The 72,089-nt window shown below is 45.1% G+C and overlaps 2 protein-coding genes and 1 non-coding gene across 4 annotated transcripts; all 3 read left to right on the forward strand.

Moving 5' to 3' along the window:
• The first annotated feature begins 9,769 nt into the window (after window positions 1–9,769).
• On the forward strand, window positions 9,770–18,026 carry MAGED2 (MAGE family member D2). 2 transcript variants are annotated; one of them, XM_058535898.1, is made up of 13 exons: window positions 9,770–9,836; window positions 11,344–11,417; window positions 11,813–12,286; window positions 12,924–13,232; window positions 13,353–13,416; window positions 13,676–13,755; window positions 14,282–14,376; window positions 15,081–15,160; window positions 15,254–15,296; window positions 15,614–15,676; window positions 16,806–16,920; window positions 17,290–17,696; window positions 17,892–18,026. In XM_058535898.1, exons 2-12 carry the CDS (start codon window positions 11,373–11,375, stop codon window positions 17,686–17,688), a joined length of 1,767 nt encoding a protein of 588 aa, XP_058391881.1. In that variant the 5' UTR covers window positions 9,770–9,836; window positions 11,344–11,372; the 3' UTR covers window positions 17,689–17,696; window positions 17,892–18,026. The 2 variants fall into 2 exon arrangements, with proteins under 2 accessions (XP_058391881.1, XP_058391880.1); XM_058535897.1 differs by lacking the exon at window positions 9,770–9,836 and adding an exon at window positions 10,383–10,459.
• On the forward strand, window positions 16,502–16,631 carry LOC131401493 (small nucleolar RNA SNORA11). Its single transcript, XR_009217695.1, has one exon. It is a non-coding gene; the product is annotated as a small nucleolar RNA SNORA11 (small nucleolar RNA).
• Window positions 18,027–25,506: 7,480 nt separating the features above from the next.
• On the forward strand, window positions 25,507–54,644 carry ITIH6 (inter-alpha-trypsin inhibitor heavy chain family member 6). The gene is given in 17 exon segments (XM_058535071.1): window positions 25,507–25,588; window positions 28,889–29,058; window positions 33,787–33,874; window positions 33,877–33,902; window positions 45,573–45,744; window positions 46,498–47,194; window positions 47,196–47,449; window positions 47,452–48,167; window positions 48,169–48,243; window positions 48,246–48,325; window positions 48,327–48,553; window positions 50,651–50,743; window positions 51,813–51,848; window positions 52,033–52,146; window positions 53,133–53,510; window positions 54,432–54,466; window positions 54,468–54,644. Coding segments are annotated over 17 exon segments (3,420 nt in total).
• The last annotated feature ends 17,445 nt before the right edge of the window (window positions 54,645–72,089 follow it).

The raw sequence follows: 72,089 nt of genomic DNA on the forward strand, positions 1-72,089 counted from the left end.
GATGCTCTGTTGAAAGAAGAAACAAAAGAATGAATGAATGTATGCATGAATGAATGAAGCAGTGAGTTTGGAAGCAGACTTACACAGTGAAATTGGAGACAAAGGCAAGGCGAGGCAGATCCAGGTCAAAGATGGCTTCATGGACCTCAGCATGTGGATTGAACAGGACAGAGGTGACTGAGGTGTGGGCATAGCAGGAAACCACAGTAGAACGCATAGAATAGCTTGTCATTAACAGCTGAGAGAGAAGATAGGGAGGTGGGTTAGGTAGACTCTATCCTTGGCTTAGATGGACTAGTACTTGGAAACCCAGGACTCCTGGACAGGCCTCAGGGTACAGGTGGAGAAACTGAGGCCCAGAGAGGGAAAATGGCCTCTGTCATCCATTTCGTGGATCTGCCTAACATTTTAGTGAGTTTCACCAAGTCTCAGAACCAAAGACTCACAGAAGATCACAAATCAAGGAAACTCTGGACAAGTGCTTCTCAAACTTTAATGTGCACATGAATCTCCTGGAGATCTTATTAAAATGCAGATTCTGATTCTGCAAGTCTGGGGTGGGGCCTGAGATCATGCCTTTCTAACAAGCTCCCAGGTGATGCTGATGCTGCTGGTCCACAGATTTTACTTTGAGCAGCAAGGCTTTAGAATATAACAGAGTGGCTATCATTCATTGAGCCCTACTTTGTGCAAGGCACTGTGATAAATATATATAATTTTTCCTCTTTAGGATCTCAAGTGTAAAGAATTGCACCTGATAAGTGTAATCATGCACTGAAAGCATAGTAAGCATTTGAGATCCATGATCTTATTTAATCCTCATCTTGGCTCTATGAGCTGGATACTATTATTGTCCACATTTTATGGATGTGTTAACTGGGCCCAGAGACTAAGGCCACACAGCAAGTAAGATATCGATCTTTTCCTCAACTTTCCTGAAGCCATGATCCCTCCATCTACCCACACATAGTGTACATCTAGTTTATTCTCAGTGTAGGGCATTGGGAAATGAGGGCGTTTGGGATCAGATGGACCTAGGTTCAAATTCTGGTTCTGCCACTTAATTGTGTCTTAACCTCTGAGCCTCTGTTTCCTCCTCTATGTGATGGGGATAATAATAGAGCCTAGCTCACAGGGATGCTGTGAGGACTAAATGAAATAATAACTCTAAAATCACTGGTGCAGCACCTGACACGTGCTCAGTAAATAGTAACTCTTCTCTTTGGCCCTAGCTTCTCAGTCATGGGACTGAGGAAATAGACTGAATAACCTTCCCCTATTCCCCCCAAGGAGCTATTTTTTTCACAAATCCCAGAGCTTTGTTCCCTCGTCCCAGAACTGACCTTTGTGCTTGATGAGGGGGGCCCAGGAGGTCCCTGGTATGTCAGTTCAAGGAGAATGGTCAGCAAAAAGCTGACACGGATGAGGCACCTCCACCCAGATGTGATGCCACCTCTGGCCTGGGTCTGTTGTTCACATCCAGAAGTTCTGAGCCCGATCTTTGAACTCTTGCTCTTTTAAACCTCCAGGTAGTCATTCTCTTGAGAGGGAAAGACTATCCTGAAGGGTGGAGAAGACTCTGAATGTGAGGCCCATTGAGGCCCACACAAGCCAGAATTTTCCAAGAGCTGGGGCTGGCATCTTGCCTGGAGAGGGGCCAGTTCCATGCCTCCCTTTTTCCCCTCATCCAGCTGTAAGATGAATGGAAACTAAACATACTAGAGTGCTGGGTCTGTCTGTTTGTTATGTTGGCTCAGGGTGGGGTTTTTCTTTCCTATAAACATCCACATGAGCCCAGTAACTGAGGCCAAAGAAAGGTCACTTAGTATTGATCATCTTAAAAAGGTAGCATATGTGAGAGAGGGGTTGGTGGGACAGGGTCCCAATCCTGGTCCTCTCTGGCACTGACTTTAGCCTTGAGACAGGAGGGACTTACTTAGGGTTCCATAACAAATTAGGAGTCCCACAGACATGAGACTTATAATCTCCAAAATAGTCAGAGGCCAAGACAGGCTAAGGCAGGACTGAAAATATAACATAGTGGTTCAAAATAGAACTACTGGATTCAGACCATCTGGGTTTGAATCTCAGTTCTGCCACTTACTGAGAGTGTAATGTTGAGCAAGTTAATTAATTGCCCTGTAGCCTCAGTTTCCTCATCTATAAAATGAATAATAATAGCACCTACTTCATAAAGTTGTTATGAAGATTAAGTGAAGTTGTACTATTGGAATGCCTGGCACATGGTGAGCATTCAGTAAATATTAGCTACTAGGACTAGAGTGGGATGAGGCCTGACTGAGATCAAAAGTATGGGAAGCTCCCTGTCCCTCCGGAGACCTAAGTGGGGGAGGGGTGGAGAGATGCCAAGTTGATGGGTGTCAGTCTGTCTGTGGGTACCCGGAGATGCTCTGGACTGTGTCTGCAGGTACTGTGGAGGGTGAAAGTAAGGAGTGGAGCTGAGAAAAAGGAAATTACTTGAAGGTCTGCACATGGGACATCAGCGTCAGTCAGAACACCTATCTCTCTGTCCTTTTCACCCACGTAGAACACATTCAGCTCCAGCACTTACCTTCAGGCAAAATCTCTAATGGCATTTTACAAACTGTGTAGGGAACACTTAGACTTGTCATATGGCATTTGGTACCACAGAACAAAGCCTCCTGAGTCTGGTATTTAGGCAACCCATAGCCTGTCAGTTGCCACCTCCCCTAAGCCCACACAAAGTTTCTTGTCAGAATTTCCTCATGGGGGAGAGCCCTAGCTAGAAAACAGCCCTGCTTATATAATAACAGTGAAGCCCACATCAGCTACTAGTCCTTTTCCCTTAACTAGGAATGGATAACCAAGGATCCTCAAGCAAATTAAGGGAAACTGCAGCATGAAAAGAAAAAAACTAAAATAAACAAAGAGAACAATTGACCCCAAAGCAATTTGGAAATTTTGGAAACAAAATAGAATTTCAGAAAAAAAATAATATTCTCAGTAAAATTCAAGAAGATATAACATGAGTAAAACAAGAACTAGATGCCACAAAACAGGAACAATCAGAGAAAAGAAAGACTCCTTAGAAATGGAAAATAAGTTGCCAAAATTAAAAAAAAGAAAATCAACAGGAGGACTGGGAAATAAAATTGAGGAAATTTCTCAGAATGTAAGGCAAAAAAAACAAAGAAACACAAAGTATGAGAGAGAATTTAAGAGATGGAGATTAATCCAGCAGGTTCAACATCTGAATAATAAGAGTCCTAGATAGAAAGAACAGAAAACAATGAAGAAAAATTTGTCGAAAACATATTAGAAGTTAATTTTCCAAAGCTGAAGAAAGATGCCCAGAACAGTGAACCCAGGAAATAGTGAATCCAACTCAAGCGATTACTGCAGCAGCCTCCTCACTGGTCCTCCTGCTTCCCCCTTTATCGTCCCCACCTCTACCCCCCATCAGTTTATTTTACAGCCAGATGGATCCTTTTAAAACACAAGTCAGATCCTCTCCCACCTCTGCTGAAAACCCACCTGTGGATCCCACTGTAGCTTACAGAGCCCTATAAGATCAGGCCCCCGTTACCTATCTGATCTCATTTCCTATTACTTCCCTCCCCGCCTTCCTCCACCATGCTAGCAACACTGACCTTTATGTTCTTCAAAAATGGATGCATGAGAAAAAAAATGCCAGGCATGGTCCTGCTCCAGAGCCCTTGCACTGACTGTTCTTTCTGTTTGAAATGTTCTTTCCCAGGTATCCACTTGGCTAGCTCTCTCACCTCATTGCAAGTCTTTGCTCACATGCTACCTTTTCAGTGAGTCTTTTTCTGACCAACCTATTTAAAACTGCAATAACCTCCCACCCTCAATGGCATTCCCCACCTCTTTTACCCTGATTTATTTTTCTCCATAGCACTCATCATTTTAACTTGTTATATATTTTATTTTTTTATCTGTTTATTTTCTCTCTCTCCCTCACTAGAATATCAGCTCCATGGAGGCAAGGATGTCTGTCTTCATCACTGCTGTATCCTCAGCTTCTAGAACAGTGCCTGGCACATAGTAGACACTCAATAAATATTTGTTGAACAAATGAATACAATAAAGACAAATAATTCAAGGAAAAAAGAAAAGCTATTAGAAACTCTGTGTGTGTGCGTGTGTAACTGTTCAAGAAAATTATGGTCCAAATATAAAGCAAAAATAAAATATAACATGATGATAAGCAACTGATGGAATATAAGAGAGACTCTTTTTGACCTTGATGATGGAAACATTCTCCTTTGAGAGTCCCAAAGATTGTGACATTGGACTTGTACAGAAGGAAGTGTACTCCTGGCTCACTACTTGGCTGGGTTTTGAAAAATATTTATATTGTCATGATAATGTAAACGCTGTTTACTGGTTTTCAGGTTTTAGAGTCAAGCTGGGGACAAAGCAGGGAAGACCTGGTTGTGGCTGCAGGACAGAATGTAAATGTTAATAACCTGGACAACGTAAAGGAATGATGAAACTGACAATCTGGATTATTGAATGGGCAGAGGGAGGGTAGTGGCCCTAATATCCTTGTCCTAAAAAATTGGCTGTCAAAAGTATCTGTCAAAAATGGATGGAATAAGGAGTGGAGGCTTGAGTACATATTTTTCAAGTTAAAAAATTAACCAAGAAGAAAAAAGAAATATCAATGTTAAACATTGCAGAGAAGTGGAGGGAAAAGTGAGGCAATGTACATAAACAAAATCCTCATTGCCATACTGGGGAGTCAATAGGATATTGTCTAAATTTAAAAAACCAAGAAACAGAGTATATACACATTATCTAGAGTTGTGAAGGGAACCACAAGCAGAACTAAAACCAAAAACTGTTAAAAGATTGCTTCCAGGGGCTGAGATGGAGATGGAGAGGGTCGAGGCAGGTGACTATTGGCTTTTATCATATGCTGTTCTGTTCTGTTTGATTTGTTGCCATGTACACACATTACTTAAATGAAATAAAATCCTAAAATCTTTATGTTGATCTCACAACAATGAAATAATTATATTTCCTATGACACTTTATGACAATATTAAAATGGGTGTATAGACGTCCAGTTCGACTTGCCTCCACAGAAGAAAATCATCATATGTTTATGAAGAGAGTTGGAAAGGATTTTCTGGGACTTCAAACATCGGCGGTAGTAGAGCATAGTGGGGAAGGCTCTGGTATTTGGCATTGCACTGACCTGGATTCAAGTCCTCTCTCTGTCATTTGCTAGTTGCTTTGCTATAGGCAAGTTACCTCCCTCAGTCCCAATTTGGTCTTCTGTAAAATGAGGTTAATGTTCATACAGTAGAAATGTAAGCCCCTGAAGAGCAAGGACCACCTCTGTAGAGGTGCCTAATACGTAGTTGGTGCTCAATATCTGTTGACTGGCCCGAACCTGCCTCACAGGCATGTGCTGAGGAAGGACTCAATGTGCAAAGAGCAGGGGAGAAGGAGTGTTAGCCCAAAAGTGGGTAGCCAGTTTCCTCATCTATGGGAAATTTGCCTTTGGTTTAACAAAATGTAGCCATTTTGGTTGTGGAAAGATAGCCCTCAGGGTTCAGAGTGATACAAAATGTATTAATTGTCCTGCACATAAAAGGAAGAAAAAAAATGATATTCCACCAGCAACTCAAGAGAGAGGATATAGGAGCCTGGAAATGGAAAGGAGGGGAGGTGCCCCGTCCGTATTTTGGGGGACAGAAAGGGCCCAACTACAATGGGGAGTGGGGCCCAGGAGAAGGGACAGTTATTAGGCCTTTCCCAGTGGTGGGAATGGCTGAGGAAATGCGAAGAACAGGAAAGTCTGATGTCCAATTTTAAGTTGATTGCTATGGTGTGCTGTACGACTTAGACGACTACAGAAGTGATAGGTAGCTTTGGGAGGAAACTTTTGCCACCTACTCCAAGCTTTACCTCTGTATATTCCAAAATTTTCAGAATTTTGGAAAATTAAGAGGTACTGATTTTGTATAGTTTAGAGGAAGGAAAATGTGTTAGGAGAAGATTGGTGGCGGGTATATTCTGGGCTTCCCATTTAAGCTTCAGGGGTCTGAAATCTTGGATGTTCTGGGATTAGGCAACTTTATCCCCTGACACTCTGCACTAAGCAATCTTTAGCCTGCTTTTCCTCATCTTCTTAACAGAGATGCCTGATGATAACTCAGCTTTTCATCTTTGCCCTTAGTTGATATGCAGGATCTATATGATCTCAGGTATTTACCTGCTGATCTATGAATGTTGGAAACTGATCTGGGACCCAGTGACCTAAGTTCTTCAGAGTTTATGGGTAGATGCTGAAGATCAAAAGATTCCAGGAGTTCATAAGGAGAAGGTGAGAGGAAATCTCTTTGGTAAAAGGGTGAAGATTATGAATGAATTTTTCTTTTCTCTCTTGATAAGGTTTTCTCTTGTCCTCTGATCCCCAGGTCATAAGATAAGGGTAGTTATAGTATTGTGTTATGAAGGTGGTGGTATTGAGAAGGGACTGGGAAGGTTGGCTTTGAAAATCTGTGGGAATACCTCTCTGATGGACTTGGACTGAGATTTTTCCCGAGTCCCTTGAATCTCCTAAGGTTCTGACTCTGTATTCCTTTAAAGTTACTCCAGGATCCCAAAGGCCACAACTAGGACTTAAAATGCTATAGAATTTAAAATGGTGGATGTTGTAACAGAGGGTAGATGTAACAGAGGGTGTTCCATGGGGAAGAAATCGTATGAGCAAAGGCTCCTAAGCAAGAGAAGGCAGGGTACATCTGGTAATAGCAAAGTGTTTTGTTTTGTTGGAATACAGGTAGTGCTCAGAAAAACAGAAAGAAAAAGGCTGGAAAAGGAATCAGAACTAAATTTTGGGAGAGCCTTGAAATCAGGCTCAGGCATTTCTTTAAAGAGTTGTCATCACGCACTCATTGTCATGAATACTTCACCTGCCACTCACATCTCAACTCACTACAATCATGAAACTGCTGCATGGCATAGACTTCCAAATAACAATGGTTTAAATAAGACATACCTGTGTTTATCTCACCTAAAAGAAATCCAGAGGTATGCAATCCAAAGTTGGTATGGTGGCACTATGATATTATTAGAGATCCAGGTTCTTTTTAGTTTACTGCTGCACTATTCTTAGGGTGTGACTCTTGTCCTTATGACGTTTATCCCAGGAGGCTATGTGTTCAGCTAAAAATCACATGTTCTATTACTAAGGAAGAAGAAGAGAATGGATATACTGGTATAAGCAGTTAGCAATCTATGCCACAAATGTCTGTACTGAAATTATTCCCTCTGAGGTCACCAGGGACCAGACCACCACCTGATTATTAAAATCCCTAGATATTTTTTCAGGACTGTTCTTGACCTCTTGGTAACATTCAACACTATTGACCCCTTCCTCCTTTTGAAACATTCTCTTTCCTTGTTTTTGTGACACTACTTTCTTCTGCTTTTCTCCCTATCTCCTTGGTCACTACTTACCCATCTCTCTCATGGGCTCCTTTTCCTCCACCTATGCCCGGAGTCGGTGGTCTCCAGGGTTATTCCTTGGGCCCCATCTCTTCTAAGACTGCACACTCTTCCCAGGTGCTCTTGCCCTTTCCCACGGATTAAAGAACCATTTACATACTGATGACTCCTGGATCTATAACCTTAGCCCAGACCGCTTTCCTGAGCTTCAGATATCTATATCCAACTGCCTGTGAGACATTTCCACTTGGATGTCCCACAGGTACCTCAAAATTGATACTCAGTTCCCCTCCGTTAGTATTCCATATCTCAGTGAAAGGGGTCCACACATTTTATCTCTCAAATCAGATCCCCAAGAGTTTCCTTTGACACTTCCCTCCTCCTCACCCCTTCCCTTACCTGGATGACTACTCTCTCTTTCCAGGAAGACAACTAATCCATACTCCTTATGGTTTAGGCAGCTAGGGTGTTCTTTCTAAAACACAAATCTATGTCTTATCCAAGCCTAGAACCCTTCAATAACCTCTCAGTGCTCTCAGGATCAAGACCAAAGTCCTTACCTCGGCATTCAAGGCTTGCCATGATTTGGAAGGGATGGGAACTTGGGGCACTAGAACTGGAAGAAAAGGAGTGGCTGTGTCTAGTATGAAATAAAGCCCTGTGCCCGGGAGAGAGAACCTAGGAGGCAAGAAAGTAGTGAGCTATATCACAAACTTGGAGGAGGCAACAATTCAGGGAAAGAGAGGAGTCAGGAGAAAAGAAACTCACTTTGAATATCTGGGAAGTGTGTGTGTGTGTGTGTGTGTGTGCAGGCATGCGTTGAATTATCCATAGAACATAGGGATTCATGATATTTTATTTGCTTAGTAAAGGAAAAGGTGACCTCATAAAGCAGAAGGTTTATGACCATTTGAATTACTTTTGGATGTAGGAAAGGTATTGAATATTATTTCTGTAACTGACCACTGTGCTAAATTTTATTATGATTTCTAATAATTTTTTACTTGATGCTCTCAGGTTGTCCAGGTCTGCATTAATACACTCTGTAACTAATGACAATTTTTTCTACTTTCCATTATTTATACATCTTATTTTGTTCTCTTTAATAGACCCAGTTACTTATGTGAATTTATTATGATAAAAGTGCCATTTCAAATCAGTGGTGGAAAAGATTGATTAATTTGCATATGGTGTAGGGATAAGACACTATGATTTTGGAAAATAACTAAGCTGAATCCTTATACAAAACAAATTTTGGAATGATCAGACATTTAAATGTAAATGATAAAGCCATAAAAGTGCTTGGGAAAAAGACGGGAATTGTTACAATATAGCAGTGTGGAAAGGATCTCTAAGCATGAAGCAAAATCCAGTCATGATAAAGGAAAACCTGATACATTTCACTACATAATAACTAAATCATTTTGTATAGCAAAGATTACCATAAATAACACGAAAAATACTTGTAATATATGTGACATAAATGTTTGAGAGACGTTGTTGGTGGGAAAGTTATTCCATATACCTTTTGAGAGTAAGTTGACAAATTTTATATCAAAATGGAAAACATTTTTGTAGCACTTGAGTCAGCAAAAAATACCATAAATAACAATAAAAAGAAGCCCAATACAGAGACAAGGATGTTCCTTGTAGTATTATTTGGACAGTAATAGTAAAAAAAACTAAAAGAAAAGAAAAGGAAACAATGCTAAATATCCATGTATCCTGGTCTGATTGAATAAATTATGGGACATCTATACAAGAAAAGATGATGCAGCTGTTCAGAAAAATGCGCACTATGGAAAGCTGTTTAGAACACATAACTGGAAAAAAACTAGGTCTAGAACCTACTAGAACTGTAGGTACAGCGTACCACTTGTGGGGAGAAAACCCAAATAATTAGTTTATGAATAGAAAAAACTCTGGGAGGAATATATATCAAAATGTTAATATTTCTGGGGGATGAGATATGGGTGGTATGTTACATACCAATGAAACACACCTTTCATTGGTATGATACATATTCCTGCATTATTTGAATTTTCACAACGACAACACATTAGCTTTGTAATACGAAAAAATAAAGATATAAAAATAAATACATTCAACGTATGAATCGCTTTGAGGGGGTGGTTTTGGTTGGAAGGGCTTCATACCGAGTCTGGTACAGTGGCATAAACACGGGCTTTGGCGTCAGACGGCCCTGAACCGGGCCCCATTGCCCCACCCCCGAGGAAGGAGGGGGGGTGGCAGGGGGCTGCGGAAAGGGGCTGGGCTGGGCTGGGCTGGCTGCAGCTCTAGTCAGGAGGCTGAGACTTCCAGAGGGACTGAGAGAGGGCAGACGCATCCCGGACTCGCTCGAAGACAAGGTGAGGGGCGTTAAGATTGGGGCTTCCTGGCAGCCAGACAGTGGTTCCAGCCCCCTCGAACCTATAGCCAGGCAAGTGGGCAATTCTTACTGCACCACTGCTGCTAAGGGAGAGGTGACCTGGAATGGGATGTAGGCAACAAGGACGACCGAGAGACTACTGGGGAGCAGAGACTAGTGGAGGAGGAGGGGGAAACAAACGGGGAACTGGGCATGTTGGGTGGCAGACGAAGAATATGAGGAGGAAGAGGAATACTGAGGGAAGTGGAAATCCAGAGAAGAAAATAGAGGATGCAAAGAAGGGTTAAGGAATATTGGAGGAGGGGGTGCAGAGGTAACACGGAGGAGGATGTAAAGAATGGGAATGGGGAATTCGGTGGGGTAAATAGGAAATGCGATGGGGGAATAGGGAGCAGGGAGCAAGGCAGAGGGAATACGGGTGAGGGGGGCGGGATAAAGAATGAGGAGCACAGAGCGGGGGAAGGGCAGACTGGCTGGGACGGAGGCACCCTAGGGAGGCGGAAAGGGGCGGGACCACTTCCGGCCTGGACGGGGGAGGGTAGTCTCTGAGTTTCGGAGGGGCTTGGAGAGAGAGAACGCACTCGGGAATTGCGGACGGACGAGGTGAGCAAGCAGGGCCCTGCTCTGGATCAGAGCCCCGTTAGGGGTCGGCCCCACCCTCTAGGATCTGGAGAAAACCTGCTGTAAGGACCGGATCGTACCGGATCCATCCGGCTGGGAAGGGAGGGGACTGGACCCGGTTTGGCTGGGCCCAAGATGGAATCGGTAGCTCAATACTGATTTGAGGAGGGGGTGTATTAGGGAATGGGCGGAACTAAGAGGCGCTTTGCCCCAGTTTGGAGGGGGGCGTGTTATGAAAAGGGGCGGGACCGGGTGAGTACTGTGGATTTGGTGGGGTGGGTGTGAATAGGGGAGGGGCCGGGACCACCAGACACTGCGACAATTTGAGAGGGAGGCTTGTTGGGGAGGGGGCGGGACCCAATGGTACTGCAGACCTGGAGAGGGGCGTGTGTTGGGACAGCAGGCTGGGCTGCGTCCGTGATCATTGCGCATGCGTACTATGGATCGCTAGAAGGGGGCGTGTAGAGAAGGGCAAGCAGAGACGGGCCAGCTGCCGAATGCGCATGTGCACGGTGGACATCAAAGAAAGGGCTTGTTCTGAGAAAGCAGGCGGGGCTGAGATGGGCCCCTGCAGCGGACGCGCATGCGCACTCTAGACCTGCGCCTGGGGGCGGCGGTGCACTGGGAAAAGGGGCGGGGTCCTCAGAGCTGCCGCGCTGGCACATCTTCCTGGAGAAGGGGAGGGTGCGGCTGCAGAGAATTGAGACTTAGACGCTCTGGATTACTAATCTGTGAACGAAGTCGTTGGGGGTGGGGGAGGGGTTTGGGATTGGGGTCCTGGGGAAGGTGAGGATCAGCCTCCAGGCAGAACAGAAGAGAGAACGTTCAGTGGGCCCTTTCCTTGACCCAGGCCTTCTCTCCTTCAGGTTCAGTGCTTGCCAGGCCAACTTGAGATATGTCTGATACAAGCGAGAGTGGTATGGGCCCAACCCGCTTACAGGTAAGGCCTCCTTCTGTCCTCTCCCTAGCTGCCTTTCCTCTCCAACCCCTGTTGCTGCCCCAAATCCGTTGGCATCTCCCCTCCCATTCTTCCCCTTCTCCACCCACTTCCTTGCCTGGGTGCCCCCTACCCCAGTAGAGAGAGAGAGAAAGGGAGAGAGAGAGGAAGGAAAGAGGGAGGGAGGAAGGAAGGTGGGAGGAAGGGAGGGCAGGCCTGCCCCTCTTTTGCCATCAGTTCCTGCTCAGAGGAAGGGGAGGCCTTGTTGGGCTGAGGTGGTCAGAGCACACTGCAAGGGGTTAGTATAGGTCAGAAAAGTGAGGCCCTGGAATTTTGGAGCCGTTTGCCTAGTTGGGGGTAGGGAGAATGTCTGTGAGCTTCCCTGTTTCCTCTTGTAGGTTGATGCTTCAGAAGAGGACAGTGGCTTGAAGATGCAGACCCTATTGACAGTGACCCAGAACTTGGAGGTCTCAGAGACACCGAAGGCCTCAAAGGCACCAGAAGTCTCAGAGGCTGTGAAGGTTTCGAATGCTGCAGCCGTGTCAAAGGCCACAGAGGCTGAGGAGGCAGCTGCCACTCAGGCCTCACCTACCACTAAGCTGACTGATACCCAGGTTCTGGCAGCTGAAAAGACGAGTCGAGCAGCTGACACCAAGATGCAGAATGCTGACCCTCAGGCTGTGACAGTGCCTGCCACTGAGACCAAAAAGGGCAGCTGTGTGGCTGATGCCAAGGTCAATACAAAGGCTCTGGAGACTGAGGCTGTTGCCTCTCAGGCTCTGGCAGATGAACCTGAGCCTGAGGGTGCAGCTGCCCAGGCTCGGGAGAATCAGGATACTCGGCCCAAGATCAAGGCCAAGAAAGCCCGAAAGGTAAGACCTCTGCAATCATCACCCTTACCTTTCCACTTCTCTCTTCTTAGTTGGTTCATTTGTTCTGCAAACGTTTAGAAAGTTCCCTGTGCTCATCAAGGCTGTGGGAGACACTAAGAGGACTATGATATAATTATATGATTCCTGTCTTCAGAGAGCCCACAAATTGGTGGGGAGATGAGACAGGAATATGCACAGCTTCAATCTGAATGTAATGCGGTTTACATTTACATAGTAGCTACCATGTGTTAGGCCTTGGGCTAGGCACATTCACACAGGTTATCTCATTAAATCCTGAAAGTTATCCAGTTTTATAGAGAAGGAAACTGAGTCCCAGAGAAGTGAAGTGACTTGAGTGATTGGTCCAGAGTGGTATAATCAGAGCCAGTGGTGGACATAGGAAGAGGAGAAGCCTCTGGCCCTACCCTTGGGTTGCTCCTGGCCTGGTGGGGAGATGAAACTCCTACTAGGAAACCAGTGAAAGACAAACCCAAGACTCAACATGGCCAATGTGTAGTGAGTCAGGCTATTACTACAGGGGTGGGATTAGAGGGGGTTTCCTTGAAGACATAGGATGAGGAAAAAAGGATCATTTACTTCATCTGGTGATGCTGCACTTCTCTCTCTGTTGATGCAGGTGAAGCATCTGAATGGGGAAGAGGATGGGAGCAGTGATCAGAGTCAGGCTTCTGGAACCACAGGTGGCCGAAGGGTCTCAAAGGCCCTAATGGCCTCAATGGCCCGCAGGGCTTCAAGGGGCCCCATAGCCTTTTGGGCCCGCAGGGCATCAAGGACTCGGTTGGCTGCTTGGGCCCGGAGAGCTTTGCTCTCCCTGAGGTCACCTAAGGCCCGTAGGGGCAAGGCTCGCCGCAGAGCCGCCAAGCTCCAGTCATCCCAAGAGCCTGAAGCACCACCACCTCGGGATGTAGCCCTTTTGCAAGGGAGGGTAAGAACACTCTCCTCTCTAATCTGCCTCATCCACTCCCTTGCCTGCCCTTTTCTCTGCCATCCTCTCAAGTCTTCTGCAAATGTATTTTGATCTTTCCATCTTTTCTTCCTCTCCCAGGCAAATGATTTGGTGAAGTACCTGTTGGTTAAAGACCAGACGAAGATTCCCATCAAACGCTCAGGTAGAGTCCTACTAACCCTCCCTCCCCGTAGCTCTGCCCTCCATTGCCTTCTCCCCTATGTGCTGGGGACATTCCTTGCTCTTATGCTCCTACCTCTGTCCTCCCAAAGTTCTAATCTGGCAGTGCTAGCATCTCTATTCATTAGCTCAGAACTTGTTTGTGCCACCCATAGCAGGGTTGGCAAAGAATAGATAGCTTGGGTATGGGGGCCACCTGGCTTCACTTCAGACCACGTGCTTGCAACACTCTCCCCTTGCAGACATGCTGAAGGACATCATCAAAGAATACACTGATGTGTACCCAGAGATCATTGAACGAGCAGGCTATTCCTTGGAGAAGGTGAAGGGGCAGCATTGGGGGATGGGTGCAACGGGGAAGCCTTGAATTGAACAAAGGTGTACATGTCCCTTCTTGGGACCACAGAGACTCGGCTAATTCAGCCCCATCACTACGCAGATGGGCAGATAGTAACCCAGGGAGGGGCACAGACTAGCCCAGGGTCAAACAGCAAGTGAGTGGTAAAAGTATAGCTTGGACCCAAGCCATCCAGCTTAGTCCTGGCTTCTGTCCGCTGCTGGACAAGTCCGGTAATGTATTTCAGATGCTCACCTCTCCCTTCCATTCCCCATTCTCTGTCTCCCTAGATTGCCACTAATCACAAAGATGATGTTGATAACAATAGTACTCTTGTTACCTCTTTGCTGTATGCTGGCCACTTAGCTAAGTGCTTTACGTGCATTATGTCACTGATTTCACACACACATACACACCACACACACACACAAAACCCTAGGTACATGGGGAACTGTGGAATGCTCAGGAAGCTGAATTTTGTGATCTCACAAGCTGTTCTCCCCATCCACAGGTATTTGGGATCCAGTTGAAGGAAATTGATAAGAATGACCACTTGTACATTCTTCTTAGCACCTTAGAGCCGACTGATGCAGGCATACTGGGAACGTAAGCTGGGAAAGGGCTGGCATGGGAGGGAGGCTTCTGCACTTGTCCGTGGTACTAGGCCATCCTTGTCCTCTCTCCCCACATCTCCTTAGAGAGCCAAGAAAGACAGGGCCTACAAAGCTCCTGTTGCAGCTCTTGCATGTAGTTGGAGCCCTGCACACAGCAGTGGTAGCTGATTATGATTGACTGAAGGGTGTAGAAGCCAGGGTGGGGCATTCCTACTGTCAGGTTTTGTTTCTCCAGAAGCTTCCTAGGAAAGCAGACCTGTTGTTTGTCTCTTCCTGCTAGCCTTGGTAGAGTGGTTCTCAAGGGAGGGCTTCCTGGTGTGGGTGGATCGTGGTGCTCAAAGGGCAGGAGCATCAGTGGGGCTGTGCCTAGAATTCTCTCAGAGCTGAGGAATCTGGGAGAGAAAGAAGGGACTCACATTGACTGAGTGCCTGAGTTGTACCAGGTTGAGAGAATTCTTCCATTCTCTCGGCAACCCCGGGGCCGGAAGATGTGGTTTTTCCATTTTACTGAATAGGAGCCTGAGGCTCAAGAGTCTAAGTGCCTTGCCCTGGGTCACATAGAGTTTGAAGCATAGACTGGGCAGAATTCTCCCATATCTGAGGAATCTGGAGAGGCTAGCCTGGTGAGCTGGCTGGTGTATTTTTTGCAGATAGCTACTGGACATAAACCTTCTTTGTGTCCTATTGTTCCCCTAGGACCAAGGACTCACCAAAGCTGGGTCTCCTCATGGTGCTTCTTAGCATCATCTTCATGAATGGAAATCGGTCCAGTGAGGGTGAGTGGCTGGGCGTGCAGCTGAATGGGTAGCCGTGGTCTGAATTCCATGTGTTCATTTTCTGTCCCTGTCTCCTCTTGCCTCCCCTTGCAGCTGTCATCTGGGAAGTGCTGCGCAAGTTGGGGCTGCGCCCTGGGTATGATTGGCTCTCTCAGTGCTTGCTGTCCATGTTGTCCTTTGGCAAGAGAGGATGGTCCCAGGATTGCATCAGCCTGTTGGTCTGGTGGAGTGGGCGGGGTTGCTGGACTGGGTAGAGGGCCCAGGGTTCTGACTAGGTGGATGGGGAAGTGGTCCTAAACTCTCTGCTCCCTGTTATGGTCTCATGGGCTTCTATGGAGCTTCCTTCTTGTGCTGGAAACCTCTTATCCATGTTCGAAATACCTCTGCCCACATCTAGGAAGTGCCACAGCCCTGATTGTATTTATTTATTTATTTTTCTTTCTCTGCTGTCAGGATACATCACTCACTTTTTGGGGATGTGAAGAAGCTCATTACTGATGAGTTTGTGAAGCAGAAGTAAGTGTCTGTCTGGTGTTGATGTGTTCCATGCATTTTGCCTGTTTCATAACTGAGTTATAAACCTATGATATATGTGTGTGTGCTTGTGCGTGTGTATGTATGTGTATGCAGGTGGTAGCATATTCCTGAGCTAGTGGCAGGGAACAGGAGCACACATCTCCTGACCTATTACATGTAGTCTCACATTTACCTTCAGAACAATTCTGCAAGGGAGGGATTGTCATTACCAGCATTGTACATGTGAGGAAACTGAGTCTCAGAGAGGTGAAGTCATTTGCTCAGGGTTACACAGGTAGCAAATGGAAGAGTCATGTTTAGATGCTGGCCCCAGTGCCTTTTTTTTTTGCTAACAAGGTCTTCATAGAAATTCATTTCCATAAAGAAATGCCCTAGAAAGGTAGCTTTAGGTAGCCAGGTACCATGCTAGGGACTTGACTTGTACATCTAATTTCATTTTCATAAGTACCCTGCAGGTTAGGTGCTGTCATCCCATCCCCATTCTCAGTTGAGGAACCTGGGGCTCAGAGAGTAGAAGCCTGAGCATGGCCCTGGCTGGTAAGGGGCCCATTCGGGCCTGGAGCCCAGCCCTCCTGACTTTCTGGCCAAGGCCCACCCTATCCTTAGTCCTTGGAGAACACGTGAGCACTCACACAGGTGCACCAGCATGTGCACGTGCGTGCACACACACACACACACACACACACACAGTTGGGAGTATGCATGGAGAACGCTGCTCTTGGTTGACTGTGTTTTCCCTTTACAGTCGTTTTCTATGGTGGACTGTCCCAGGATTCAGCCAGGCCATGGCCAAGACCCTGCGGTGGGGTGTGCTCAGAGCAGGGGGCCTGAAGAAATGGCTCCTCTGTTTACAACACACCCAACAGGAATCTGGGTTCATTGTGACAAGGGGCACAAAACCTGTGGCCTTCCTATGAGCAAATACCCTACATATGTCCCCTCTGCACCTCCACGTGGCTGCTGGGCAGGACCAATGGGACAGGACTCAATATTGGAAGAAAAGCTGCAGAATTTGGTGGGGGAGGTTGCCGCCTAGAGTCTGTCCAGTTCATGCATGGGTGGGCCAGGGGTGTCTTAGACATAAAGGCTTTGAACCTCTCTTTTCAAGGTATCTGGACTATGCCAGAGTCCCTAATAGCAATCCCCCTGAGTATGAGTTCTTCTGGGGCCTGCGCTCCTACTATGAGACCAGCAAGATGAAAGTCCTCAAGTTTGCCTGCAAGGTAATTGGAGAGCTGTCCAAACTGGACATATCAAGATAATGGGATACTGCTGGCTGGGGTAGGCTGTGTGCAGAGCAGCCTGCAGCTTATATGTGAATATTCTGAAGCCTCTGTTAATGTGCCAAACACTTTTATCTGAATCATTTAATCCTTACAACTAACATGTCATTGTCCTACTGCAGATGAGGAAACTCAGGGTCACGGAGCTAGTAAGTTTGAGAGCAGGGATGGAATATTAGGTGCATGGATTCCTAGTAGTATTTATTGTATTACTACTATTGTATACAGCATGTAGCATGGTGCCTAGCATACGATAGGTGCTCCGTCTTCGGATTCTGATCCTTCTGATGGTTATTATTTCCATTTCAGGTACAGAAGAAGGATCCCAAGGAATGGGCAGCTCAGTACCGAGAGGCAATGGAAGCAGATATGAAGGCTGCGGCCGAGGCTGCAGCTGAAGCCAAGGCGAAGGCTGAGATTAGAGCTCGAATGGGCATTGGGCTCGGCTCTGAGAATGCTGCTGGGCCCTGCAACTGGGATGAAGCTGATATTGGACCCTGGGCCAAAGCCCGGATCCAGGCGGGAGCTGAAGCTAAAGCCAAAGGCCAAGAGAGTGGTGGTGCCAGTGCTGGTGCCAGTGCCAGTGGTGGCTTTGGTACCAGTGCCAGCCTGACTGCCACCCTCACGTTTGGGCTCTTCGCAGGTCTTGGTGGAGCTGGTGCCAGTGCTAGTGGCAGCTCTGGTGCTTGTGGTTTCTCCTACAAGTGAGATTTCAGGTATCTACTTGGATTTGGTGGGGGCAGCCAGGGCTCTTGGGATGAGATGAGGAGCTGGGTGGTTATAAGAAGGCCAAGGTTGGAGGTTGGAGGATCATACAGAGAATGTGGGGAAACACTGCTTTTGACATTTTATTCCTTCCTGTTTGGTTGATATCATTTGACTTTTTTATTTTCTTTTACTTGTGTTTTCAGATATTGCTAAACCCAGCAGTCTTTCTCTTCAAGCCAGAGTGCATCCTCAGAAACCTACTCAACACAGCACTCTAGGTAGCCACTATCAATCAATTGAAGTTGACACTCTACATTAAATCTATTTGCCGTTTCTGAGTTTATTGATTTTTTTGGTGGGCTCTCACATTTTGGTATCACATTTAACACTAGATTGGGAAAGTTTCCACCTCAGTCTATGTTTAGTTGGAGGTAACATTGTTGGATTCAGAGAAGTGAGATTAACATGCCTCTCTGGGATAGGTTGGGCCCTATCTCTAGCATACAGGGCAGGTAGAATTGCAGTGGGGTGTGAAGTCATGGGGATTGTAGGCACAGAGGACACACTTTGAAGAAGAGCCCTGAGGTGGGCAAGTCTGGAGCAGAAAGCAGAGGTAGAGGAGACTAGACATCAAGTATAGACTATCCATTTGAGAAATTTGGATGAGACAAGAAGGAGAGAGAGGTAGCTAAAGGGAGATACAGGAACAAGAGAGGCTTTTCTTGAGAAAGAAGAGAGAGGCTTGAGCAGGCAGCAGCCAATAGAGAAGGAGACTTGGAAGATTGACTCATGCAGCCCAGTCCCTGAGGAAGTGGGAGGGGAAGACCTGGGAGAAGGAACTGTCCAAAAAGGACTTGGAGAGGGGACTGTGGAAGGATGTCAGGCAGTGAGGAGGCCCCAATAGATGATGGAGTCCATGAGTTTTGGGAGACCCCTTCCCCATGGCAAGGTGCTCAGTAATCTTGTCAGAATCAAAACAAGCATTAGTTTATTCCAAGGTTTTTGTTCTAGAATAAGGACACAAGACCAAGGGCAGTGATTGTATGAGTCTGTATCTTCATTACTGTGTCCACAGTGCCTGACACATAGTAGGTACACAGAGTGGTGGAAGAGACAGACCATGGGACCCAGGCAGGCTTGAGGTAGAAGATGAGATTGTGTGACAGATTGGGAGACAGTGTAGGGTTTTGTGCACAGGAGTCTCAGTGAAGTCTAAGGGCAGAATGTTAAGTGAATATACCAAGTATGTGCTATATGTGTGGCAGTGTTCTAGGTAATAGGGAAGGGGTGTTGAGAGAACGGGAAGGATGACCTGGGGGACTAGTCAGATGGTCAGATAGTAGGATGATTGTACTTAAGAAAACAGAGCAGAGAGAGCTCTGGGTGATGGTAAGGTCCAAGGAATGGGTGATTAAAGGGGAGTGAAAATGACAGTTCCTGGAGATGAGGGATCAATGGCCTGGGAGGCCAAGGTGTTGGTTGGATTATCCACGTGGACAGTGAAATGACTCAGGATGGTGGCAGGAGTTGGGGTAAAGAGGAGCACTATGAGTCAGGTGCCGAAGTCCTCCCATGTGATTGAAGGTGTCCTCCCAGCTACACTGCCCACTAAGGCACAAGGGTCCTCAGGCAGTCAGAGATCCACCCTCATCCTGTTTGGGGGAGTATTTCCCTGGAGCTATGTGAGACCCCTAATCACTGGGAGGGGGTCTTATGGTTGAGACCCTAGTAATGGCTGCCTCTCCCCTCCTGTACACTCTATAAGCAATAAAGGAATAATGTTTATTGCTTAGGGAACAGAATCTAAAGAAGAAAAAATTTCCATCCAGAGCAAGGCAGTTCCTTGCCTGTGGCCATGAATCAATACCTGCTTTGCCTGCTGAGGTGTTCTTTGCTGGAAGCAGTTCTGTTGATTCCATAGGCCGTGGTCTTCTCAGGAGCTAGGTAGTACCTGGGAGAGGTAGACAAGGGCAGAGGCAGCCTAGGCCTAGGAAGGACTCCCTAGTGAGTGGGTACTGTGTCCAGGGCCTCTTCAGATTCCCAGGCGATGTTCATCTGAAAATGGAACAGGTGGGAGATGCTGGGGGCTTTGGCAAGGAACTTGGGGACTGTGATTCTAAAAAAATTGAATTCGAAGTGCTTGATAGAGATAAGGGTGAATCATAAACACGAAGAACTCTGCCATTCCCATTTATCTTCCCTATGGAGACCACTGGGCTTGCAGGGATCCCCACCTCTTCTTCCTTTCCTACAAGGCCTAGAATTTGACAGGACAAGGGATTAGCTTTTCCTTACTCCGCAAGTGTAAGGACTTGGAGGCAGGTAGGGCAGGAAAGAAGAGATAAGTCTGGCTCCAGGCAAGTGGGGAGTGGCCAGAGCCAGGAACAGGGAGTGGCAGAGGAAATGGCAGACTGGTTCATGTTTTTGCCACCTTTACCAGCTTGGAGGCCACTACTATAATGAATGAACTCCCACAATTTTCAGACTCTCCTTCAATAGATCGTTAATTAAATTCCAGATAATTCTAGATTATATCATTTATCTTCCCCTGGCTAGGAGTGGGAAGAGCCCCTAGAGCAATTTCTCCACCTATTTTTCATTGTCACCCCCTAAGAAGCCTTTTTAGACATTTTTGTCCTAATTATTCCCTCCCATGAAATTTAAATACCACAGATATACTGTATATCCATTTAATAACTATATGTATCTGTGCTTTGTACATAAAAAGATTTTTTTATTCAATACAGGGTTAATAATGACTAAAATGTTTAAGTTTAAAGTTTAAAAATTTAAAAAGCTATTAACATTTAACTGTATAACTCTTTGATGAGCAACTTTAAATGTAATTTATTTACATTGTAATATATTAAATTACATATGAAAATTAGCATTTTATAGAAATACGTGATGATAGTGTAATCAAATTTTTTAAAAATTATTCAAAACCTGTTGTTTTAGCAAAAGTAAGGCACTTGAAAATTTAAATTAATTTCTTAAATATTTTTTAGTGGACTTAATTTTTGCTTGATATGAAAAAATGATTTTTAGCTTAACTAGCTGCTTGATATTCATTCAGGTATTGTCAATACTTTTTCTTTTCAGTACTTGAGATAATCAATGATGGATTGAATAACTTTTGTAGAATTAAATAGAAGCTTCTTTAATTTAATTCTCAAAGCACAAATAACACACAAAGGCACTGAGGATCAAATATAAAGGCAGTCAGTGGCAGCTAATAGGCACACGCAGACCACTTCTCGCAATATGACTGGGAATGAGTGTTGGATCAAAAGTCCTCCAAACACAGCCATCTATTTACCATGGTTTTATAGCACTGATCTTGCATACGTTTTGTGTTTCTCCCATGACCTCATCGTCATTGCTGCTCATGTGATACCCAAGAAAAACCCAGTAAGAGAAATAAAAAACTAATAAGATTTTTTTGGGTAAAGTTGAGCCTTAGAGGGCCACAAACTGTTGGAATAGCTGATATTTTTGCTCCCTAACGACCAATTTTTACCCCCTTGGGAGTGATTACCCACCACCGCATCCACCCCACACCTCCACATTGAGAATGTAAGTCCTAGAGTAACATTTCACTTGGACTGAATAAAACAAGGTAGAATGAATGCTGGGTAGCCAGGAAAGAAAGAAAGAGACAGAGAAAGAGAGACAGAGAGAGAACAAAAAATATCTACTAGAGACCAACCATTTGTGAGAACAAAATGAATAACGAGCTTTTCCCGAACTTACACTTTCAAAAATGCCTTGGTCCAACATAATGCTACTAATCCAAGTATAATCACTATTCATCCCTTCTCCAAAAGGAGATTCCCCAAATCTTATCCCCTACTGTCTCTAACTCTAAATCAAGGAATTTTGGGGTGATACCCTTTACTCTTCTAGTTACCTTGCAATCCCTTATAGATATGCTATAATCTATGAACTAAATTGTACATTGAACCACTACTCACACACTATATTCTACAATGGGGTGAAGACGAAGAAAGAGGATGGAAATAAATTACACACACACACACACACACACACACACACACACACAGAGCAACGAAGGAAATAAGGAGAATGGTTATTGAGTCCTGGTTGCTGAAACTAGTCCAGAGGCCATAGCTGGCATTTCTGACTTCCCTTCCTCTGTTTTGAATCCATGTGTGCCCCTTGCCTTTAACAAGCACCTTAGCTGCTCACGGTTATTTGCTTGGTGGTGTGAAGCCCTTGGTGGTCCTGCGTGTGTACGGCTACTGTATTCTTTGGCTAACCTTTATCACTGGACATGATGTGGATAAAATCATCCAGAGGATTTCCTGGGACTCATACATAGAAGGTAGATTCAGCCCTGCTCCAGGGCCCCAGCAATCCTGAGCATGCCTGTAGGAGCAAGTTGTGCATTATGCTCCTAAGGGTGCCTGCACAATGATTGTGTGGAATCTGAGTTCTCAGAGGTCTTATCTCTATTGGTTTTCTGTAATCTGCCTTGAACTTTTGCCACTGGACATGGCAGTGCTAGAGTCATGCGTTGAATCTCCTGGGCTCTTCCCTACCCCATTGTGCAGCAGACTCTCTGTTTCCCCTTGATAATTAGGATCACTCATCCCAGCCTTTTTGCCTGTTGGTTCAATGTCATAGGAGCTCCAAATGGCCAGGCAGAAGTCTTAACTTCCTCTGAATCAAATTTTTGGAAGAGTTTCACTAAGTGAAGTGATGAGAGGTGTCACTCCCATTTCCACCCTTTGGATCCTAGACCTATGTATTCTGTTTATGGGAAAAAGAGCATCACATATTGGTTGTTGATTCAGAGAATACACTGAATTCTGTAGGACGGCCCTCAGACCTTGCAAAGTGTTGTTTCCTAACTGTCACGGGAACTACATCTTCCATAGGCCATCCCACCCTTCTTGTAAGGGCAGTTGTTTATGAGTGATAGTGTATGTGATAAGAACAGGGAAGCCCATAGTCATTAGACCATTGTCTTACCTCTTTCACTGTGAAATGTGTTCCCTGACCAGACAAAATATTGTATGGGATATTTCAATGGTGTATAAAGTAATTAGAAAATCCAAGGATGATAGTGCTGGTAAAAGCACTACAAGCAGGGAAGGCAAATCCATTCCAGAACATGTGATTATTTCAGTAAGGATAAATTGATGCCCACTCCATGACGGAAGGGGTCCAATGTAATCCCTATGTCACCCAAGGACATGTTGGTCCCCCCAGGGAATGGTGACATATTTGGGTTTCTGCTGTTGAGAAACTGGGCACTCAACAGTGTTGATAGCCAAGTCAGCCTACGTGAAGGCAAATGCATGTTGAACCCCTGCATAACATCCATCCCTTCTACGATGGCAGTTTTGATCATTGGCTCATCAAAGAAGCACTGGGATGTCTGGAGAAAAAAGTAGACAGATTTCCAGAGGCTGGATCATCATGCTCCTTTTGGTAGGTATTCACATGGGACACAAATATTCTCACACTCAGTGCATTCTGAGAGATCTGTTCACTTATTCCTCATATATACGTAGGCAAAGTAATTAGACTGTGCCTTGCACATAATAAGCACTCTCTAAATATTTTGTTGCATTATTGTTATTGCTATCAGTTCTCCAATCTTGTTCCTTCCCAATCTCTGACCATCTGGCCAGACTGTTAATCGGTACTGATCAATGCCCCTGGCCAGGTCACTTTCTGGATAAAGAGATCAACCAGATGCATAGCTCTGAGTTTTGCCTCCTAGGAGGATTTCCCCTCCTTACTTCTCATCAGGGTCACGCCTGAGTGGGGCTGCAACACTACAGCTGTCAACTTCCAGCTAGTTCCTGCTTGTCATGCAACGTCATCTGCAAACCATGCTCCCGGCGTTTTTCCTTCTTCAGTAAGCTGGTAATTGGGAACTGCCCGCAAGGACCTGGATGTGAGCTGAGGGAGAGCAAGCAATGCAGCAGGGGTAGGTGCTACGGGAGTGTGAGTTCGTGTAACTCACTTGTGCTTTCAGGACCTGCTCCAGACTGCCCCAGTTTATACCACTGCCCTTTGGTGATGGAGTGTTGTTATTGCCTGCCCAACTTCATGGCTTGGTGGATCAGATGGCACAAAGCCCAGGATGGACAGCTCAGGTTGCATGGTCACTTGGGGTTGCATGGTTAGGCATGCCAACTCTACCAGGGCCAGTGATTAACTTTGTTAAATTAATCATCGGGTGCCAGGAGCTGTTTCTTAAAAGGAGAGTACTTATTTGACAAAAAGCATGGCTTTTGGTCCAAAACTCTAGAGGCTTGTGCTTTGATTGTCCAGTTGGGGCTTGTCAGAGGCTCCACACAGTATCCCAATTTGTCACAGATGTTCACTCAACTCATTCAGACATTTACTTGTTCATTCAGCAAACAGGTATTAGTGACTAAAGTGTTCATGGCCCCGTGCTGGGTACTGGGGTGTCCTGTTCTCAAGACACAGCCAGTCCAGTGAGGGAAATAATGACAGCACCAAGAGGAACCACGAAGGGATGGGGGAGCCCAGATGAGCAAGTGATTCGCTCTTCTTCTGCATATAGATATGTTATTAATCACAGATTGTGTGTGAGGAACATCTACACAAATGTATAGCTATAGGCACACAATTTTATGTACAAATACAGGCATTTTTAACACACATTATAATTATGGATTATGAGTCAGTGTGAGCACCAGTTATAATGAGCACCAGTGCTCTGGTGGAAGGAGCCCTTGACTGGGAGGTAGATGACAGGGGTTAAACTGCCCCTGCTCCTTTACACGGTCCTCTTGTGTCCCAGGACGCATCCCTGACCCTCTCTGGCCTCATATCTCCTGCCTGTAAGATGTGAACAGCATTAGCTCACCCAGCCTGGTCTCAGTGAGTGTCATGTCAGCTCGTAGAAGCAGAGCACCCAGAGCCCCACCTGGTACAAACTAGGTGAGAGCTACTGTGATTGATTGTGGGTTACAGTCAATGGGAAAGTGCTTTGTAAACCATGCATGGGGCACTGTGCCCATGAGTGTGAAGATTGAGAACAGGCGTGTGTGTTTACAAGCTCACAGTTGTGTGCAAGGGAGGCATGCTGTGTGGAGATGGCCACGTGTTCAAAGTGGGTGCTGAGCTGTGAGGGCAGGGCTGTGGCCAGCCCCAACTGGGAGATCCTTGGCTGCAGGTGGGGCCCTGGGGAGGGGGTCACACCTCCAGTGACCTCTGACTCTGCTCTGAGGAGCAAGAGAGGTCAGAGTCTACCTGGAGAGGAGGTTGCCAGTCTGAAGGTAACAGAAAGGGAGCCACAAGAACCGGGCCTTCCAGTGTGGTGCCTTGCTGGGACTCTGCCACCTCTGCAGTGGGGGATGCTGAGGGGCATCAGGAAGGCCTGGTTTTCAGCCCTGGCTCTGTCCTTTACCAGTTGTGTGACCTGGGGCCACTCTCTGCTCCGGACTGGGCTCAGCCTCTTCATCCATAAACTGGTGACGGTAGTGCCCATCCCTCAGAGCTGTTGTGAGGATTAAATGAGGCCACACATGTGGAAGCAAATGGCGCCATGATTGTGCACAGGTGTCCAATAAATGAGGGCTCTCCCTCCCTCCTGCACCCCATTCCCCACTTCTCCCACCCCACCCATCCTCCTAGCAAGAACAATACCTGTGCTCACAAGCCTAGGCCCAGGACCAAATGCAGGGGAAAATGTGTCCTTTTATTTAGCCAGCACCAATAATGTGCAGGTCACTATGTTCAGCTGGAGAGAAGAGACTCATGCTGTAGAGTCAGAGATGGACCAGAACTGGGAGAGATGGGGCCCAGGGCATGATGACCTGCTTGAGAGTGCAGGAGAGGACAGGGGAGGGCTTCCTGGACCAGACCATGGAGCAGGAGCTGGGCCCTGGAAGGGGTGAGGCAGGGAGGGCAGGAAAGAACTCGTAACTGGTGGGGGACAAGTGCTGACACTGTGATGATCTGCAGTGGTGGGAGGGGGTGTAGCATCAGCCCTGAGTAAAGGAGGAGAAGGTGGATTCAAGGGTGAGGCACTTCAAGGCAGCTGTCTGTGCAAGTGATGCTCACCAGCTGACAGAAGACAATAGCCTAGGTGGGGGAAGCTGCACAAGCTAAGGCACAGAGTTGTAAGAAAGATGAGGGGACGAGTCAGGCAGGGGCAAAGGGTACTCAGTGTAACGGGGCTGAAGGAGCAGCCAGATCTGGGCAGGCCTGGAGTGCCAGGACCAAGCTATCGGACTTGGAGATGCAGTCGGCACACGGGAGCCATCCAAGGATGGGTGAAGCCTGAGTGGCTGACAAGGTGGAAGGGTGAGAGTGACCAGAACCTGCTCTTACCCTGTTACTGAGTCCCCCCATCCTCAGGACCCAAGCAGTGGCCACCCACCCACCCACGGTCCACCTGGGCCAGCTCCACCCTCTGGGTGCATGGGGCCCTCCCTACCTGCTTGCCTCGAGCTGAGAGGCCAGAGTCACCTCTGATGCAGCCTCTCAGGTTGAGTTCACTCTCACCGTGCCAACATAGGTAGATGGAGCGAGGTGTGACATAGACGTTCATGAGATAGTAGACTGTGCGACTCTGGATGTGGTCCTGCACTAGGTTCACCATGTAGCGCATACCCACATCAAAGATCTTGATGTAGGACAGGTGGCTGGGCCAGCCCAAGCAGGAGCCAGGGCAGCTCAGGGGCTGACGGTAGGGAGCTCTCTTCGTTATTCCCCATTTGCTCTTCTAGACCCATGTCCATCCCACTGTGTGCCCCAAGACACTGACTTTTGTTGATTGCATCCTCTGGGCTTCCTTGTTCTGCAAACAAGAGGCATTGGCGTGAGATGGAGGGTGGTCAGAGGGTGTTTGGGGTATTTATTCCCATGCCTCCCTATCCACTGGGTTGTGCTCTGGCCATGTCTAAAGACCCCTAACCATGGCCATAAGCTCCTATGGGCAGCCCCTCTTCCATGGCTATAAATCTCACCACTTTCTTATGACTGCTACCTCCCCTTGACGCTTCCATTCCTGGGGTGGTAATGGCTTTTGGCTGATGCAGTCCTCAACTAGCTAACCATCACTTGTGGGTTCCCTTAACCCTGCCGACACCTCTGAAAATTACATCTTCACTAATTTATCTTCAGTTTACACATTGAGTGTGCCATCTGTTTTTTGACAGCATTCTGATTGACACAGACAGTGAATGTGAGTGAAAAAGAGAATGAGTAAATATGTGAGTAAAGGAAAGAGTGGGTGAATGTAATGGGAGTAAATGCATGAATGAATCAGTAAATAAGTGTGAATGAAGGAATTACTGAATGAGTTGACCTGTAAACTTCCTCTATTTATTCCAGTAAAGGTTACGGAAGCTGCAAGGGCCAAATCTTGCTTTCCTCTGGAATCACCACTGAGAACGGAAGGGCAATGGGAGGACAGTGTGAAGTGCAGGCAGCCCTGGAGGATACCATCTCAGGCCCTGCAGGCCAGAGAGATGTCCTGACTGCCAGCCGTGCTTCAAATTTCTTCTAGAGGTGTTTAAAGGCCAGGCTGGCTACATCAGAATCACTATGTGAGCTGTTAGAAATATAGATTCCTGGACCCGACCCTTCTGGAGTCTGGTTCAGTACCTTGGGGAGGGGCCCAAGAATCTGTTTCTGACAAATTTGCAGGTGAACTTGATGTTCAGCCAGGTTGGAGAACCACTGAGCTGGCCTAGCCACCTCCTCTGAGAGACGAGTGGACAGGCACAGAGAAATCACTCACGTCATGTGGCCACCCACGCCAAACAGTTTAGCTTTTCAGATTCTGCCTAATTTGACCCTGCAGACCCCTACATGTGGTGCACGTAGAGGAGAGAAACAGGCACACAGACCTGGGTTCAAATCCCAGCTTTGACCTTCCCCTAAGGTGGGAACACAGGCAAATCACTCAATTGCTCTGCTTCACTTTTCCCATCGGTACGATGGGGAGATGCCATCTATGGCTCAGGACCACTGTGAGAATTTGAGAAAATTCCTCCCTGCAAATCACTGGTACAGAGTAATGAAGATTTGATGATAACTGTAATCATTAGCATTATCGAGCACTTACTAAGATCCAAGTATGGTTCCAAATGATTTACATGAATGGTCTCATTTAATCCCCACAAGTGCTGTCTATGAAATAGGAGCTATTATCATCTCTGTGCTGCAGACGAGGAGACTGAGGCTTAGAGAGTGTGAGTAACTTGTCCAGGGGCCCTCAGGCAGCATCTGAGTCCTTGGAGCCTGCATTCTTTAGCGCTAAGCTATAAATGGCAGCTCCCTCCCCCTTCTCATTAAAGGTTAAAACAGAGGGTACAGCCAATCCTGTAGGGATAAAACAGAACAAAGACCTCTGAAAGGAAGGAAGCCAAGGGAATGTATGTAAGCAGGCGCCTCAGAGAGTATGGGGCCTCAGTTTGCCCCTAAGCTTCCTGACAGCTGTAGCAGGAAGGGGAGGGGGAGCAGAGTTCCCAAGTTTCCATTTTCTTGAAAAAAGGAGGCACAGAGACACGTCTAAATGGACATTTGTCTTGGACTGAAATTCCAGAGGAGTTGATCTTGTGGCCAGCCCAGCAAACATCCGGGACTAGAAATTCATCTGTGATTTTGTGAGGCGCTAAAAGGCTTATTCCCACACGTGATTCTGAGAATCAGAAGGCAGATGGGGAAGAGAAGACATGAAATTCTATCCCAGAGAGGAACCTTGCTAGACTGCAATTTCCCACAGCAGTAAGGGGGCATGGGAGGAGACCTAGGCCCTGTCTGCATGTCTGGATCTCTCCACAACACATACCACATGGCCTCTCTGGGGGGAGACCCAGGCTCCTGGTCTACCTGGGGACGTGACACTACTCCGGAGACTGGGCCCCAGGATGGATGGCAAGTGAGCCAGGGTGAGGTTGTGAGTGAGGGTCAGACTGCCAGAGCCTGGGAGCTGAGGGGACGGCTGGGTCTGTCAGGCTGGGCTTGCTGGAAGAGGCAGAGCAGGAGGAGCTGGCTGTAGGATTTCAAGAGGAGCACGGCATTTGGGCAAGTGGAAGGGCATCGTGGGCAGGAGGAGCAGCAGATGGTGCGGGGGTTACTTCTCACCCTCCCCAGATATTGCCCCTTTTGAGGTCCCTTTACCTGGCTTTCTGCCTGGTGAACCCTCCATGCCACCCCACCTCAACCCTCCCCACCCATACAGGTGAGGCTGACTTGCCCCCATCCACCAGGATTGAGAGAGGAGAGAGCTGTGTCCAAATCACTTTCTGCCCGACACTGCAAGACCAGTCTGCCTTCTCCAGCTCAGGCATCATGGCCGACTTCATGGTCCAGTATGATGTAGTCATGGAGGACATCATTGGAGATGTGCCGGTGAGGGGGCTAGGGGAATGGAAAGAGCATGGACTCTGGAGTCAGACAGGCCTGGGCAATAACATGGCCTCCACAAGTTGCTCATTTGGTTCTCCCTAGGGATCAGTGATAACTAGTGAACATGGACAGGATGATGTGACTTCACACCTTTGGAGGCACATGTGCTCCCTCAAAGGGTTGGAGACCTGGAACTCTATAAATTGAATCAGGCTCCAAATGAATCCATTCCTAATTGAATCCAGTCATAGCCCACTCTTAACCAGTTCTTTTGGAAAGTGAACCATTGACCAGTAATTGGCCCCTCACACTCATGGGCCCTCACACTTTCAGCAGCTCTGTACTCTCACGTTCTCTTGGAATTTCTTGCTGTCTCTAAGTTTTAAAAATTCTTTTTGCCTCATTGAACCATCTGCCTAAACAGGGAGCCCTTAAGTTCTGAGCTCACACACTCATGAAGAACTTGGAGGGGTCCCATGCGGTACCGGGGGCGGGGGGGGGGGGCAGGTAGAGCACTGGTCCAAGACCCTTGGCTTGACGACAGTGATTGCACAGCAGCCTGAGATGTCTGGTCCCAGTCTGCCTTTCCCGCCACACCTCTCACCACCTCGAGCCACACAAAACACCCTCCGGCTGCCCTACACCACAACATACCACAACACACACTTTTCTCCCAAAACACCTAAACCTGCCACTCATCCGTGTCTGAGCATTCGTTCATACTCTCTGCTGTCCTGGGAATGTCTTCTCCCTCCTTTCTCCACTGGTCAGTGTCCTCCTCGTCCTTAAAGACCTTGTTCAAATGCCACCTCCCTGGTGATCTCACCCAACTCAGAATTCTTCTCTCTGCTCTGAGCTAATACAGCGCTTTGGTTGCACCTCTCCTCGTGCACTTATTCATTCATTCATTCGTACGTGGATACATCTCCACTGAGCAGAGTCACGCTAGCCCAGTCCTGTCCTCGTTGACTCTGAGAACTCAGAAATGAGTTGAGCACAGCCCCTAATTTCCCTCTGGCATGTGCCAGTCCTGAAGGAGTCAGATACATAGAGCCATAGCAGTCATAAAATGTTCTAAGTGCTGTGTATAAATCTGTAATGGGTTATGTGAGGATACCACTGAGGAGGTTCAGGAAAGCCTGCCTAAAGGAGCCGGCCTTTAAATTAGCATGGGAAAAATGATTAGACTCTGCCTCTCCCTGGGCCAATAGGGTGAAGGGAAATGCATGCAGAGAGAGGGGGAACAGCATGTGCAGAGGCAGAGAGGTATGGCACAGTCTGTTGTGTAGGAGGAATAAAAATAATTCACGCTCTCAGAATAGGAGCTGAGGGTACCCTGCCAGCAGGTGGCAGCAGGGGCCTTAACCTAGTGTTGTGTCATGTGTGTTTGTTAATTGAGGTATTTGTCTGCTTGTCCATTTTTTTACCTACCCTACCATTGCCTGGAGTAGAAATACAGATAGAACAGATGGAATTAGGCATTAAATAGTATGACCGATAATCCCATCCACTGTGTGCACTGCCTCCTGTGTCCCCCCACCAAGAACCCCTCAATTCACCTCCCATTCCTACGCGAGTATGCCCGTCTTTCAAAGCCCAGCACATTTACCCCTTCATTCACTCAGTCAGGACTCCCTGGGCACCTAACCTGTGTCAAGCCCAGTGCTGGCTGACGTCGGGAACCCTGAAGCGAATCACACACAGATTTTATTCACTGTCTCTGGGTGAAACAGAGAGAGACAATATTGACACAAGATGAGAAGTGCTCTTTCAGTGACAGCACAAAGTATGATGGAAGCCATCATGAAGGGAAAGGAACTCAGGGAAGACTCCCTGGAGGAAGTAAAGACTGACCTAGGTGTTAAAGAATGCAAAGAAGTATACCAAGTTAGGAGGGGGGCTGTGAGAAGGGAAAGGTATTCTAGCAAACTGGGGGCTGCATGACACAAGGCGTGGAGGCTGGAAATATCCAGGGGTGTCTAGGGAACTACAAGTGGGTTGGAGTTCCTGGAGCATTAATTTGAGGCACAAGAAATGATGAGAGGTGAGTCTGAAGGCAGGGAGTGCTGCAGGGGCATGATAAGGAACATGAAATTTGTCTTGAAGGTGACCAGGGAGCCACGAGGAGGAATGATATTATGCGGTTAGTGTTTAGAAAGACCAGACTGAGCAGCTGCTGCAAAGATGCATGAATGGGAGGGGCCACAATAGAAGCAGGGAAACGAGAGAGAAAGAAGTCCCTGATTTGGGCTTTGTTAGTTTGGGATGGAAAAGACGGGTGGACCTGAGACATATCCAGCAGATAAAACCAGCAGGAATTTGTGGCTGATTGGATGTGGGGAGTGAGGGGTACAGGAGGATTCAAGGGTGACACTCAGGTTTGTATCCAGAGTGACCATGTGGATGATGGTACCTCTAAATGACAAAGGCGCACAAGGGCAAGATGTGGGGAAGATAATGAATTTATTGTTTGGGCAAGATACATTGGAGGCATCTTCAGACATCCAAGGGAACAGGTCCAACGGTGGGTGGGTATGCAGTTGTGGAGGGGGAAGAGTGGAGAGCATTGCACCGGACAAAGAGATGTGGAGTCATCAGTGGAGATTCATGGGTTGAAACCAAGAGAGCTAGGTGGGTGACCCAGGGACAATGTGTACAGCCAGAAGAGCAGATCCAGGATGGCAGTTGCTAAGGCAGAGCTTCCCAGTCCAGGAGCTATGGCTCCTCAGCCTTCAGGGTGTCCCACCCCACCAACTGCCAACAGCCTGCTCAGAGCTCTAAATCGCCACCACTTCCCTCCATTGTGCTACAAAAAGATGATCATTTTCTTTGCATGCCGTGACTGAAAAATATTGGGAAGCACTGCTTAAAGGACAGGGGGAGAAAATGGAGCCCAGGAAAGCAACTGCATCAGGCAGGCCAGAGAGCTGGTAGGAGAATAAGGAGAGTTCACTATCCCAGAATCCCAGGGGAAAAGATTTTCTGGGGACCAGAAGTGACCACCAATTGTGAAACACATCAGGAAGGTGCAGTCCGATGAGATTCAAAATACCCTCATGGAGTTTGGAAACCAACTAGTCATTGTTGCCTTTAGTGAGAGAAGAGTCAGTACGTGGTGGGGGGTGCAGTTTGTGGTGGGCAGAGGAGTGAACTGAAGGTGAGAAGACCACTGCAGGTGCTGATTTCATTACTTTGGCCTGCTACAGGGAGGAGAGAAGCTGGTTTGAGGTTTGGGTGGGGTTGGGATCAATGGGGGCTGTCTTAGTGGATGGAAAAGACACAAACATTCTTATATTCTAAGGAAGTCCCGGTAGGGTGTGTGGGGTGGGTTGGAGAGAAGGGGCCTGACTGGTGGAGGAGGTGCTGGAGGCTCAGAGTGCATGGGGTCTGGAGCAGGACTGTTTTGTCCTTCAGTAGAGGAAGAGGTGTATGGGGATGTAGACCCTGTGCAAGGGTGGGGCAGGCAGTCCAAGAAACATGGCCTGGTGCCCTTAATTTTCTTCATGAAGAAGGAAGGGAGACATTTCCTGAGAGTAGGGTGGCACGACAGATGAGGGGAGTGTGAGAGGTTGATGACCTGGGTTATGCCTCTGGCTTATAGGATACGAGGTGTGGGGTCACCAGTGAGAGGAAGGGACCATGGAGAGGTAGGCATGTCATTTTCCCAAGAAACTCTCACCTACCCAGGTATGGGAGGAACAGAGGGGGACAGCTGGACTCTGCCTTTGGCTTGGGCAGTGGCAGGATGCTCAACCCAACCCTTTGGGAAATGCTGTAGAATGCCAGGAGAAAGTGGAGATAGAGGCTGCATCTGCACTTGTGAATTAATTTAAAGGCTGAGGTCGAGAGGAATAGAAAGATGCCCTCCCATCTCCTCCTTCTCCCACCGAGAGAGGAGGAGAAGTGTGTACAGCCTTGTGATCAGAGACTGCCTGAATGGCAGAGAGGAGAATAAGCTGGTTATCCCAGGGCAGAGCCTGCTTTAGGCTACTGGGCAGCACAGACCATCAGCAAACCCATACTTCCCCAGGCTGAGCTGACTCTGGTCCTGGGGGCCCTCCCAGCTTCCCTCCCTGCCCTTCCCTCAGCTGTCCCAGCCCCCAGGCTCTGCAGAGGGTGAGATGGAGTGGGGGAAGGGGGTCAGCAGCCAATCACATCCCCGACAGCCCAAGGCATCTGCACCTGGTCTGACCAATCCCCTCTGAACAAACAGCTCACTCAGCCTCTGCTCCCTCCTCCCCTCCCTGCTCTGCCCAGCAACAGCAGAGAGGAGGTTTAAGGAGGAAAGGGAGGCCCTGCAAACTCCCAGCCCCTGGCAGCAATGGAGCCGGGCCCCAGGCTCACTCTATAGAGGGAGGTTAAAACAATACTTGCAGTTCCTGGAGCCCAGGCAAAAATGTCCCTAGGCACCCTCAAGACTGTGCAAGCCCAGCTCTCACAGACAGGAACTCACATATTACAGAGATCCTGATCCTTGGAGCCTTGGGCCACGGCCAGTCTCATTCACTCCACAGCTCTGGGGCAGGCCCTGGGCTGACAGCCTGAACAGCAGAGATACAGTTCTGGTGGAGGAGATGGACATGGAACAAACAATCGCACAAATGCCTATTTAACTAGAAACAGTGATAGATAAAGCCTAGAAAGGAAAAGAGCAAGGTGTTATGCGGAAGAATAAGAGACTCCTGATTTAGACTGGCTTTCACGGTTCTTAGTTTCACTTCCTTTGTCCAGATTTACGATGGCTACTTTATGCATTACTTTGCTCCCAGAGGCCTCCCACCTGCCGAGAAAAATGTGGTGTTCGTTATTGACGTGAGCGGCTCATGTTCGGTACCAAGATGAAACAGGTAACAAGGACCTTTGGGACCTTTCATAGCTCTGTTTTTTAGAAGGCTCAAAAAGCAGAAAGTGCCAGAACAGTGGTTCCCTGGGGCCAGAGACCCTACCATCCCATCACCCTTGGATCTTACAGGCCTGGGCCTACCTTAGAGTCCTGGTACCTTACATATCAGGAGCCATGTAGACCTGGAGCCACAGAATCCTGGGAACATTGAAATGTTGAATTATGGAGCCTGAAACCATTGAGACCCTCAGCCACAAAACTCCAGGTCTCATAAGGGCCCAGAGTCATAGAACCTTTGAGCTAGAGTACTCTGGTATCATAAAACTTGAGTCAAAAAAATAAAACCTTAGTCATTTTAGACTCTGAACCTTTCAGAGGCCATGGGTTTTTGTTTTTGTTTTACTTCAAAGCCAAAAAAATACAGGGCATTGGCATTGTAGTGCTTAGAAACCATAGAGTCCTGGGTCCATCTAGATTTAAATCTTGTGGCCCTTCTACCAGAGCAGCCTTGAAAGAGAATACTGGAGCCATAGGCCAAAGAGATTTTGACTTTAGAGCCTGAATCCATAAAGTTCTGGAAGCAGCATTTTCAAACCATAGTACTCTTTGGCTCTAGAATTATAAGGTTCAAGTGTCCTGGGACAGTATAGCCTTTGTACCTTGAAGTTCTGAACCACAGAGCCCATGGGCCCTAAGGCTCACTGACTTTGTTTTCCCAGAATGTAACCTAACTGGCGGAAGGGAAATATTGAAAACTGTCTTCCTCTAGCCTTCAGTGTAGGGGAAGGCATATACTTAACTCCAATTTTTTCTAACCTTCTCTGCTCATCTAATGCGGGAAAAAAGCTGAGGAGCACTCATGAAGGTCATATTCCAGGGGCACAAGTACCCTAAGACTGAGGCCCTTTATAGGACTACAGAATGCTTCCCCTCCCCCACCACATTACCACCACATCAACTGCCCTCCTGTACAACAACAGGAGGTTACAGCTGACAGAACTGGAAGCCTAGACTCTATTTAAGTGTCTCTAGGGAAACCCAAGACAACAGAGGAAACAAAAACAAGGACCCTAGAAGAAATTTAACTTCTGACACCTGCAACTGCAGCAGCCAGCAAACACAACCTAACTCCTAGCCAGATAAATATAAAACCTGACACTAAAAGCCTATTTACCTCACTTTTACCTGATACATCACATCTGTCTTTCAACAAAAATTTACAAGGCACGCTAAAAGGAAAAATCACAGTCTGAAGAGATAAATCAAGCATCAGAACCAGACTTATATGGTAGAGATGTTGGAAATATCAGACTAGGAATTTAAAATAACCATGACTAATATGCTAAGGGCTCTAATGGGAAAAGTGGACAACATGCAAGAACAGATAGGTAATATAAGCAAAGATGGATATCCTAAGAAAATCAAAAGCAAATTCTAGAAATATAAAACACTACAATAGGAATGAAGAATGCCTTTCATGAGCTCATTAGGACACTAAACATGACCAAAGAATCAATGAGCTTGAAGATATGTCAATAGAAGTTTCATAAACTGAAAAGCAAAGAGAAAAAGAGAATAAAAAGAGAGAGAGAGAGAGAGAACAAGAATTGTATACAAGGACTGTATACAATTACGAAAATGTAATATATATGTAATAGGAATACCAGAAGGAGAAGAAAGAGAAAGTAACAGAAGACATATTTGAAGGAATAATGGATACAAATTTTCCAAAATAAATGACAGCCACCAAACCACAGATCCAGGTAGTTCAGAGAATACTAAGCAGGAAAAATACCAAAAAATCTACACATAGTCATATCCTATTCAAACTGCAGAAAATCAAAGACAAAGAGAAAATCCTAAAAAAAAAGCCAATAGAAAATAACACCTTGCTTATGGAGGAACAGAGATAAGGGTTACATCAGACTTTTCTTGAGACACAATGCAATCAAAAAGAGAGTGGAATTAAATTTTTAGAGTGTTGAAGGAAAAAAACACCAGCCTAGAATTCTGTATAGCAAAATTGTCCTTCCAAAGTGACAGAGAAATAAAAACCTTATTAGCCAAACAAAAATTGAAAGACTTGTCATCAGTAGACTTGCCTTGAACATGTAAATGTTAAAAGAAGTTCTTCAGAGAGAAGGAGAATGGTATAGCTCAGGTACTTGGATCTACATAAAGAAAGGAAGAGTGTGAGAGAAGGAATAAATGAAGGTAAAATAAAATATTTTATTTTTTTAATTACTTTATCTAACAGATAATTTGTTCAAAATAGTAATAGCAACAATGTATTCAGTGAAAATAGCTTGACCAGTGAAATTAATGACAGCAATGTTATAAGGGACAGGAGGGAGAAATTGGGATATTCTGTTATAAGGTATTTGTACTATGGATGAAGCTGTATAGTGTTATTTGAAAGTGGACTTGGATTAGTTGTAAAAGCATATTGCAAACTCTAGGGCAACCATTAAGAAAATTTTTTTAAACAAAATGGATATGCTAAGAGATGAGGGAAAATGGGATCACATAAAACACTCGATCGAAACCAGAGAAGGCAGATAAAGAGTGGAAGATGAAAAAAAAGAGAACAAGGGCACAAATAGAAAACAGTTAAATATGGCAAATATTAATCTAACTAAATTAGTAGTCACTTTAACCATGAATGGTCTAAATACACCAGTTAAAACACAGAGACTGTCAGTGTTGACTAAAACAAAACAAAAACAAGACCCAACAGTATGTGGTCTACAAGAAGCCCATTTTAAGTAAAAGACACAGATAGATTAAAAGCAATAAGATGGAAAAAAGATATTCCATGCTAACACTAATCAAAAGAAAGCTGGAGCAGCTATATTAATTTCAGACAAAGTAGACATCAGAGGAAGTAAATTATCAAGGATAAAGAGGTGCATTATATAATGATAAAGGGGTCAATTCTCCAAGAAGACATAACAATCCTTAATGTGTATACACCTAACAATAGAGTGGAAAAATACATGAGGCAAAAACTAATAGAATTGCAAGGAGAAATAGATGAATATACTATTACAGTTAGAGACTTCAACTCCCTTCTATCAGAAATGGAGATCCAGCAGGCAGAAAATCAGTAAGGACATAGTCTAACTGTACAGCACCATCAATCAATTGGATCTAATTGACTTCTACACAATACTTCATCGAACAACAGAGCAATACACATTCATCTCAAGCTCACATGAAACATTTGCCAATGTAGACTACATCATGGACCATAAAACACATCTTAAGAAATTTAAAAGAATATAAATCATACAAAGTATGTTCTCAGACCAAATAGAATTTTTTTTTTAATTTTTTGTTTATTGCAGTAACATCGGTTTATAACATTGTATAAGTTTCAGGTGTACATCATTATACTTCTATTTCTGCATAGATTACATCATGTTCACCACCCAAATACTAATTACAATCCATCACCTCACACATGTGCCTAATCACCCCTTTTACCCTCCCTCCCTCCTTCCCCTCTGGTAACCACCAATCAAATCTCTGTCTCTATGTGTTTGTTTCTTGTTGTTATTATCTACTACTTAATGAAGGAAATCATACGGTATTTGACCTTCTCCCTCTGACTTATTTCGCTTTGCATAATACCCTCAATGTCTATCCATGTTGTCACACATGGCTGGATTTCATCGTTGCTTATGGCTGAGTAGTATTACATTGTGTGTATATACCACAGCTTCTTTATCCATTCGTCACTTGATGGGCACTTCGGTTGCTTCCAAGTCTTGGCTATTGTGAATAATGCTGCAGTGAACACAGTGGTGCATGTATCATTACGCATTGGTGTTTTCAAGTTCTTTGGATAAATATCCAGCAGTGGAATAGCTGGATCATATGGTAGTTCTATCCTTGAATTTTTGAGGAATCTCCATACTGTTTTGCATAGTGGCTGCACCAGTTTGCACTCCCACCAGCAGTGTATGAGAGTTCCCTTCTCTCCACATTCTCTCCAACACTTGTTGTTTCCTGTTTTGTTAATTATAGCCATTCTGATGGGCGAGAGGTGATATCTCATTGTAGTTTTGATTTGCATTTCCCAGATAGTTAATGATTTTGAACATCTTTTCAGGTCCCTGTTGGCCATCTGTATATCTTCTTTGGAGAAATGTCTGTTCAGGTCTTTGGCCCATTTTTTAATTGGGTTGGTAGTTTTTTTGTTGTTGAGATGCATGAGTTCTTTATATATATTGGAGATTAAGCCCTTATCAGATGTATGGTTTGCAAATATCTTCTCCCAATTGTTAGGTTGTCTTTTCGTTTTGTTGATGGTTTCCTTTGCTGTGCAGAAACTTTTTAGTTTGAAGTAGTCCCATTTGTTTATTTTTTCTATTGTTTCTCTTGCCCGGTCAGACATGGTGCTTGAAAATATGTTGCTAAGATCGATGTCGAAGAGCGTACTGCCTATGTTTTCTTCTAGAAGTTTCATAGTTTCAGGTCTTACATTCAAGTCTTTAATCCATTTGGAGTTAATTTTTGTGTATGGTGTAAGGTAAGGGTGTACTTTCATTTTTTTGCATGTGGCTATCCAGTTTTCCCAACACCATTTGTTGAAGAGACTTTCTTTTCCCCATTGTATGTTCTTGGCTCCTTTGTCAAAGATTAGCTGTCCATAGATGTGTGGGTTTCTTTCTGGGCTTTCAATTCTATTCCATTGATCTGTGTGTCTGTTTTTGTGCCAGTACCATGCTGTTTTGGTTACTATAGCCTTGTAGTATATTTTGAAATCAGGGAGTGTGATACCTCCAGCTTGGTTCTTTTTTCTCAGGATTCCTTTAGCTATTCGGGGTCTTTTGTTGTTCCATATAAATTTTAGGATTCTTTGTTCTATTTCTGTGAAAAATGTTGTTGGAACTTTGATAGGGATTGCATTGAATCCATAGATGGCTTTAGAAAGTATGGACATCTTAACTATGTTAATTCTTCCAATCCAAGAGCACAGAATATCTTTCCATTTCTTTGTGTCTTCTTCAATGTCTTTCAGCAATGTTTTATAGTTTTCCGTGTACAGATCTTTCACCTCTTTGGTTAAGTTTATTCCTAGGTATTTTATTCTTTTTGTTGCAATTGTAAATGGGATGGTATTCTTAATTTCTCTTTCCGCTACTTCGTTGTTAGTGTATAGAAATGCCACTGATTTTTTATGTTGATTTTGTATCCTGCAACTTTACCATATTCGTTTATTACTTCTAAAAGTTTTCTGGTGGATTCTTTAGGGTTTTCTATATATAAAATCATGTCATCTGCAAATAGTGAGAGTTTCACTTCTTCCTTTCCAATTTGGATCCCTTTTATTTCTTTCTCTTGCCTGATTGCTCTGGCTAGGACTTCCAGTACTGTGTTAACTAGGAGGGGTGACAGCGGGCATCCTTGTCTGGTTCCTGTTCTTAGAGGGATAGCTTTCAGTTTTTCACCATTGAGGATGATATTAGCTGTGGGTTTCTCATATATGGTCATTATTATGTTGAGGTACTTTCCTTCTATACCCATTTTATTCAGAGTTTTTATCATAAATGGGTGCTGGATCTTGTCAAATGCTTTCTCTGCATCTATTGAGATGATCATGTGATTTTTATTCTTCATTTTATTAATGTGGTGTATCGCGTTGATTGATTTGCGAAGGTTAAACCATTCCTGCATACCAGGAATAAATCCCACTTGAACATGGTGTATAATCTTTTTAACGTATTGTTGTATGTGATTTGCTAGTATTTTCTTGAGGATTTTTGCATCGATGTTCATCAGTGATATTGGCCTGTAGTTTTCTTTTTTTGTGTTGTCCTTCTCTGATTTTGGTATCAGCGTAATGTCGGCTTCATAGAATGAGTTAGGGAGCTTCCCCCTCTCCGCATTTTTTTGGAAGAGTTTGAGAAGAATAGGTATTAAGTCTTCTTTGAATGTTTGGTAGAATACACCAGGGAAGCCATCTGGTCCGGGACTTTTATTTTTGGGGAGGTTCGCGATTACTGTTTCGATCTCCTTACTGGTGATTGGCATATTCAAATTCTCTACTTCTTCTTGATCCAGTTTTGGAAGGTTGTATGATTCTAAGAATTTATCCATTTCTTCCAGATTGTCAAATTGGTTGGCATATAGCTTTTCATAGTATTCTCTTACAATCTTTTGTAGTTCTGAGGTGTCTGTTGTAATTTCTCCTCTTTCATTTCTGATTTTACATATTTGTGCCTTCTCTCTTTTTTTCTTGGTGAGTCTAGCTAAAGGTTTGTCAATTTGGTTTACCTTTTCAAAGAACAAGCTCTTGGTTGTATTAATTTTTTCTATTTTGTTTTTTTTTTTTTTTGGTCTCTATGTCACTTATTTCTGCTCTGATTTTTATTATTTCCCTTCTTCTACTGATTTTGGGCTTTGTTTGTTCTTCTTTTCCCAGTTCCTTTAGGTGCATTGTTAGATTGTTTATTTGAGATTTTTCTTGTTTGTTGAGATAGGCCTGTATTGCTATAAACTTCCCTCTTAGAACAGCTTTTCCCATGTCCCATAAATTCTGGCATGTCGTATTTTCATTTTCATTTGTCTCCAGGTATTTTTTGATTTCTTCTTTGACATCTTCGTTGACCCAGTCGTTGTTCAGTAGCATTTTGTTTAATCTCCATGTATTTGTGTCTTTTCTGATTTTCTTCCTATAGTTGATTTCTAGTTTCATACCGTTGTGGTCAGAAAAGATGCTTGGTATTATTTCAATCTTCTTAAATTTATGGAGACTTGTTTTGTGGCCTAATATGTGGTCAATCCTGGAGAATATTCCGTGTGCATTTGAAAAGAACGTGTATCCTTGGGTTTTGGGATGGAATGCTCTGTATATATCTACTAGGTCCATGTGTACTAGTGTATCATTTAAGGCCAATGTTTCCTTATTGATCTTCTGTTTGGATGATCTATCCGTTGGTGTAAGTTGAGTGTTAAAGTCCCCTACTATTATTGTGTTACTGTCTATTTCTGTTTTTATGGCTGTTAATAATTGCTTTATATATTTAGGTGTACCTACATTGGGTGTGTAGATATTTACAAGTGTTATAGCCTCTTGTTGGATTGTTCCCTTGATCATTATGTAATGCCCTTCTTTGTCTCTTTTACAGTTTTTGTTTTAAAGTCTATTTTGTCTGATATGAGTACTGCTACCCCAGCTTTCTTTTCATTGGCATTTGCATGGAGTATCTTTTTCCATCCCTTCACTTTCAGTTTGTGAGTGTCTTTAGGTCTGAACTGTGTCTCTTGTATGCAGCATATATATGGGTCTTGTTTTTTTATCCAATCATCCACCCTATGCCTTTTACTTGGAGCATTAATCCATTGACGTTTAAAGTAGCTATTGATAAGTATGTACTTACTGCCATTTTTTAACTTTTTTTTCCCTCAGTGTTTTAGTAGTCCTTCTCTCTTCCTGTCTTCTTCTATACAGAATTGATGGTCTCTTTAGTTTGACCCCTGTCTGAAAGCTCTACTCTTTAACTCCCCTCCTTCCTCCTTTTATGTTTTTGATATCATATCTAACCTCTTTTTTGTGCATTTGTATCCATTACGTTCTTATCATGGAAATAGATAATTTTTCCTATTTGCAGTCTTCTCTTTTCCCCTTAAATCAGTCCATTTAACATTTCTTGTAGCACTGGTTTCTTGGTGACAAACTCCTTTAATTTTTGCTTGTCTGGGAAATGATCTCTCCTTCCATTTTGAATGATAACCTTGCTGGGTAGAGTATTCTTGGCTGTAAGTTTTTTCCTTTTAGCACTTTAAATATATCGTGCCACTCTCTTCTAGCCTGTAAGGTTTCTGCTGAGAAGTCAGCTGATGGCCTTATGGGATTTCCTTTGTATGTAACTTGACTTTCTCTTGCAGCTTTTAGGATTCTCTCTTTATCTTTAATTCTTGATTATGATGTGTCTTGGTGTGGGCCTCTTTGGGTTTACCTTGTTTGGGGCTCTCTGTGCTTCTCGTACCTGGATGTCTGTTTCCTTCCTTAGGTTGGAGAAGTTTTCATCTATTATTTCTTGAAATAGATTCTCTGCCCCTTTGTCTCGCTCTTCTCCTTCCAGGATACATATAACGTGGATGTTAGTGTGCTTGATTTTGTCCCAGAGGTCCCTTAGACTGTCCTCACTCTTTTTAATTCTTTTCTCTTTTACCTGTTCAGCTAGTGTAATTTCTTCTAGTCTTTCATCCAGCTCACAGATCCATTCTTCTGTATCCTCTACTCTGCTTTTGAGTCCCTTTAGTGAATTTTTCATTTCCAGTATTGTATTCTTCATTTCTGATTGGTTCTTCTTTATATCTTCCATTTCTTTGTTGACTTTCTCACTGAGTTCATCTATTCTTCTCCCCAGATCAGTGAGCATCCTTAACACTCTTAGTTTGAACTCTCTGTCAGGTAGGTTGCTCATTTGTGTTTCACTTATTTCCTTTTCTGGGGTTTTTGTCCTGTTCCCTTACTTGGAATGTATTCCTTTGCCTCCTCATTTTGCCTCTTTCCCTGTGCTTGTGTCTACGTATTAGGTAGGTCAGCTACTTCTCCTGCTCTTGGATAGGTGACCTTATGTAAGTGATGGCTTAGGAGGCCTGCAGTGTGCTTCTCTCAGTTCTCAATTTTCCAGGGGTGATCCCTATGTGGGCTATGTGTGTCCTTCTGTTGTGGTCTGTTTGCTCTCCCTGTAGGTGCCCAGTAAGGCCGAGTTATGCTCCTGGCCAGCTGTTGTAATGCTCAGCTGCTTGTAGTTGTTGTGGGCCCTTCAGTCTCTTTATCAGGTGTGGGGAGCCCCAGCACAGTTGGCTGCAAGTTCTAATACCACATTTGTGTTGCAGTATTTCTTTTAAGTGAGTAGGTCCCCAGCGTGGCAGGTTGTTAGGCTCAGGGGCTTATAATTGCTATAAGCCTCCAGCCTTTAGGTCTCTTGTCAGCCCTCTGAGGATTGCAGCTGTGTGGGGCTGGCCTCAGGCACAGGGGAACCCAATTGTTTCAGGCTTTGGAAGGTGGGGCAAACCCCCTATGTGGGTCTTTGAGAAGCACAAGTCTTCTGCAGCTGACAAGCCCTACCACCCACAGGTCCACACACACAGTCAACACAGTCCTGCCCCATGTGCGCGCCCCGACCTCCCAAAGCAGACCCAGTCTCTCCATGGCAGGAGCCCCACACACTCCACCACCGCCCCACACTCTCCACCTGCTCCTTGTGCATGCCCTGCCCCACTGAATTCGGCTCAGTTGCCAGGCTGCAGAAAATCCAGTCACCAATCTTTGCAGGCCCACAAGTTGCCTGAGGGCTTGTTGTTGGGTAGAGCCAGTCCCTATGGTGGGCTGCCTGCCCTGGCTGAGCTGGATTAAATCGGTGCTCTAGCGGTTGGGGCAGACCCTGGGCTAGGAGGCCTCAGGGAGAACTCCAATGACGTCTGTGTCAGCACGCCCACACCAGGCCACAACAATGGCTGCCGCCACTGTCCCAGTCCCTGGAAAGGTCTCACATCTCACCGAGATGCACACAGGGCCTGTTAGGTGAGTCTCTTTTCACCAAAGCACTGTGCACCTTTCTTTCTGCTGATTTTAGGTTGCTTTCTGAAACAGCTGAGTTTGCGCCTGGCCCCTTTAAGAGCCAGTTTTAATTTCTTTGTGAACCAGCTTTTCTGGGAGTATTCCCCAATGTTTTAGTAGCAGGCAAAGTCAGATATTATGCCACTCGTCTCGATTGTGCTCGGTCCACAAAATGCCCACAGCGGGGGCACTCCCGGCTCAGGGCCCCGCTCCTCCAGCGAGGGCTGCATACCTGTGGGCTGCTCCCAGGCGGCCGTGAAGCTGGTGGCTTGTGAAGGTGGCGTTTTTCCTCTCCAGAAGGGAGTTTCTGCCTCTTCTACCTCAGTTAGGATTGTCCGTTGTTGCAGGAGTTCCTCTTATCCAGTTTTCAATTCTGTCTCGGGGTAATTTTTCCACGAGTAGTTGTGAATTGGCTGTGTCCACGGGAGGAGGTGAGTTCAGCGTCTGCCCACGCCGCCATCTTGACTTCTCTTCCCTCAGACCAAATAGAATTAAACTAGAAGTCAGTAACAGCAAGATACCTGGAAAATCTCAAAATAATAGAAGATTAAACAATACACTTCTAAAAACATAATCTGTCCCTGGTTAACAGGAGGTACTCAGGAAAGGTCATCCTCTATGTCTCAGCCCTGTCAATGGAAACAAAAATATGGTGCTTAGTTCCCTATCCCAGAATGTCTGACCTATCCCTGAGTTCATCCTATGGCTGGAAAGACTCTGATCCACTTAGAAGCATTCAAGGCATCTTCTGTCAGTTTAAGATGTAGAGAAAGGCAGGCCACAAGTGCCCTTCCTGTGGTTTCTGGAATCTATACCTATAAAAAAGTTTGAAGGTATAATATTGTGCTTAAAATCACTGGATTTAACACCTCTAAAATATGGATTTGTGTCCCTGGACCATCAATGACTAGCTGTGTGACCTTGAGCAAGTCACTCCACCTCTCTGAGACTCAGTGTCATCACCTATAAAATGGGGATAATATTAGTACCTTCTTCATTGTGTTGCTGTGAGGATTAAATGAGCTGATGCATCTAAAGTATTTATCACAGTGCCTGGAATATAGCAAGTGTCCTATAAATAATGTCCTAATACTAGAACATATATACCCTATTCCATGAACCTCCTAGGTGCCTGGCCCTATGCTAAGTATTGTCATGGAGGAGAGAACCAAGAGGAAGAAGCTTTCTAAGCCCTGTTCTCGTAGGGCTCAATATCTGGATGGAGAATGAATATATTCCATATGAGACAGTCAGTGAACAGCCTGGGACAGGGAATGTCTGGGCGCCAAGGGCATGGGTCAGAGTAGGCAATCAAGAAGGGCCTGTCCAGAGAAGGAGCAACTGGAGTAACAGTGAAGATATGAATAAGTAAAGAGGAAGTGGGAAGGTCTGCTATCTAAAGGACACAACAATAGCATAGTTGTAGAGATGAAGTGGAATCTGGTTTATCTGGGGGCTGGTGAGAAGACCAGCCTGGAAGAAACTTAGGGTAAGTAGAAGAACAGATTAGATAGAACAGAACCAATGCATGCAAAGTCATTGAAAGGCAGCTATAAAGATCTGGAATCATAAAGCTCTTAAACTTTTGGGTCTTAGATTCATTGAATCCTGAGTCATGGATTCCAAGAACCACAGAACACATAGATCCTAGTGCTCTGAAAGCATAGAGCTTGAATCTTCTAGACCACCACTGTCTGAGAGAACTTTCTTGATGATGGAAATGTTCTAAAATTCTGAGGTATCCAATACAGTAGCCATTGGCCACATGCAGTTATTGAGCACATGAAATGTGGATACTGTAAGTGAAGAAACAGAATTTCAAAAATTTTCTTTAATTTTAACTAACTTACATTAACATTTAAATAGCTACATGTGGTTAGCAGCTACCATTGGACAGTGCAGTTCTAGGCTTTGGGCCATAGAGCCTATAGAGCATTTTGGTCTGAGAATCCTAGATGTATAGAGTGCTGGAGTCAGAGAGTCTTAAAATCATACAACACTTAGACCTTAGTACCGTGTATATAAAGAGCCTTTCGGTCTTGAGCAAGACCTCAAGTCTTGGTCCATCTCCTTCACTTCATCCATAACCCACAGACTAAAAAGGCCATGAATATGATCCTTGGTGACCTGCAGGCCAACGACTACTTCAACACCATCTCCTTTTCTGACACGGTTAGTGTCTGGAAAGCTGAAGGCTCTATCCAGGCCACCATCCAGAATGTTTATGATGCCAAGGACTACCTGGGCCACATGGAAGCTGATGGCTGTAAGTGTTAGACCCACTCACACAAATGGGCAGGCTGTGGTGATGTGGGCAATTCTTGAAAGGCTCACTTCGTTCTCCCATCCACCTCATCTCTCAGAATGCCTGAAATATCACTATTACATTTTATACAAATATGTCCCTTTATTCTCTGTGTTCCTTTTCCTAGTGGAAAGAACACAGATGATTTTCCATGTATTTTAGGGCATGTTTCTCTTTGGGCCTGAGTTTCCTCCTCTTTAAAGCACATACTCAGAAGAATTCACTAAGACTTTTTTTAAAATCAGTAATCTAGATATGTATTTCCAAGATTTATTTCCTAGATATTTATTTATTTGAGCAAGCTGCTGCCTTGATTCTGGATTTTGATCAATCTTCTCTCAGACAATTACTAAAGTCTCCCCCACCCACCACCTCCTGTCAACTCATCCCTTTCTTCCCCTGTAGCATGGACGTGGGGGTGCTATCCTTGGGGAGCTGTCCATCTGACTACAGAATGAGACATCCCCCCAGGAAACAGGCAAAGCACAATCTGAGACAGGGAGTGATAAAAGCTGAGGACATGTAGGCCCCACTGTCAGAACTCAGGGAGCCTGTGTGGGGGTGGAGGAGTTGGGAAGGATAAGCAGTGGAAATAGTCTAAGCAAAGATGAGGAGATATGACTGAGCCTGGGAGGTTGGTGAGGTGCCCAGTGTGTCTGCAATGGGGATAGAAGTAACTAGAAAAGATGGTCTCACAGTCTGCTCCCCAATTAGGGACTGACATCAATGCAGCTCTGCTGGCAGCTGCTTCAGTGCTAAACCATAGCAACCAGGAGCCTGGGAGGGGCCCCAGTGTGGGGAGAATCTCTCTTATCATCTTCCTGACGGATGAGGAGCCCATGGCTGGCATGATGACCCCAAGTGTGATCCTCTCCAACGTTCATCAGGCGTTGGACAACAGGGTGTCCCTTTTCAGCTTGGCTTTTGGGGATGATGCTGACTTCCCACTGCTACGTCGTCTGTCCCTGGAGAACCAGGGAGCAGCCTGGCACATATATGAAGACACTGATGCAGCCCTACAGCTGGAGGGCCTCTATGAGGAGATTTCCATGCCTCTGCTGGCAGACATGCGTCTGGACTACCTGGGCAGCTTGGTTGGGGCCTCCCCTTGGACCCTTTTCCCCAACTACTCTGGTGGCTCAGAGCTGGTGGTGGCAGGACAGGTGCAGCCAGGCGAGCAGAAACTGGACATCCACCTGGCAGCCGATGGCCCCAAGGGTCAGCTTCTCGTGGTCTGCCACAGTGAGGTGGTGACCAACAGCAGCAAGAAGGCCTTTGTTTGCCAAGGGGAGCCAGTCCCCAATGTAACCCACTTCATCCGCCGCCTCTGGGGCTACGTCACCATTGGAAAACTGCTGGAGGCACACTTCCAAGCCCGTGACACCACCACTTGCCACCTGTTGGCTGCCAAAGTCCCTTGAATACAACTTTGTCACACTTCTGACTTCACTGGTCATGGTGCAGCCCAAGGAGGCCAGTGAGGAGGGCAGGAGACAGACTCCCACCACAGCTGGACCAGGCACCATCATGCCCTCATCCACCAGCAGGCATGGCCTAGGGGCAGGCACAGCCCTACTAGCTTTGGTTCCTAAGTTCTCTTCCAAATCAAGGCTTGTGAAACCAAAGTTTTACTTATCCTCAACTACTCCTGCCTCTACAAAGAAGATGCCAGTTCCAAGGAGTTGGAGCCAATGGGTCAGAACCCTAATACCCTATCCACTCCAGCACACCCAAAGCCCAAAATTCCAACACAATAGAATTCTGGCACCTTGGCTCAGCCAACTCTCAGGACGAAACCTGCCGCCCTTGTGCCCTCAAATTCTGGTGCCCTATTGCTTCTGAAGCCCAGCACACCACCACACCAGAATCCTGGTACACTACTACCCATGAATTCTAAGATACAAGTCCTACCTCTGAATTCTGGCACTCCATCCCAACCCAAAGCTGGCATTATGAAACATGTTACTCCACTGCATTCCAAACCTGGTGCTCCATCATAACCTAAACTGGATGCCCCGACACACCCCCAATCTGGGGTATTCACATCACAGTCACCCAAAAGACTGCGACAGCCCAGGCCTGGAGTCTCCACACTTCAGATCCCCAAATACCCACCACACACCAAACCAAGAGTTCCTCCTTCCAAGACCCCAAATAACCTGCTGCACTCTAGACCAGGGATCCTCTTACCCAAGACCTCTAAAATCCCATCACCTCTTAAATCTAGTGCCCCACCTCAACAAACTTCCTTCAGCTTATCACTTTCCAAACCTAGGACCCCAATCCCTAATAAACCCAAAACCCCATTACCCACTAGACCTACCAGATCCAGGCCTCTACCTCCTCAGTGCCTAAGCACATTCCCAAGCACAATCTTTAAGTCCTACAAATCCCGGCAGTACCATGACCACCTCTGTCCTTGCAGAACCCCTCCATACCCCCCTTCACCCCACTCTGCCCTCTCTGCTGCCCCTGGAAGGCTCTGGCATCAACATGACGTGCTGCCAGGGCCCCAAAGCACCAGGCAAATTCTGGGACCATCTGTCAGGAGTCCCAACAATGGGCCTACCCAACAGCTCCAGTCCTATGCCAGAAGGCAGCTCCCCAAACCTGCCAGCCTTGCTGCCTTCTAGCACCCTCCCTGAGGCAGTCAGCCTGCTTCTTCTCCCTGAGGAGCTAGAGCTGCTGTCTGAGTCAATGGTGGAATCCAAGTTCGTGGAGTCCTTGAACCCATCAGCTTTCTATATCTTCCTCACTCCTGACGAAGATGGTGAGTGCCATGGGCAAGAGATTAAGCCATGAAGGGGAGGTATGAATGGAGAGCATCAGGAACTGGGAGTGTACAAGGCTTGTGCAGATTCTATTGATAGTACAGCTGCTTGCTTACTTGCTTTGAGATTTTTTTTTTTTTTTTGGTGAGGAAGATCAGCCCTGAGCTAACATCTGTTGCCAATCCTCCTCTTTTTGCTGAGGAAGATTGGCCCTGGGCTAACATCTGTGCCTATCTTCCTCTACTTCATACGTGGGACACCTGCCACAGCATGGTTTTATAAGTGGTGCATTGGTCCATGCCCAGGATCCAAACTTGTGAACCCTAGGCCGCCAAAGTGGAGCGCGTGAACTTAACCACTACGCCACTGGGCAGGCCCCTGCTTTGAGACTTTAAACCAGCTACTTAACTTCTCTGGTCCTCAGTACATAGGCACAGAATTAGAGGCCCTGGGAGAGGAGGGCTGTTAAGACTGGGAAGGCCGAACAGATACGACCTGGCCAAGCTGTGGCTTTGACATTTGCTTTGTTGGACAAGAGAATTACTTGTGCTTCCCAAACAGGGGAGGGATGTGGGGTTATAAATGGGGGCATCACTGGGCAAGGCAAGTTTGATGGATTCTTTTGTGCTCTGTGAACAGCCCTGCTTAATGAGAGGAGTATAAAAATTGGGGAAGCTGATGACAGTCATCTTTAAATTTCCCAAAGACTGAAATAACAATAGTTAACATTTTTCAGCTCTTCCTATGTGCAGGAACTGCTCTATATATTGTACTTGTAGTCCCTCATTTAATGCTCACAAGAAACTCTTAATATCTGCATTTTACACATGGGGAAACTGAAGCACAGAGAGGTGAAGTAACTTGTTCCATGTCACACAGCTAGTAAGAGATTTGAATCTACATAATCTGGTCCCAGACTGAATGTGCTTCACCACTCCATATTCTGCCTTCCTGAAAGGAGTGACATTTCTTGGGTGACCTTATAGGGCAAGATTAGAACCAGTTGGCAGTGGCAGTAAGTCACAGGGATACAAATTTGGGCATGACATCCTCGACATGCCCTTCTCCTTCACCACCTCCCCTCCCAATATCGCATCCCTCTTTAATTCCTGACAATGTTACCTCTAATATATTTGCCAAATGCACCCACTTCTCACCACCCCAACTGTTATCATCCTAGGGCAGACTACCATTGTGTCTCACCTAGAAAACTGTTCCAGCCTCCTCCCTGGTCTCCCTGCTTCCTCTCTTAAGAGATTCTCTTGACCATTCCCCCCCAGCCGCCAAAGGGATCATTTAAAAACATAGATCACTTCGTGTCCTTTCCCTACTTAAGCATCCTTAAGGGCTTCCCTTCATACCTAGAATGAAGTCCCAAGTCCTCTTTATGGCTTACCTTCTATCCCATACCTCTCTGACCTCACCTTCTCCCACTCGCTCTCTGAACTCTAGCCCCACTGGCCTCTTTTCTGTTCTTACAGTAGGCCCTGCCCCCGTCCCCACCTCCACTCAGGGACATCCATCAAGCTTTTCTCTCTGCTTGATAATTGCTCTGACCTGCCTTGCTCTGCCCCCTTCCTACCACCCTCATCTCTTCCATTACCACTGAAACTCCAGCTCAGGCCTTAGATCTCAGCTCAGTTGTCCTTCCTACCTTCCCCCTACACCATCCCAGATTACCTCAAGTATCTGTAACTCCCTCAGTCACTCTATTATTTTGTCTTATAGCATTTATCACCATTGGTAATTATGATATCATTCATGTCTGCCTCCCTGACTAAAATATGAGCAACATCAGGTCAGAAATCATCACTGCCATTTTCACCACCGTATCCCAGATGTCTAAACAGTGCCTGAATGAATGGACAGATGAATGCATGCATAAATGCTATGAGGAAGAATTTTGAACATAACTGAGCTTGAAAGACTAAGATGCTGTGGAGAGCATAAGGTCCCAGTCTTGGCAATGTGCAGGTTAGATTGGGAAGCCAAAGAGGACTCTCCTGGTCAGAAGGAAGGTGTGCCCTTTGGTGGGCCCAGGGCATCTTTGCCCTGGGAGTGTGAAGGATTTTTCTTATTTCTTTTGTGCTTGGCAGGAAATCCACACTGGGATGGAAATTCTGAGGAGATCCTGGGAGAAGCTAGAGATAGGATGGACTCTCAGGGAAGTTCTGCAGGACTGGAAAATGGTGAGCAAGGAGCTCCCCTGACAAAGATCCCTAAGCTTTCATTTCCATTCAATTAGAATTCTCATAGGCAGTGTGTGAACCCAGAGGAGTGGCAATGTATTAGTTTTCCATTGCTGCATAACAAATTGCCACAAACTTAGTAGCTTAAAACGACACCCCTTAATTATCTCACAGTTCCGTAGATCAGAAGTCTAAGCACAGGTTAATTAGGTTCTCTGCTCAGAGTTTCACAAGACTGAAATCAAGGTGTCTGCCAGACTGAGTTCTCGTCCTCTTCCACACTCACTCAGGTTGTTGGAAGAATTCAGTTCTTTCTGTTTGTAGGACTGAAATCCCTGTTTCCTTGATGGATATTGGCTGGCAGTCACTTTTAGCTTCTAGAGGCCAACTGGGCCACTTTCAGGTCCTAAGCGGTTTCTTGCATTCCTTGCCACCTGGCCCCTTCTGTCTTCAAAGACAGCCATAGAGAATCTCCCTCATGTCAAATCCTTCTCACACTTCAAATGTCTCTGACTTCCTTGTCTCTGACCTCTAGACCCAGATTTAAAGGGCTCATGTGATTAGGTCAGTCCCACCTGGATAATCTTCCTATTTTAAGGTCAACTGCACCATATAACATAACTTATTTATGGGAGTGATATCTCATCATATCATAGTCCTGGGGATTTTACAGGGTGTGTACACCAGGGAATCATGGGAGCTATCTTAGAATTCTACCTACCACAGGCAGAGAGCAAGAGAAAGAAGCATCTGAGTTGGCCTCAAAGGATAACTAGAAATTGATCTTTGGTAGATAAGGGAAAGGAAAACATTCTAGGTGGCAGGAAAAGCTGAAGCAAAGGGTCACTAGCAAGAGAAGACAGGGCATTCATAAGAATAGTCAGTTCACTTGCATGAAGAGAAGACCAGAGAGCTAGGCAGGGACTAGATTTCAGAAAACACCTAAATGCTAAGCTCAGGAATTTGGTCTTTATTTGGGAGAAGGTGACTCAGAGGCCAGGGAGTCCCAGAGTTCCTAGGAATGTGATAAATTAGTCACTTACCAACACACTCTCCCTCTCCTTTGCAGGCATGTTGCCAAGCGTCTTCACCTTCTCATCCTCGGGTAAGCTGGCCACTCTCACTGTCCTGTTGGAATATAGGACAGCTTTTGCATGGGAACTGGGGCTGGGCTCTCCCTCTGGGGAAGTAGACATGGCCTCCTACTTTCACCTTCTCTCTCCTTCCCTCTCCTCCTCTCCTATGACTTCTAGGGCCATAACTTCAGAGTTGCATCTCTTGCCTTGCAGTGGATGGGGACCCACACTTTGTAATCCACATCCCACACTCAGAAGAGAGGATCTGCTTCACACTGGATGGGCTCCCAGGGGACCTGCTACAGCTCATAGACGACCCGAAGGCAGGTGAGAGCCCCAAGGACTCCACCCCATATGACACCACAGCCTGATATACTCATGTCAACACCCCCAGACATTTGTGGACTAATACTTTACAAACATACAGCAGTGGCCCTCACTAACACAAAAGTACACACCCAGACACATGAAAACACACATGAATACACTGTAACACCAAGACACTCACAGATATGCACACACACATGCACGAGAGCATACAGTAAACTCACACAAATACACACCTAGGCACACATATTTTGAGACTCTCCACACCCACACACAGTAACATACAAATATGCACCCAGATACACAGTGACACACAATACATGCCCAGATATACACAATGACACATACATCAACACACTCAGACATACATGCACAGATACCTCCAGATTCATGCCAATACCAAGTAATTCAACACACACAGGCACATATACTCTGCTCCTCTAGACATACAAAACACACCAATGCACTCATACTTACCATGACACACACTCAGATGGATGCACACTGACAACCCAGATACACATTAATATGTACCAACACACAACCAGACACACACAACATAAACTATTCATCAAGACATATAACACCAACATATCCAGAGACACATATAAACATACAACCAAAAAAATACACTAACATAGCAACTTCCACAAATATGCAGATGCACTGATATGCCCAGAGATACTCATATGAACATAGTCAAACACACACATCTACACACTCAGAGGCAAACATGTACATACAAATAGCCCCACTGGGGTGAGCATGCACGCACATACACACATGCCCACACACTGCACAGAAAGGAGCAGCTGGATGGGCTGTGGTAGAAGCACTTTCCTCAGGAGCTAGCTCTCTAACCACAAATCTGCACTACTTCATCTGGACCTCGAGCCCTGAGACCTCACCCCTGTCAGTGCTATGGGTGACCATGTGAATAACCATGTGAAAGCCTCTGCTCCAGGCATGCACTCTCCTCCCTCCAGGGTTGCATATATGCGGACAGCTGCTTGGGGCACCACCAAGGCCAGGCCACAAGGACCAGACCCGTACCTACTTCCACATCATCACAGTTACTGCAGACAAACCCCGGGCCTACACTATGACCATCACCCGCAGTTCCATATCTGTGCAAGGCGAGGGTACCTTGCTCCTGTCCTGGGACCAGCCTGCCCTGCTGAGGAGGCCCCAGCTAGAGCTCCATGTGGCTGCTGCAGCCTGCCTCACCCTCAGCCTTGGGCTCCACCTTAAGTTCCTAGTCCTCCAGCACTGCTACAGGCACCCTGGCACCTTGCAACTACCCCACCTGGGGTTCTATGTGGTCAATGGCTCAGGTCTCACCCCCTTGGCCCATGGCCTGTTGGGTAAGTGCTGCTGAGGGTGACAGGGGGCAGAGAGCACCAATCCCAAGAGAGACCCTGCCAGAGTGAAAAGCCAGTGAACCTCCAGCACCCTGACCCCCAAACCACAAAGAGGAATCAGAAGCAACCTCTGCCCTTAGGAAGTTCCTGGTCTGGGAAGATGATAGACCCAGACATGGATAGTGATCACAAGAAGTTATCAGTGCTAGACAGAAAGTAGCCCAGGGAGCTGGAGGAACCCAGGATGGGGCATCTCACCCAGCCTTGAAGCTCAAGAAAGATCTCCCAGAGGTGAGAGATACACACTGAGTCTAGAAGACTGAGAAAAGTGTAGAGGAAAGGAATGGAGATTGAAGGAGATGGAGCTGGAGTGGTCAGAGTGGAATTCCAGGATGAAGAATTTGGCTTCATCCTGAGGACAATGGGGAGTCATGAAAGGTTATAAGCAGGGGAAAGACACAGTCAGATCTGAGTATTAAAAAGATCCCTCTGGAAGCTGCTGTAAAGGGGGATTGCAGGAAGCCAGACCATAGGTCAGGAGATACTGGCAAAACTCGAGGCACAGGCCTACACCAAGGAGTTTGGGCAGTGATAGTGCATTGGACAGATATTTTTACTTCCTCTGGGCCTCCACACTCCTCTCCTCTCCTTCCCTCCAATCTTCCCTGTCATCTCCTCCAAGGCTGATTGTCCTCCTTCTGCTGCCATCTCATCTACCTTGGCTCTCTACTTCCATACTACACTCCTGTCCCATCTGGCTTCTCCATATTTTGTACAACGTCCAGTCTCTTCCCTCCTCCAGGCCTTTGCTGCCGCTCCTCCCTTTCACTTTTTCTTCTAGGTTTCCTGATTTAGGCTCCTCTCAGAGATCTCAGTGGGGACTCAGGCCACTGCCCTGACTGGCACTGCATCTTTCTCCCTCAGGGCAGTTCCAGCACACAGACATCCAGCTGGTGGCCGGGTCCAATGGGACCAAGTCTGTGGAGGCATCAAGGCCCAGATGTGCCTGTGGTTCTAGGCAAGATGTTGCTGCAGGATTCACCAAGGCTGCTGCCCCACTGGGTTTCCTGCAGGCTGGTGAAGCGCTCTCATGTACAGCTGCTGCTGGGCCACCCCTACCTTGCCTATGTCCTGTGATAGTCCCTGAACCCCAGAGCCAGGAGACCTCAGTTTGGGAGACCCAGAGGCCAGGGCATGAGGTGAGGAGCAAAGACCTAAGGACATGGAGACACACACTGAGACACACACTCTCAAACATGCACTAAGTGACACATACACAAGGGCACACAAACACACACAAACGTGCAGACCTAGAGGCTTAGGGACTCCTGCCTCCTCACAGTCCTTCCTGTCTCCAGTCTCCACTCTCTTCAATCCATACTCCACACCAGCCTTAGAAGTGACTTTCTTAAAACAAAAAACTGACTGAGCCACCAGTCATGCTCACCACCTTCTCTGGCCCCCATGGTGTATTTAAGGCTCTTGGAGTTCCTTTAACAAACCGTGCTCTCTCCCACTGCTGGGCCTTTGCATGTGCTTTTCCTTATACATGGACTCCTTTCCTTGGTATCATGTAGGTAGATTTTATACATCCTTCAAGTCTTAGTTCTCACTTCCTCTAGAAGGCCTTCCTTGACCCCTCTCCTAGATTGAGTTCAGTCTCCTCTGTGTTCCCATAGCCCACCCCACTCCATCCAAGCTCACAGCACTTATCATACTGTGTAGTAATCATCTATTTACTTTTCTGGATCCCTGACTTAGTTGTGAGTCCTTTGAGGGCAAGGACTTTTACTGAATCATTTATCTATCCCCAGTACCTGGCATATAGTAGGTCCTTAGTAAATATTTGCTGAATGAATGCACTCATTTTTGTTCATTCAGTGAATGAACAAAAAAAAAGGAACAGCACATATACATATTTACAACCAAAGACACAAGATCATACACAGAAAGACAGCAACAAGGACACAGATATGGACAGGGAAATAGAGCAACAGAGACATATGGAAACACAAGGCACAGGGTTCTTAAAACAAAGAGAATGGGTGTAGGGACACATAGACATACAAAGAGGGGGATAGGGAGCCAGAGTGACAGCATCAGGGACATAAACCCAGGGAAACAGATGCTCTCTTGCTAGGCTTCTGTATCTCCATTTTGAGGTAATGTCCCTGTCACAAAGAATCAGAGAGACAAAAACAAGGTCACCCAGAGACAGTCACACAATGACTAATGTGAAGACACTGAGACATAACAACATACAAACTAAGAGATAGATATGTGCAGAGGTTCAGATACAGGAGGAGAGGGGTCAAGACACATAGACACATAGAGACACAGGGACACAGAGGTAACCAGGGAGATATCAGTCAAGACCACAGTCCAAGACACCAAGGACAGAGAGGTAGAAACACAGAGACACGCTCACATGCTGACTTGCAGACATTGAGTGGGAGATGAGAGGAGAACACAGAGACACAGGGCCAGAGACCTATGAAGATGTACAAACATAGACATTACACAGACCCAGACTTGGTGACAAAGACCCAAGGACACAAGCACATGCAGAGGAACACACTAAGAGTGAGACAGGAGCACAGGCTTATATATTCAGAGATCCAGTGACAAAGACATGGGGATGTAGACACCTAAACAGTGACAAACACCAGCAAAGAAATAGGGTTCAGGCCAGGTAACAGAGACATAAGGACAGGCAAGATAGAGGCCCAGGTATAGTGGGGACATTGTGACACAATGACAAGGACACAGGAATTCAGAGACAGAGATCCTAGAACAAGTAGACAGGGGGATATGAACCCACAAATACAGTCATATAGATACAGGCTAGACATAGGGACAGAAACACAGGGACACATCTGGAAGGACTAAGGTAGGAACAAAGAAACTTAGACACATAGAAACAGACACACGCAGCACATAAGCAAATGGGCAGAGACACAGTCACAAGGAAATCTATCCAGAGAGGCAGGGATGAAAAACCACAGAATCAAGATACACCTGGGGACACACAAATAGGCAACCAAGGCCACACAAACAGGCAACCAAGACCACAAATGAAGCGAATCAGACCCAGGGACACAGAGATAGTGGCTCAAAAATAAAAAGACATGGATCCAAACACCAGACACAAACAGAGAGACAGGGACACAGAGGTGGTGAGTCAGATCCAAATAAAACCAGGGACAGAGCAAGACAGAAAGAGAAACAGATGCAGAGAGACACCCTGACAAGCAGACCCATAAAAACAAGAACACAGTCATGGGGACCCAGAGAAAAAGACCCAGGGACTGAGGAAAAGAGTTATTGAGTCACAGAACAACTTATGACATAGCCCCAGCCACATTAAGAAACAATAAAATAGAGACATTGGCAAAAGCTGAGGAAAATAAATGGAGAAGTAGGATAAATACCAATACTCACCAACAAAGGGCACATGGAAGGAGGCATATGCAGATTCATGAGCACAGACACTACAACACAGAGACACCCAGACATATGGAATACAGAGACTCTGGGACATGCTTAAAATGGATCACAGAGGTTCAGGGATATGCCAAGACTTGGGGATGCACAGAGACAGGAACACACAGACACTGGAACACAGAAGCTAATGGGCACTGAGATACAGAAATGAACAGACACTAGATCACATGAAAAGACTCAAGGACAAGTAAAGATTCAGGGACACACAGACTCAGAGATGCACAATGACTCAAGGACACATAGAAACCAGGAACATGCAAGGATTCAGACATACGTAAAGAATCAGGAACACACAAAAACTCAGCAATGCACAGAAAAAGGGATGCACAAACACTTAAACAGAGAGGCTCATTGGATGCCCAGACGCTGAAACATGGAGATCCATGGGCACACAGAGGCAGGAAGACACAGACACTAGATTGCCCGAAAAAACTAGGGCACACAGACTAGAATACAGACACTGAGGCACACAGAAACACTGAGACTGAGATACACAACCAACATGCTGACACTGTGACACACAGACTCTGGGGACACACAGACACTAATGCACTCATTTACAGAGATAAAGAGAAATTGGTATACACAGACGTTGTAAATAGACACTGAGACACATAGACGTTAAGACACACAGACACTTGGATATACGGAGATATGGAAACATACAGGGATTGAGACACTCAGACACTGGGACACATAGATACTGGTGCACAGTCACTAGGACACACAGACACTGAGATATACAGGCACTGGAACACATAGGTATTGGTGCACACACACGGGGTACACAGACATTGAGATACACCAACACTGGGACATTAACAGACTATGTGACATACAGACACTAGGAAACACAAGTATTGGGGCACAAACACTACAAGGGCATCCAGACATGGGGACACATAGACAGTAAGACACATAAACACTGGGATGTACAGACACTGAGATATACAGGCATTGGGACAGAGAAACTGAGACACACACACAGGGACTTACAGAGACATCAAGACACACAGACACTGAGATATACAATCATCAGGAAATACACAACATTGGAACATATAGACAATAGGATGCACAGACACTGGGAAATAGGCATTAGTATATACAGACAATAGGACACATTGGGATGCACAAACAAAAGCTCACTTGGTCAATGGGACACACAGAAACATTGTAACACACATAAACACTGGGACACACAGACACTAGAGCACACAGACTGGGACAAACAGTCATTAGAACATATACCCAGACCCTGCAACACACAGACGCTAAGAAACAGACATTGAGATGTACAGCCACTAAGACATATTGAAACTGGAAAAACAAAGATGCTGAGATATACACAGATACTAAGACTCACAAACACTGTTCAATACAGTCGTTGGGACATGTACAGACAGTGGAACATAGAAACACTGGCCCCTACACATAGGAGGAAATACCAACACAAGGAAATACAGATACTGGGATATACAAACACTGACCTTAAGACACATAGACACTTGGGCATAGAGAAAAGCCAAGATGTACAGTCACTGGGACACTCAAACTCTGGAACACCAAAACACTAGGACATAAAGACATTAGGACACACAGAAGCTGAAACATATTGACACTTGGACACACTATCACTGGGATAGACACAAACACTGTGACGCTCAGACATTGGTACACAAAGACACTGGGACACACAAACAATTGGACACATAGACAGTAGAATACACAGACAATGGGACATAAAGAATCTGAGGTGCTCTTGATGCCAGGTCTTGCAGGACCAGTGTGCTTTACCATTGGCAAAGAGGAGAAAAGGAGAGAATAGGGGACAGAGGGGCCTTGTCCTGAGTCTTGAGACAGGGGTAAGCACGAGAGTGCTCTATGTGAGGAGAGTACTGACTGGAGAGAAGGTGGATGGCAAGGGAAAACAAGTGAAGAGAAAAGAGGGAGTGTGGATGAGAAATGTGAGCTTTCTCCCAGGGCTGGTAGAACCAGTACAGCCTGGGGCAAGAGGTGGAGGTGTTTGGAGCCAGACTTGAGGATCTCGGTGTGATAGGGTGGGAGGATAGTAAAGGGGAGAAGAACAGGCCTTGCTGAGGTGTTAGTGAGTGGGAATGAACAAACACAAAGGCTCCATCCTTGGCACACATTCACACTCTTCATTCATTCATTAAACAAACATTTTATCACAGGCTTCCTCTGTGCTGGGCCCTAGGAATAAAACAGATAATGTGACCTAGGCCCTGTCTTTCAGGAATACTGGGCCTGGTTGGGGATACAGATGCTGAAGCAGACAATGATGACACAATGTGAATAGTGCTAGGAGAGAGGTGAACACAGGGGTCTGTGGGAACCCGAGAAGCTCAGAGAATCCAGCCTGGGAGTCAGAACAGGCTTCCAGAGGGGGCAATACCCAGGCCTAGTCTAGAAGTACAAAGAAGAATTAGTCAAAGAGGTGGAAGTGGTGAAGAAGAACATTGCAGACAGAGGGGTTATCTTGAGCAAAGGCTGAAAGATTCATTCTTTTATTCATTCATTAATTCCACTAACATTATTGATCACCTAGTATACACCAAGCACTGGGTTAGGTGTTGGGAATTCATAAGTAAACAACTGGACATAGTTTATGCATTCATGGAGATTGCCTTCTACAAGGAAAAAGAAGAAACTACCAAATTTATGCAGGGAACAGTTCAACAGAGAGATCAAGGCGGGAAGAGGAGCATCAGATGAGATGTGAGAGGGAGGCGGGAGCCAGATCATGGAGATTCTTGTGGGCCATGGTATTTGGACTAGGACAGTGGCAATGCGTTGGAGATATGAGGGCAGATTGCAAAGATAATAAAGAGGTAGAAGGGAGAAATTATGACGACTTATTTGGTTGGAGGTGAGAGAGAGAAAGGAGTCTAGCATGACTTTCATGTTTATTTCTAGCTTGAGTGATGGAGCCATTTCCTAAGATAGAGGAACGTCGAAGAAATAGGCCTTGGTGGGGAGCCTACATTAGTTCAAGGTGTCTGTGGGCCTCCCAAAACATTTAGTCATTAATTAATCTCACCTCTTTCTCCAAAAGTCTTGAGATTTCATACATCTCTTTGTTGGGATGATTTTGGTTGCAAGCAATAGAAAATCCAACTCAAACTGCCTTAATAAAGGGAATTTTTTGGCTCATGTAACTGAAAAAAATTCAGAAGTAGGGTGGGTTTCAGATGAATGCTGAACCAGTTCACCTGCTCAATGATGTCAACACGCTGACATCCAGCTTCTTTCTATCTCTCCACTCTGTCTTCCACAGAGTTGCTCTGTCCTAAGCCTGGCTCCCCTAATCACAGGGTGACTTCCAGCAGCAACAACCACTGAAACAAAACTCCTGAGCTTCACTCTAACTTGGGTACATGACCACTTATAAGCAATTATTGTGTCCTGGGATATAGGGTTGTGCTCACCAGCTTAGGCCAAATCTGGACCCATTATTGGATGTAAGGGTTGGGTCAGCCCCACCTGAGTACATGGCTGCTACATATTGGGTGAGGGGTGAAATGTATGCTGGATAGACCACCAAGCATGTCACTACATTAGAATAACTGGTTTGGTTATAATAAACACTGTAAACCAGGTCAAAGAAATAAGTACCCAGTAATGATGGAGTAGTAATTGTACCAGAAGACCCAGGCAAGATAAAGCTCCTGCAATGCAGCCAAAAAGCTTGAGCTTCCTAGAAGCTATGGCACAAAATGACAACACAGTGATGAGCTCTGAAGGTGATATTCCTGTAGCTGTTTCTTCATAGTAGCAAATGACTGCTGCCATAACAGTCACAACCCCCTCTATCTTCTATGTAAGTTGAGTAGAATCTACAATTTGGCAATGTTGCTATTAACAGAGGATAAAAGTGAGGCCAAGAGAGTGTGCATGATTTACTTTGGAAGACAAAGCAAGTCAATGGCAAAGCCAGGACTGAAACCTTCAATGTGTCTTAGCTGTAAGCAATAGAAATAAACTCTGTCTGATTTAAGTAGAAAGGAATTTGTTAAACAAGTATTATATAGCTCATGGAGTCTAGGAGAGCTGGATAAACGAGATCCAGAGACAACATAGTCAGGAATGATGCCTCGAATCCCACCTCAGAATTTTCCCAGAGGAGACATGACACCACTGGAAACTAGATGCCACCATTTGCAATTCCCACCCACCGACACTTCCACTGCCTCTGGAAACCAGATATAGCTGCTGCAGCTGCATTCACCCATCACCAGAATGGATTCCATGCAGTCCCTGCTTCCTTGAGCATTAACTTCTGATAACAGGTCTAGGATAAGTTAATCTAATTGGTGGAGTCTAGCCGTGTGCCCAAGCCCTAGTTGCGACGGAGGCTGGGAAAGTGAGTAGGTAGACTTTTCAGCTTCTGTGGTGGCAGGTGGGCTTTGTCTTATAAGGCAGGGAATTACCAATGACAGGAAAGGAATTGGTAACCAAGAATAGTGGTAAATACCCACTATACCTGGCTTATTGCTACCCTACCCATGTCTTCTACAATGAAGCCCCTTATTCTGCAACGAGTTGCTCAAAAAGTATTTCTGGAGTTTGATAACCTAGCAACACTAGGAGGAAAATGTAGGGGGTGGGAGAGAGATGTTTACCCTGTCCTCCTCCCAGGCTGGTTAGAGTGCTCCACTCACACAGGAGCCCTTTGGCAAATAGCACCAAATACTCTTGAACAAGGTTTAAGACTGAGAGGGCTTCCAAAGGAAGTAAGGTTTGGTCTGGACCTTTGAAGATGGGTAGGCTTCAGAGGGGAAAAGAAGAGGAAGGGAGCATTGCATCTAGTCTCCACTCTTAACTCCCTCTTTCTTATCTGGTCCTTACCTGGTCACTGGCTATCTGAGTACCTGTTCACTTTGGAGCCAGAAAACCCTTAGGATGCTTAGAGGGTGGTTGAACATCACTGGTGCTTCTGAAGTCCCAGGGCTAGAGTTCAAGGGCCGCTCTGGGGCCAGCAGCAAACAGACACATGGTAAAAATGCCTAGATGGTGCAGACCAAATGAGGTCCAGCAATGATCTCCTCCACTGTCACCCACTTGAGTGGGTGATCGCACATACCATTTCCTTATCCCCTGCTATGTGATCTCAAGTCAGTCAGTTCTTCCCTCTAAGTCTCAGTCTTTGCTCTGTAAAATGGGGAGAATCAATCCTATTTTGCAAGGCTATGAGATTGAAATAAAAGAATATATATGTATGTATGTATATATTTACATGCACATATACCCACATTTATAGTGCCCAGCTCAAGGCCTGACACATAAATGGTACCTTATGTTATTATTATTCCTCACAGAATGTCAGAGGTAAAAGGAACTTTAAAAATTACCCACTCCAACACTCTCATTTCTCAGATGGAGTAGCTGGGGCCCAGAGAGGGAAAAAAACTTTGCCTGGGATCACACAGCAAGTTAGTGGCAGAGAAAAAACTAGAACACGATCTTCCCAACTCTTTCTTCAAGGCTGTCTTTCACCCTGTCTAGCTGAGTCATGCTGGGGACAATCCATTCTGTGGGAGGTAAGGTCAATGGGTCACCCTTCTAATGGGTGTTCGCCTGTCTTCCCCAGTTGGAGTACTCAATTATCTAAGACTTATAGAAAGCTTCTCTGTGCCAGGTTATTGCTGGACAAGCTTGGGGATGAGAGACCACTCAGACCTGGTCCCTGCCCCTGAAATATTCCAAGACCTGAGAGGAGGTGGTTATAAACACAGACAACTGCAAAAAAAAACAAATAAAAAATGGAGATTTATGTGTGTGCCAAGTAGTGAGGGGACTAAAGGATAGCTTTGGGGGATATGAGCCTTTCCCTCTATAAACTGCATCAACTCCTCCACACCTACTCCAAATAAATTGAATGACAATGATGTTCTTTGATATGGATAACTGTAGTTTCTCAATCTTATGCAAAGTGTGACTAAAATAATCCTGAGAGACTTCTAGCTATGGTTGAATGAGGAGATCAGAAAATACTCCTCTCAAAAAGTAACCATAAAGCAGATAAAATTGATAAAAACAACTATTTCAGAGCTCAAAGGCATACAACAATCTACAAAGTGTTTATAATTTTAAAACTGCTGAACTTGGAATAAAAATAGGGGGACTCTATGGCATTCTGGCCTGGGCTGCTCCCATCCTCACCCCTCAGCTAGACGAGTGAGGAAGTTCTGCCAGGGTGGTGCAGGCCATGAGCACCACAAGTTTCTCTACCACTGTCAAGGGCATCTCACTCTATTTGGAGCAGTGAGTGATGCTCATGACCAGCAGCACTGTCAGTGGAAGTGGCTGCTTAACAGCAGGCAAGTGGGTGAGAACCTACCAGCTGAGGCTCTGCTATCCTGAGGTTGTGGTCATGGTTAGGGCAACCATATTCCTGGACAGAGCATAATAGGCCACAAGCCTCCTGCCCAACCCTGAGGCTGTGCACATACACATAGATGACTCAAAAGAGAAAGTGAAATCTGGAGAAGATTTGGAAACAGCCTGAACTCTGAATTCACTCCCCTACTCACACATAGATTCATTGGCAAAGGATGCAAGCCTTACTGGCTCAAGGTGATTGAGCACAACCTCTTTCTGGTCATTGACTTACCAATAAGCTATGCAGAAACAGGGGCAACCATTAAGAAGCCAGGCTTACAGGGATATTGAAAACAGAAAACAGATACAGCACTGTCTGCATACCACAGGGGAGACAAGTCACTAAACAAAGAAACAAATTTTTTTAAAAAGCAACAATAACAATCTCCAAGGAGAAAATGTCATGCTCCAGAATTGCTACAAAAAATTTTTAAAAGAATCATATGGAAACTGGCATTAAAGAGCACAATAACTATAATGAAAAATTCACTAGAGGAATTCAACAACAGATTCAAGATGGAAGAAAGAATCAGTGAACCTGAAGATAGATCAATAGAAATATAATTTGAAGAACAGAGAGAATAATAGGTTGAAAATAAACGAACAGACCCTCAGAAACCTATGGGACAACATCAACCATTCTAAGAGATGCATAATAGGAATCCCAGAAGAAGAGGAGAGAGAGAAAGTGGCAGAAAAAATACTTGAGGAAATAATGAAAATTTCCCAAATTCCATGAAAATCATTAACATATAGATTCGGGAAACTCAGCAAACTTTTAAGTAGGACAAATTCAAAGAGATCCACAGACAAACACATCATAGTCAAACTTCTGAAGGCCAAAGACAGAGAGAAAATCGTGAAAGCAGCAAGAAAAAAATGAAACATCATGTAAAGAAGAGAATCAATATTAACAACTGACTTCTCATCAGAAACAATGGAGGTCAGAATGCAGTAGAATGACATATTCAAAGTGCTGGAATAAGACTAGAATTATCAATTATGATGGTGAAATAAAGACTTCACAGATAAATAAAGACTGAGAGAATTTGTGACTAGCTAACCACTTGTGCCAGAAATATTAAAGGAAGTGCTTCAGGCTGAAAAGAATGACACCAGATGATAAATCAAATCCACAAGAAGAATTGATAAATATGTGGGTAAATATATAACACTATAATATTATCTTTGCTCATTTCTTCTATTAACTTCTTAAAAATTCTTAAGATTGACTAAAAAGAGGAGGGTGAGTATATACATATATGTGTGTGTGTTTGATGTAAATATATATATATCTACCTATCTATATCTATTGATATCCAGATACCTATGTACCTATCTATCCCAAATAATTGCAAAATTCACATTCTTTTCAAGAACATATGAAACTTTCTTCCAGACAGACCATTTTCTAGGCCATAAAACAAGTCTCAGTAAATATAAAAGGAAATGTGCTCGGACCAAAATAAAATTAACTTAGAAATCAACAAGATAAAGAAATATGGGAAATCCCTCAAATATTTGGGGGGAAAAAAACAAAATTCAAAAGAAACCAATTAAAAAATGGGCAAAAGACTTTAACAGGCATTTCTCCAAAGAAGATACACAAATAACCAATAAGCACATGAAAAGATGCTGAACATCACCAATAATTAGGGAAATTCAAATCCAAACCACAATGAGATACTACCTTACACCCATTAGAGTGGCTACTATCAAAAGGGACAAAATAAAACAGAAAATAACAATTGTTGATGGGGATGTGGAGAAATTGGAACCCTTGTGCACTGTTGGCAGGAATGTAAAATGATGCAGCCACTATGGAAAACAATATAGCAGTTTCCCAAAAAATTAAAAATAGAATTACCATATGATCCAGTAATTCCACTTCTGGGTATATGTATCTAAAAGAATTGAAAGCAGGGTCTCAGAGAGACATTTGTACACACATGTTCATAACAGCATTATTTAAAATAGCCAAAAGATGGAAGCAACCCAAGTGACCATTGATGGATGAATTAACAAAATGTGTTATAATACATACGATGAAATACTATTCAGCAATAAAAAGAAATGAAGTACTGATATATACTATAACATGAAGAATCTCAAAAACATAAGTGAAAGAAACCAGATACAAAAGATTGCATATTATATGATGCCATTTATGTGAAATGTCTAGAAAAGGAAAATTTTGAGACAGAGAAGAGATCAGTAGTTGCCTAGGACTAGATGTGGGAGTTCAGATCAATTGTAAATGGGCAGCAAGGAATTTTTGGAGGTGATGGGAATATTCTAAAACTGGATTGCAGTGATGATTTCACAACCTTATAAATTTACTAAAATCTTTGAATTTTACATTTATAATGTGTTAATTTTATGGCATATGAATTATACCTCAATATGGCTGTTATTTTTTAAATCATCCTGAGAAGACTTAGCTGAATTTTGAAATCAATAACATCTTAAATGAGTAAATCCAGTGGGTCTACTGTACATATACAGCTGCAACACAAGTCCTAGCACCTCTCCTTTCAACCAGATTGCTGTTCATAAGCCACACTGTTCTCTACAGTCTTGAGAGAGTGGGAGTTTCCCAGTATCCAAGCAAGGGAAGGGCATCTCAGGCAAAGGAAACAGCATGTGGTCTTTTAAAAGCCTGTAGTTTTCAGGAACTGTATGTAGTTCACTATGTCTGAATTAGAGGGTGCAAGTTGGGGAGAAGGAGAGGGAAGCCAGAAGTAAGCTGTGGATTGTCCATACCCACAGTTCCTGGAAAGCCTTAATGCTGGACTGAGGAGCTTTGAATTTATCCCAATGGCAGCAGGGAGCACATGAAGATTTTAGGCAGAAAACTGACATGTTCAGATTTGTAGAATAGGAAGTGTTCTATGAAGGCTGCTGTAGAAGATAGATTGGAGGAGAATAGCCTGGAAGATCCTATTATGTTCTGAGCACTGTGCAAGCCTCTGGAGATGGAATAGTGAACTAGACAGACAAAAGTCCTTGCTTTCATGGAGCTAGTGAGGGAGGAGAACAGGCAATAGATGCATAAGAAAAATAAAAATAATTAATTTCAGAAACTAATATATGTTATGGAGAAAATAAAAAAGGCAAATAAGAGTGACTGGTAGGGCTCCTTTGGTTAGGTAGATCAGGAAAGCTTTCTTAAGGAGGTGACATTTCAGCTGAGACCAGAATGAAAAGATGGGCCCAGTCATGAGAAGATCTGGGTACAAAATGTTCCAGGCAAGAAGGAACAACTAAAGCAAAAACTCTGAAGCTGGAACCAAATTGGAGTGTGGTGAGTTAGGTCTGTTTTAACAGTCAGTGCTCTAGAAGTGATAAGGCCTGATCTAGGGCAAGGGCAATGGGGTTTAGAGAAGGAGATGAATACAAGAGATATTAAGGAGGTAGCATTGCCAGGGTAAACAGCTCAAAATGACAGAATGGAACTTAAGCCAAATGTAATTAAATCATGAGCAAGTCTAAGCCTGTTACTAGCACACCTGACAGAGTGAGTGATTGCCAGTGGCCATGACAGTTAGAAAGTATTCTTACCTTGGAGTTCAGTGATTTTTTAAAAAACAAAATATCTCAAGCTTTCTTGAGATATTAAGGCAAACCAGATGAATTTCATGCAACAGTGAGAATTGATTACTTACTACATGTCAGGTACTGTTCTATGTGTTGTGTTAGGAATACAGCAGTGACAAAACAAAAGCCTCTGCCTTCATAGAGCTTATGTTGTAGTGGGAAGAGACTTAAAATCAAACAGGGCTGAGATGAAAAGTAAAGCAGAGTAAAGCAATAGAGATTGTGGAGAAGGGAGCATGCATTATTTTAGACAGGGTGGTTGGTCAGAAAAGGTCTCAAAGTGACGTCAGCAGCGTGGTGGAGTGAGTTGTTCCCTTAGTCTCTCCCCTCTAAGTTACAACTAAATAGACATTCATTGACCAACAGAGGACTCCCCACACAGCAAACAGGATGCCTAAGAGATCCATGCCGCTATATGTCTGAAGGTGGGTGGACTGGATCTCCAGAAAGCAGGGGAACTAGGGGAACATTCCCTTCCCCCTCCCTGGGTGGCAGCCATCCAGGGCGCAGATCCTCACACAGCAGCCTGTGAATGGAAGTGAGGGCAGCCCCGCCTATGTGACACTGCCCACAGAGTGGCGGTGGTGGCCCCGCCTATGCAACTTCCAGCACAGAGGCAGCAGTGGCCCAACCTGTGAAACTGCCAGAAGACTGGGTAGGAGCAGAAAAAGTGCCTGCCCCTTCCCAGTGGTGGCAGGCAACATCTGTGACCAAAAGCAACAGGAACCACAGCAGAACTGGTGACCCAGCCCACAGTGGCGGCACTCCCAACATCAGCTCCACCAACAGCAGGGGGTGCATACAAGTCCTTAAGTCTCCAGGCCCCCACCAGTGACAGCAACACCCATGAACCCAGCACCCCTGACAGTGGCGCAATGAGAACCCCCAGGAACAGCAGCTCAGGTGATGCATGGGGCAACAGCATCTGAGCCTGTGGAGAGCCAGTGGAGGAACATGAAACCTAGGTGACACCGTAAGCAACAGAAGTCCTTGCAGCCTGGTGACACCAGTGGCATCACTTGAGACTGCAGAGTCATCATAAGCAGCAAGGCACCAGCAGCCCCAGAGGCAAGCTGTACAAGGAGGGCACTGACAACGACTTTGGCAGAGGCAGTGGAGGGTGGAAAGTGCAAGCTTTGAAATACAATCAGAAACAGTTCAGAACCAAAGTAAACGAAGCCATATACCCAAATAAAAAAACATGGTTACTACAACAATTGCGCCAGCAGAGGATCAATTAGTCAAACACTATGAAGAGCTAGAGTAACATGGTGAAACAGAAGGAAAATGAGAACTCTCTAGAAACCAAACCTGAAGTCACAGATTACAATCTGACTGAGAATCCAAAATAGCTGTCATAAAGAAACACAACAAGTTATAAGAAAACTCAGAAAGACAGTTCAATAAGCTCAGGGATGAAAATAATCAACAGAAGAAGTACTTCACCAAAGAGATTGAAGCTTTAAAAAAAAATCTAAAGAGAAATTCTGGAGATGAAGAATACAATTAATGAGATTTTTAAAAATGTAGAAAGCATTAGAAATAGAAAAGACCTTACAGAGGAGAGAATTTGTGAGCTTGAAGATAGAAACCTAGAAATGAGTCAGGTGGAGGAGGAAAGAGAGCTAAAATTTTTTTAAAAATCGAGAAATATCCAACTCAATTAGGAAAAGTAACATAAGGATTATAGGTATCCCAGAGAAAGAAAGGAGCAGAGAGATTATTAAAAGAAACAACAGCTGAGAATTTCTCAAACCTGGGAAAGGAACAGGATGTGGAAGTACATGAAGCTAATGGAACTCCTAATTACATCAATGCAAACAACTTTCTATAAAGCATATAATATTAAAACTGTCGAGAAAGAAGTCAAGATGGTGGTGTAGGCACATTCTGAACTCACCTCCTCATGCAGACACAGCCAATTTATAATTACTCTTGGAAGAATTACCCCTGAGAGAGAACTGAAAACTGGATAAGAGGAACGTCTGCAACAAACGACAATCCTAATTGAGGTGGAAGAGGCAGAAATTCCCTTCTGGAGAGAAAAAAAATGACATCTTCGCAAGCCGCAGCACTTCATGGCTGCCCGGGAGCAGCCAAAAGGTATGCGGCCTTCCCTGAAAGAGTAGGGGCCCTGAGCTGGGGAGCGCTCCCACTGTAGGCATTTTTTGGACCCAGCACAATTGAGAAGAGTGGCATAATATCTGACTTTGCTTGCTACTAAAACATTAAGGAGTACCCCCAAAAAAGCTGGTTCACAAAGAAATTAAAGCCGGCTCTTAAAGAGCCCATGCACAAACTCACCCATTTCAGAAAGCAACCTAAAATCACCAGAAAGAAAGGTACACAGCCCTTTGGTGAAAAGAGACTCACCTGATAGTCTCTAAGTGCATCTTGGTGAGAGGTGAGACCTCTCCAGGGACTGGGACATTGGCAACAGCCATTGTTGAGGCCTGGTGTGGGTATGCTGACATAGACGCTGGCAGATGCCATTGAAGTTCACCCTGTGGCCTGCTAGCCCAGGGTCTGCCCCACCCACTAGAGCACCAATTTAATCCAGCTGACCCAGGGCAGGCAGCCCATGCTACGGACTGGCCACACCCAACAACAACCCCTTGGGCAACTTGTGGGCCTGCTAAGTGAGCTGCCTGGATTCTTCACAGCATGGAGAATGGGTCCACCTCTGTGGGGCAGGGCGTACACAAGGAGTGGGTGAAGAGTGTGGGGCAGTGGTGGAGTGTGTGGGGCTCCTGCCTTGGAGAAACTGGGTCCACTTCAGGAGGTCGGGGCACCCAGATGGGGCAGGACTGTGTTGACTGTGTGTGTGGACCTGTGGGCAGTGGGGCTTTTCAGGTGCAGAAGACTTGTGCTTTTCAAAGAGCCACATAGGGGGTTTTTCCCACCTTCCAGGCCTGAAAAAATGGGGGGCTTCTGGGCCAGAGCCAAGCCCCACCCAGCTGTAATCCTCAGAGAGCTGACAAGAGACCTAAAGGCTAGAGGCTTATAGCAATTGTAAGCCCCTGAGGCTAACAACGTGCCACGCTGGGGGCCTACTCACTTAATAGAAATACTGCAACAGGAATGTGCTATTAGAACTTGCAGCCAACTGTGCTGGGGCTCCCGAAACCCAATAAAGAGACTGAAGGGACAACAACAACTACAAGCAGCTGACCATTACAACAGCTGGCCAGGGGCATAGCTCAGCCTCCCTGGGCACCTAGGGAAAGAGCAACCACACCACAACAGAAGGACACACATTGCCCACAAAGGGGTCACCACTGATGATTTGGAACTGAGGGAAGCATACGGCAGGGCCTCATAAGGCATCACTTATATAAGTTCGCCTCTCCAAGAGCAGAAGACGTAGCTGACCTACCTAATACATAGACACAAGCACAGGGAAAGAGGCAAAATGAGGAGGAAAAGGAATACATTCCAATTAAGGGAACAGGACAAAACCCCAGAAAAGTAACTAAGTGAAACAGAAATGAGCAAGCTACCTGACAGCGAGTTCAAACAAAGAGTGTTAAGGATGCTCACTGATCATGAGAAAAGAATGGATGAACTCAGTGAAAACATCAACAAAGAAATGGAAGATATAGAAAAGAACCAATCAGAAATGAAGAATAAAATATTGGAAAAGAACAATTCACTAGAGGGACTCAAAAGCAGAGTAGAGGATACAGAAGAATGGATCTGCGAGCTGGACGATAGACTAGAAGAAATCACCCAAGCTGAACAGGTAAAAGAAAAAAGAATTAAAAAGAGTGAGGACAGTCTAAGGGACCTCTGGGACAACATCAAGCACACTAACATCCATGTTATAGTTGTCCCAGAAGGAGAGGAGTGAGACAAAGGGGCAGAGAATCTATTTCAAGAAATAATAGGTGAAAACTTCCCTAACCTAAGGAAGGAAACAGACATCCAGGTACAGGAAGCACAGAGAGCGCCAAACAAGATAAACCCAAAGAGGCCCACACCAAGACACATCATAATCAAAATGTGCAGAATTAAAGATAAAGAGAGAATCCTAAAAGCAGCAAGAGAAAGACAAGTTACATACAAAGGAAACCCCATAAGGCTATCAGCTGACTTCTCAGCAGAAACCTTAGAGGCTAGAAGAGAGTGGGACGATATATTTAAAGTGCTAAAAGGAAAAAACCTACAGCCAAGAATACGCGACCCAGCAAGGCTATCATTCGAAATGGAAGGAGAGATAAAAAATTTCCCAGACAAGCAAATATTAAAGGAGTTTCTCATCAGGAAACCAGTACTACAACAAATGCTAAAGGGACTTATTTAAGGGGACAGAGAAGACCACAAGTAGGAAAAAATAGCTATTTCCATGATAAGAGGGTAATGGATACAAATGCACAAAAAACAGGTTAGATATGATATCAAAAACAAAATGTGAGAGGAAGGGACTTAAAGAAGAGCTTTCAGACAGAGGTCAAACTAAAAATACCATCAACTTAATATAGATTGCTATATCCGTAGTTTACTGTATAGGAACCCCATGGTAACCACAAACCAAAAACCGGTAATAAATACACAAAAAACTAAAAGAAACATAATACTAAAGAAAGCCATCAAACCACAAGGGAAGAGAGCAAGAGAAGAAGAAAGGAACAGAGAAGAACTGCTAAAACACCAAGAAAAAACTGTTTAAAAATGGCATTAAGTACATACTTACCAATAGATACTTTAAACATCAATGGACAGAATGCTCCAATTAAAACGCATACGGTAGCTGACTGGATAAAAAAATAAGACCCATATATATGCTGCATACAAGAGACACACTTCAGACCTAGAGACACTCACAAACTGAAAGTGAAGGCATGGAAAAAGATACTCCATGCAAATGGCAATGAAAAGAAAGCTGGAGTAGCAACACTCACATCAGACAAAATAGACTTTAAAACAAAAACTGTAACAAGAGACAAAGAAGGACACTACATAATGATGAAGGGAACAATCCCACAAGAGAATATAACACTTGTAAATATCTATTCACCCAACGTAGCAGCACCTAAATATAAAAGGCAACTATTAAGAGACATAAAAAGAGAAATAGAT

Source organism: Diceros bicornis, chromosome X, assembly GCF_020826845.1.
Source record: "Diceros bicornis minor isolate mBicDic1 chromosome X, mDicBic1.mat.cur, whole genome shotgun sequence".
NCBI lineage: Eukaryota > Metazoa > Chordata > Mammalia > Perissodactyla > Rhinocerotidae > Diceros > Diceros bicornis.

Bases quoted from the DNA above. Each gene is read 5' to 3' on its own strand.
- MAGED2 (XM_058535898.1), top strand. From the start codon at position 11,373: ATGTCTGATACAAGCGAGAGTGGTATGGGCCCAACCCGCTTACAG. The intron at 14,377-15,080 runs GTAAGCTGGGAA...TTGTTCCCCTAG, and splicing joins GATGCAGGCATACTGGGAAC to GACCAAGGACTCACCAAAGC. The intron at 15,677-16,805 runs GTAAGTGTCTGT...TCTCTTTTCAAG, and splicing joins GATGAGTTTGTGAAGCAGAA to GTATCTGGACTATGCCAGAG.